Consider the following 72,089-nt stretch of genomic DNA (forward strand, 5'->3'; position numbering starts at 1 on the left):
TAAAGACCTGAAAGTAGAGGCATGGCTCAATGTAGAGAGGCATAAAATGAGAAATAAAAAAACAAACAATAAGAGCACAAAGGTTAGAGTTCAAGCCTTATCACTAGAATTCATAGGCAAACTTACAGAGAGAGAGAAAGAGAGAGAGAGATAGAGAGAGAGAGATACATAGCAGGAACTAAAAACACAAATACTACATTCATTTTCTTAGTCCACAGTGAGACACAAGAGATGTTATCCTGGAGGCTGGAAAGGTGACTTAGTGGTAGAGTGCTTGCCTTGCATGCCTGAGGCCCTGGGTTCGATTCCTCAGCACCACATAAGCAAAAAGAAAAAAGCCCAAAGTGGCGCTGTGGCTCAAGTGGTAGAGTGCTAGCCTTGAGCTGAAGAGCTGAGGGACAGAGCCCAAGCCCAGAGTTCAGGCCCCACGACCGCCCCCCCCCACAAAAAAAAAGATGTTATCCTCACTTGTCAGTGGAAATAGAGTAAGCTCTGTGAAAATGCTAGACTCTAAGAAACTTTTTTCCCTCTCTACTTTTCTAGGGGATATTTAGGTTTGAATACAGAGCCCAGAGAATAATAAAGGGCGCTCATCCATTGAGTTATATTCTAACTCTAAGGTATTTTTTATTTTCCAAGTCACTTTCACTTTTATTTTATTAAAACAATTGTATGAAATACAAAGAAAAAAATGACAACAGATTATCACTAGTAACAAGTGTACTCATTTTCAAACTGACAATGCTAGATTTCTCCAAGAAAACTCATTTTCTCTTAAACCCATTTGAAACTATGGGGTTCGGTCCATGATCCTAAGAATTACAGAAACAACTTGCCCAGTGTTTGCAGATGGCTGTTTAATTTGAACATGAGGAGGTGGAGCATCTCAATTATCCTGGACTGATTTTTTCCTTTATTTCTTTCTCGTGATGGCAACTTTACTCAAGATGGACACTTCCCTAGGATCACAATCTCCAAACCAAACATGTTGTATCCCCAAAATTCCAGAGAACTCCAAGCCCTGAAAGCATAAACGCTGACTCAACTGAGAGCAACAATCCACCGTAGTTATTTCTCAAAGGTCACAATCTGGCCAACCAGAGGCTCACCATTGCCTGCCCTGCCCGACATCATTCTAATGCAGCTCAACCTACTATAGTCAGCCTATCTCAACTAGCTACTGCCAACACATATTTTGTGAGTTCTACAAAAGCAACTCAGCCAATTGTAGGCAATATAACCAAGACCAGCCCTTCCCAGCCCATTGTGTCTAGCCTCCCGTTGCTAGGTCTGAACCTTACATTATCTTCTACTTCTCTCCAGCACAAGCCTGTTTCAACTGCTGGGACTAAGCTGTAGTCACTGCCTAAGCCTCAAAACCAGCATCAATTCCAAGATTTCAGCTGCCAAACAATTCTATGAAGGAAACCTGGTATTTCTGGGCCAGTAGTATCAAATCCCATCACCAAGGAACAAAGGTCAGAGCTTGAAGACATGAAAAGGCGGGCTCAGCAAGAGCATGAGAATGTGGCAAATACACTGCTTTGGGGGAAATTGCAGTGTTTTGTTTAGAGAAAAAAAGATGGAAGTTTCTTGATATTACTGTTATGCAATGTAAGAGCTGTATGACTGTGGGTACCATTTGAGTACCAGATTTTTTCCAACTTACATATGAAGATAGATAAAGTCATTAATAGGACCAATTGAATGTAATGGAATTGTGCAAATGCTCATTAAGAAAGATGCCATTTGTGTTTTGATATATGGCTACAGTTCAGCTGTATAGATTTAGCTTGGCAGGAATAAAGTCATCTTAAGCTTTAAACATCATGATTGTTCAAAGGCACCCTTTTCCTGCATAGTTTCTCAATAAACTAATTAGATAAAACCAACAGACTTGGATTTTGAATTTTACAAAAACCAACAGACTTGGATTTTGAATTTTACAACAGAACACTTGCTCTAGAATATGACTGATACTTGGGTATTAATACAAAACAGTTACTTTCAACTAGAAAGACACACTTTTGGTCCTACACATGCTTCTCATTCTGACCCACATTGTGAAGACTTAATGTGTTCTTGCCACATGAACAATTTTCTCACTGTTCTTTCCCCAAAAAGGTTTTCTGTAGGTCAATTCTGAAAAGTAAAATGCAAGGAAAAAGTTACACAAACTGAGGACTAGGACAAGATAAATTGCATTTGCCAAATAGAATTGAATTTAGAATCTCAATGTTTGAAGATGTAAATTACATGGCTAAAATAGAAAATCCTACCACATATGATATTAGAATCTTGAATGTCCTCAAAAGCCCCTATGTCAAAGGCTTATTTCCCACCATGGTGTGATTGGGACACCCTCAGGAGGTGGAGCCTAGTGGGGCTTTTTCTGGTCATTCTTTGCTTGCCTTTGTTAGGAATAATGAAATGCTCTTCTTTCTCTCACATTCTCTCCTTTGTGCAGGCCAGTAGGTATGCAATTGCTCATCACACATTCTTTACCGGGATATACTCCCTTGTCATAGGCTCCAAAAGCAAAGGGGCCAACTGAACATGGGCTGAAATCCCCAGCATTGTCAGCCAAACTAAACCTTTCCTTTGAGAAGATGACTGTCTCAGTTGTTTATTACAATAACAAATAGCTGTCTAATAGCACTCTCCTCCCAATCTTCTACCCCACAGTGAGGTAGCTGTGCATGCCCTTGAATCTATATAGGAACACAGAGAAAAGAGAGACTGGTCTGGCTTGCATGTATTTAGTATGTGTCATTAGCCTTGAATTTTATACCAGTATTGTGGAAGCAGCCTTTCTTAAGTATGAAACTGTGCTAAAAGGAAAATAAATCCTTGAGAGCTTTGTAAGTTTTAAGCCATATCACTGTATCTCTTGATTAATGAGCTAGACCACATTATATGCCAAGGTTCAAGGCCTCCATGGGAAGCTCATGCTCCCAGCTGCTTTCAGAGCAAAACATCCAGAGGATATTGGTTTGCAAGGTCAAATATCTAAAGGGGACTAAATAGTAAATGAAGTTCTGCATCTTCCTCCACAAATCGTGCTGTATGTTGCCTTTTCTAACCATTGACATTAACTGAAGAGCATGAGAAAAATGAACTTCAAGGATTCATTCCCAGGCTGGGCATTTACACATATGCAACTAGTCTCTTTCCTAACTGCAAGAACCAATGCCTAACTTCCTGTTGACCCAGACATAAGATGAGGGGATGGTGGTACTAGGGGATAGGAACAGAATAGGATAGGGAAAAGGGAGAGGGTGGGGAATGGCCACCAATGAAAAATTAGTAAATAGCGTTTAAGATACTCCTTGAGATAAATCATTAAGTTCACCACTCCAGATTTTACAATTCAGTGGCATAATACTAGAATCTCCAAAAGGAAACACTACTAATCTTATTGCTTGCTTTTTAAAGCTGGTACTGGGACATGAACTCTGGGCCTGTGTAATATCCTTGAACTTTTTGCTCAAGACCCCTTAGCGATGGCCTTGGTAGATATAATAAGATCAGAAGGGCTGGGTAACGTGACAAGAGTTAACACATACCTCTCAGTCCTCTCAATATCAATGGACTTAATGCACAAATTAAAGACATAGAGTAGATAGTTGGCTCAAAAAGCAAATCCGATTCATCTGCTGCTTACAAAATACTCATTTCATTGACATACACAAGTGTCTACTCAAGGTGAAAGGTTGGAATAAGGTCTTTCAAGCAAATGGTTCTCATAAACAATCCAGAGGAGCGATAATAATATCACATAAAATAGATTTCAAATTAAAATAAGAAGAGCCAGAGAAGGACCTTTCATAATAATAAAGGGAAGTCTCCACCAGAGGCTCATCATGGTCTTAAACATGTATGCACCAAATATAGATGCTCCCAATTTCATCACAAACATTAAATGACCTCAAATCACAACAGACCCAAACACATTGATTGTTGGTGACTTCAACACACACTTATCACCTCTCTATAGATCATCCAGTCAAAAACTCAGTAGAGAAACCTCAGCTAAATAGCAACACTGACCACCTAGACCTAACAGACATCAACAGAATGTCCTACTCAGCATCACAATATACATTAATGTCAGCAGCACACCAAACATTCTCGAAAATAGACCATATCCTAGGTCACAAAGAAAACCTCTGCAAAGTTGAAAAACACTGAAATCATTCCCTGTATCCTGTCAGACCACAATGCAATAAAATTTGAGCTCAACAGCACAAATCAGCCCAGAAAATACTCAAATTCATGACAACTGAAATATTCATTGATAAATAATCAGTGGGTCATCAGAAGGATAAGAAAGGAAATTCACTTGTTTCTGGGATTCAGTGTAAATGAAGACACAAAATACCAACTTCTTTGGGACACAGCAAAGACAGTACTCAGAGGAAAGTTTGCAGCCATAAGTAGTTACATCAATAAAACCTCAAGCAAATACACTAATGATGCACCTCAAGCTTCTAGAAAATCTGGAACAACACAAACCAAAAACCAGTAGATGGAGAGAAAATTTTTTTTAAAAAATATGGCAGAAATAAATGAATTCAGAGATTAAAAATCTATACTGGGAATCAACAACACTAGTTCTTTGAAAAACAATTATCAAAATTGATAGGCCTCTAGCAAACTTAACTAAGAAAATAAAAGATCGTTGATCCATTGGAATTGATTCTGGTGCAGAGTGATATAAAGGAAGCTGATTTTAGTTTTTCTTTTTTTTTTGAGGGGGGGGGTCCGGTCATGGGGCCTGAACTCTGGGCCTGGGCGCTGTCCCCTCAGCTCTTCAGCTCAAGGCTAGTGCTCTACCAATTGAGCCACAGTGCCACTTCCAGCTTTTTTCTTTTTGCTTATGTGGTGCTGAGGAATCGAACCCAAGGCCTCATGCATGCAAGGCAAGCGCTCTACCACTGAGCCACCTTCCCAGCCCCTGATTTTAGTTTTCTAAATTGGTGTTTAACCAATTTTTCCAGCACCGTTTGTTGAAGAGGCTGCCTTTCTTCCATCCTATTTTTGGTCCCTAATTGAAGATACGGTGGCCATAGTTTTGCAGGTTCTGCAGTTTCAATTCTGGGTCTTCAGTTCTTGTGCCAGTAACAAACTGTGTTTATTATTATAGCTTTGTAATACAGTTTGAAGTTTGATATTGACATTCCTCCAGTGCTGTTCTTTCTGCTAAGGATTGTTTTTGCTAATAAGGGTCTTTTATTATTTCATATGAATTTTTGGATTGCTCCTTTATTTCATTAAAGAATGATATATGGATATTAAAGGGTATGACATTGACTTTGTAGATGCATTAAACTGCAGATCTCTGTAAGCCAAAGTCATAGCTAAATAGAAAGGCTATAGATTGGAAGATCTTCACTAGCCATAAAAAGACAAAAGCCTAATATCTACAATATACTTAGAATTCAAAAAATTAAATCCCCCAAAAACAAATCCTCAAAGAAACAACCACCCCATTTTTTGGGGGGGTCCAGTCATGGGGCCTGAACTCTGGGTCTGGGCACTGTCCCTCAGCTCTTCAGCTCAAGGCTAGCGCTCTACCACTTGAGCCACAGCACCACTTCCAGCTTTTTTCTTTTTGCTTCTGTGGTGCTGAGGAATTGAACCCAGGGCCTCATGCATGCAAGGCAAGCACTCTACCACTGAGCCACCTTCCTGCCCAAACCACACCATTAATAAGTAGGCTAAAGACTTACAGAGAGACTTCTCTGAAAAGGAAATAAGAATGGCCAATAGACACATGCACCTGAAGAAATGCTCAACATCTCTGGCCACAAAAGAAATGCATTCTAACTGAGGTGAGGTGGAATTTCAATGTTGTCTTGATTTGCATTTCTTTTATGGCTAGAGAAGTTGAGTATTTCTTCATGTATCTATTGGCCATTCTTATTTCCTCTTCAGAGAAGTCTCTCTTTAATTCTTTAACCCACTTATTAATCAGGTGGTGGCTTGTTTGAGGATTTGTTGTTGGGGAATTAATTTTTTGAGTTCTAAGTATATTTTAGATATAAGGCCCTTGTCGGTTGTATGGCTAGTGAAGATCTTCTCCCAATCCCTGGGCTTTCTATTGATCCTTCTTGCTATGTCCTTTGCCATGAGGGAGCTCTGCAGTTTATACAATCCCATTTGTCCAACCTTTCTCTGATTTGTTGTTTTTCTGGGTCTTTATGAAGAAAATTTTGGCCTGTGCCAAGGAGCCCTAGAGTTTTTCCTATTTCTTCCTGTAATGTGTTGAGGGTGTCTGCTTTGATTTCATGGTCTTTCGTTTATTTGGAGTTGAGTCTGGTGCAGGGTAATAAATCCCACTTTTGAGTATTTAGTGAAATGATCACAAACAAGGCCATACTAAAGCTTCCAGCAGAACTATGTTTTTCACAGCATTATTCACCGTATCTATGATATGGACCAACCCAGATGCCCCTCAGTAGATGAATGGATTGAGAAAATGTGGTGTGTATGTGTGTGTGTGTGTGTGTGTGTGTGTGTGTGTGTGTGTGTGTGTGTGTACAATGGAATTCTATGCTTCCATCAGAAAGAATGACACTGCTCCATTTGTTAGGAAATGGAAAGACTTGGGAAAAATTATATTAAGTGTAGTAAGCTAGACCCAAAGAAACATAGGTCCCATGATTTCCCTTATTTGCAATAACTAGTATACATGTAGGAGAAGCAGAAAAGGTCAAAAGCTCTGTACATATGACCATATAAGATGATACTAAGTGAAATGAACACCAAGAGAGGGACACAAAGGATTTTATCTTTGTTGCAGTTGCTTTTAATGTACTTATAATATACTATGTAATTTTTTGTTTCTTTTTTATGTTCTTCCCCCATGGTATAACCCATGTAGATTTACTGCATTTGATTGTGGTGCCCTGCATCTTGTATATACATTTTTCTAATTTGGGAAGAGGAAGAGAAATAACAAAATTCTGAAACAAGGATACAGGTTTACCCGATGTAACAATGAGATGTACAAGACACTATGTTGAAAATAAACTTTACAACTTTGGGAGAGGAGGGAGGAGATTTGGAGTTGGGGCTGGAAAGGTTGTAGGGGAAAAACAAAGGAGGGGATAACAATGCTTGTTAGGAAATATATATATGATATATATATAAATCTAACAGTAAGAGCTGCTAGAGGGGATGTAGTCAGAAAGGAATGCTACTACACTGTTGGTGGAAGTATAAACTTGTTCAAACACTTTGGAAAGCAGTGTTGAGGTTCCTCAAAAAGCTAACCATAGAGCCCCTATGACCCAGCAATCCCACTTTTGGGCATTTACACAAATGACCACAAACAAGGCCCTAATAAAGCTACCAGCAAAACCATGTTCATTGCAGCATTATTTATAATAGCTAAGATATGGAACCAACACAGATGCCCCTCAGTAGATGAATGGATCAAGAACATGGAATTCTATGCATCTATCAGAAAGAATGCACCCCCCCCCATTTGTTAGGAAATGGAAAGACTTGGAAAAATCATGTTAAGTGAAGTACGCCAGACCCAAAGAAATATAGATCCCATGGTATTTATGGTATAATCCCATAGTATCTCATGGTATTTATCAAGGATGTAAATCTGGTTAAACATACATAAGTTAATAAATATAAGACATCAACAAAAGCCAGGACAAGTACCAAATGATCATCTGAAAGATACAGAAAAGGCTTTTGACAAGATTTAACACACCTTGAGGATAAAAGCTCTGGAGAAGCTAGGAATATATGGAACATTCCTCAATATAATAAAAGGCTGTATGATTAATCTATAGCCACTTAAGAACTAAAGCCATTGCCTTAAAATTAGGAATGAGACAAGGATGTCCACTCCCTCTACTATATTCTTGAATATAGTGTCGGAATTCCTATCAAGAGCAATAAGACAAGAGAAAAACATTAAAGGAAGCCAGCTGCTTACAGCTGTTGCCTATGATTCTAGCTACTCAGGAGGTTGAGACCTGAGGATCAGAGTTTGAAGTAGGCCTAATCAGAAAAGTCTGTGAGACTCTTATCTTCAATAAACTACTCAGAAAGATGCCATGACCCAAGTAATAGAGGCTAGCTTTGAGCCCAAAGAGACTCAGGGATAGTGAAGCCCCTGAATTCAAGCACCATGACCAGCAAAAAAAAACAAGACATAAACATTAAAAGCAACCAAATAGGGAATAAAGAAGTAAAACTACTTCTCTTTTCAGATGACATGATCCTGTACTTATAGGAGTCTAAAATCTTCCCAAAGCAGATCCAAAACATTAACTAAGTAGCAGAGTACAACATAACCCACAAAAATCAGTAGTTTTTCTGGTTTTCTGTATGCCAACAACAAGAAGATCAAGAGTGAAATCATGAAAGCAATCCCATTTGAATTTCCTCAAGAAAAACCCTAAGAAATAACCAAAAGCATGAAGAACATCCCTAGTGAAATCTTTAAAAATTTGAAAAAGGAAACTGAAAATTTAGGGAAATAGAAAGAACTTCCATTAGATTGGAAGAATTAACATAGTGAAATGGAAATAATTCCCCAAGCAATTTGCAAATTCATTGCAATACTCATCAAAACCCAAAAAATATTCTTGAATGAGATAGAGAAAGCAATCCAGAAATTTGTATGGAATGACAAAAGACTCTTCAAGGTCTTAGCAAGAGCAATCCTTAGCAGGAAGAACAGTGTTGGAGAATAACAAAACCAAACTTTAAACTCTAGTACAAAGCCATAGTATTAAAAAAAAAAAAAATCTTGGTACTGGCACAAAAACTAAGCCTGAGTACCAGTGGAACAGAAGATTCAGAAATGAACCCATAGACCTATAGCCATCTAATATTCAAAAAGGAAGCCAAATGTAGGCTGGAAGAAAGTCTCTTCAACAAAAACTGCCAGCAACACTGGAAATCCATTTGAGGAAACTGAACTAGACCTCATATATCACCTTATACCAGCCTCAATTCAAAATAGATCCAAGACTTCAAAATAAGACTGGAAACCATGAAACTTTTACAGAAACGGTAGGGGAAACTCTAGAGGCCCTAGGCATAGGTCAAACTTTCTAAGTAAATATCTAGATACACAGCAAATCAAAGAAATAACGGATGTATATCAGATTACATCAAACTTTAAAAAGTTTCTGCACAGCAAAGGAAATAACTAACAATATAAACAGAAGAAAAATCACAGAATAGAAGAAGGTTTTTCCAGCTATATATCAGACAAGGCTCTAAAATCTATAATATTCTTAGAAGTTAAAGACTAAAACCCTCAAAACATAAACCCTTGGAGAAACAACAGCACAATCAATAAATGTGCTAAAGACCTAAAAAGTAACTTCTCAGAAGAACAAATGGAAAATAAACAAATGAAGAAATGTTCCACATGTCTAGCCTTAAAGGAAATGCAAATCAAAACAACATTGAGATTCCACCTTACCCCAGGTAGAATAGCCATTATCAAGAAATCTAACAATAACACATGCTGGAGAAGATGTGGCCAAAAGCAAACTCTCTTATACAATTGGTGGAAATGTAAGTTTGTTCAATCAGTTGGAAAGCAGTATGGAGGAAAGCTAAGCATAGAACTACCCTATGACCAAGCAATTCCACTCCTGGGCATTTATCTACAAACAAGGATACATTGAAGCTTCCAGCACAACCATATTCACTGCAGCGTTATTAACCATAGCCAAGGTATGGACTCATCCCATATGCCCCTGAATGGATGCATAGATCAAGAAAATGTGGTACATATACACAATGGAATTCTACTCATCCATTAGAAAGAATGATATTGTAAAATTTGTTGTTTTTTTTTTGTTTTTTTTGGTCCGGTCGTGGGGTCTGAGCTCTGGGCCTGGGTGCTGTCCCTCAGCTCTTCAGCTCAAGGCTAGCGCTCTACCACTTGAGCCACAGTGCCACTTCCGGCTTTTTTTCCTGCTTATTGTAAAATTTGTAAGAAAGTAGAAAGACTTGGAAAAAATTACATTAAGTCAACTAAGCTAGGTCCAGAGAAATAAAGGTTGTATGGTCTCCCTCATTAGTGGGATCTAGAATGTGCCTATCTATAAGTAAACACACTGGGTGGCATGCAGTTATAGGTGAATTAAATGAAGTATAATAGATGATATAAAGAATGCAAATAGTATAATTCTTCAGAAAGACTAAGTCGAAGCCCCACAAAGTAAGTAGCAGGAAATGGGTATTTGCTAGAAGGGAGAAGAGTAGAGGAATGAGCAGGGGAATGCCTTCTACTGCCTAGAACGAAGGCAAGAATGCACTGTAAATACAGTACATTGAGAAAATAAGGGAGGGGGGGTGAAGATGTTGAAGGGATGATACAGATGATATGCACTGTATACATAAATTCTTTATTACATCATAAAAATTCAATACAACTAAAAATTTAAGAAAAATGAGGGAAGAGTTGGGAAGAATTGGGGAACAATGTCAAAAGGCGTGACATTGATTAAAAGGCACTATATCCATCAATTGCTATGCCCAATATCAATTCCTTTCTACAACTATTTAAAGATAATAAAAAAGTTTGCTCACATGTACAAGTCATTATGTCGAAAAATGAACTTTACAACTTTGGTGCGGGGGGGGGGAGGCAGGGGGAGGGGTAGTGGGGAGGTTTGGGTGGGGGGGGCGGGGGGAGGATGGGAAGGGCTGGGAAGGGGAAACAAAGGAGGAGGCAACAATGCTTGATAAGAAATGTACTCATTATCTTGCCCATGTAATTGTAACCCCTCTGTACAGTATTTTCAAAATAAAAAAATAAAAAAAAGTTTGCTCACTCTGCTTCAAAATAAATAATTGCCATGAAAAGACATGCAGTTGGAGGTAGAGGCGTGGCTCAAGTTGTAGAAACCAGCCTTAAGCAGGAAAACCAAACAACGGTGAGAAGATCTTAGTTTAAGCCTCAAATAAAGCATATGCCAGGTGCCTATGGTACGGGACAATAACTCTAGCTAAACAGGAGGCTAAAATCTGAGAATCACAGTTTAAAGGCAGTCCAACAGGAAAGACCACACATGCTTATCAAATTTAACCACCATAAAAAAAGCTGGAAAGGTAGCTGTGGCTCCAGTGGTAGAGCACCAATCTTAATGAAAATGCTAAGGGATGAAGCCAACCACCGAGTTCAAGCTTCAGCATAGAAACAAACAAAAGCAACACATCATAACAGTGTTGGATTCCTTATAAAAAAGAAAAAAACCAAGAGAATGAGTAGATAATGCAGAAACTTTGAAAGTCTCTAAACATACTAAATCACTGGCATAATGAGATGTTTTAAAATAAACAAAAGGAAAACTATTAATATTTTACTTTAAAGTCTTTCAGTGTTTAAATTTCCAATAAGTTTCTGAACAAAAATACTCAGTTGTATGATCCTTTAGTTCAAAATTCAGTTAAATTGTGCTTATCTCATGAAACCAAACCAAACCAAAACCTACCACATGAATCTCATTTCTCCCATCTACACATTTTCCTGTGTTCTATCATTGTGTACTTTCTCTATTTGGTTCTCCATTTTGCCTGACTGCATCCAAGAATGACAGACAGAGAATACAAGAGCCCTAAAATTCTATAGTGGTGGTTTGTAAGAAGACGAAGCTTCAGTAACTGCCATCCTCATTTCACTTATAGAAGAGAGAAAAAAATCCTCCATGCTTCTGGCATAAGAATGAATGAGATAGTGCATGACTACATGGCCCAAAGAGCCGGGGGAGCAAATTATAAGCAAAATAATTGTTTAAAGTCAGAAAAACTTCATTCAACTGTATCTTTCACCTTTAATGTTTGCTTCTAATGTGCACATACAACATTTCAAAGTATCTGAGCAAAGCAAAAATCTCTGCTTCTCCGAGTAAACATCCATGTTATAAGAATGCAAACTCTAGGGTGCACCAAGGGTCCATGCGTGTTATTATGGCTACTTAGGAGGCTAAGAGAAGAGGATAACAGTTCTAAGCCAGTCCAGGAAGGAAAGTCCAATTAACGACCAAGAAGTCATATGCAGCTATGGCTCAAGTGATAGAATACTATCCTTTATTTAAAAAGTAAAAATTCTGGGACTAAGCCCTTGTCCTGAGTTCAAATCACAGGACCTATAATAAAATAAAACATAAAAGAATGTAAAATCAAGATTTCTCCAAGAAATAATTCCTAAAATAAAGAAGAGAAAATGAAGAACAGGGGAGAGATGCAAGTCCAATCTGGCCTACAAGAACCCAGAACAAAGATGTCAAGGAGAAGACACTAGAAGGCAAGTGCCTTGGATTACAAAACTCCTTACAAGGTGCCAACAATGTACTTCACCCTGCTCTTCAATCAGGTAACAAAAGAGCTCTTTCATTCTTCTTTGGGTATTTGAAAGTTGTAGTAAGTTCACTAATTGGGTCAACAAAATTATCTTAGAACAAGTGTAAGGCTTCAACCTCAAGGACCTTTCTTCATCAAGCACATTATATGCACTAAGTCATTATAATACTTCTATAAGGTGAAATATAATGGACAAATTATAATAGCTTTAATAATGAACATTGGTGAGAAACACTGAGATGATGTCTTCAATGTAAGAGCCTTCAGGTCATGAAGACTTCAGGTCATCAAAGATCAAGCTTGCAGGAATTATTAGCACTCTCCTGCCATTCTCTACCCAATCCCATCTTCTAGTTCAGATTCTGATCTTGTGATTGGCTACTTCAGATCTTTCAACTGCCTAACTAATGACATCATTCTCCCACCAAACCTATCACCACCTAGTAGAATCCTGGGGTTACCATGGCATCCTTCGTATATTTGCATCATCGCAAGTGACCAGTGCCCAGTGAGCAATATCCAGTGAGCTCCTTACTGGACACACTCGTGCTCTTTAGCTTCAGCTATCCACACATCCTCAAGTGTCATTCCTCATCCCTTGTATCTCCAGTTGATATTACCCCTTCTCTCAGCATGTCTGGTAAGGAGAAAAAGGGTCTTCTAGATATGTGACTTAGCCACACAATTTACTCTGTGACAAAAGCTGTTTGTCTGCTACATGAAGACCAAGCTGGGATCACTCTGATTTCTAACACTGTGTTTACTTAAAGGGTATTTGTGGATGGAGATTGAAGCCATAGACTTCTTCAGTGTGTCAATTTTAAACCAATTAATGGAGAAGGAAACCTGGGTGCAGTGAAAACTCTATCCAAGATACTTTATCTGTAACAGAGTCCTTCAACAGCTAGTTCCAATTGAGTATTTCAAATTTAGTGTATTCAAAGAACAATATTTAAGTCTTTCAATATTTCTGCTCAATTGATGTACAGAGAAAAACAGAAAGAGAGGAGGGATGATCAGGCTAGTACCAGAGAGATGTTCTGGAAGGAAAAGTTCACCAGGAACCGGAAGGGTTAAGAAAAGATAAAGAGGAGGATGAGAAATAGGATAGAACCACAGCTATGAAGAGCATGAGGACATTCTCAAGAAAAGAGAGGTGGTTTAGAACAGAATGCTGAAGATGATCAAACCTGTTAAAATCAACACACAGAAACAGAATACAATCTAACCACCGCAAGGCAAAATGCAGTTAGTTTTGGTCAAAGCACACATTAGTGGACCACAAAGCAAACTAAGGGTAAAACAGAGAATCATTAAAAGCAGTCTGAGAAGTCACTTTTAGATGATTCTTACTTTATGTTTCTTGTGATGTTTTTTCCATCTGAATACAGATGATGCTTGATAGTGTCTTTTTTCAACCTGTGAACTCAGGGTATAGCACTGGTGCCAGCCATGCCCCAGCCCTCTTTGTTTCAGTTATTTTCTCAGATAGGATTTGGAGTTCTACTTCAGGCCACCCTCAAACCGTGATCCTTCCAGCTATGACTCCCTTGTACCAGTGACCACAGCCATGATCCACTACAGGAGGTTATGTGATTGAGATGAAATTTCACTAACCTGCCTAGAAGGCTGTCAAGCCACCATTCTAGACTGTTTCCTGAGTAGTTAGGATCCGAAAAGTGAGCTGCTGAGACTTGCCTTGACAGTTTCCAATGTGAACATGTTAGACATGTCTTGTAGAAATGGTTCTTTATAACATATTTCTAGGAAGGGTTCTTACAGAGGGTTGTGTAACATAAACTTCAGCATTACTTTTCATTCTGATTTTTTTTTTGGCTGGTCGTGGGGCCTGAACTCTGGGCCTGGGCACTGTCCCTCAGCTCTTCAGCTCAAGGCTAGCATTCTACCACTTTGAGCCACAGCACCACTTTCAGCCTTTTCTGCTTATGTGGTGCTGAGGAATTGAACCCAGGACCTCATGTATGCAAGGCAAGCACTCTACCACTCAGCCACTTTCTCAGCCCCTCATTCTGATTTTTAAACTTCATGGAGGTGTGTGTGTGTGTGTGTGTGTGTGTGTGTGTGTGTGTGCGCGCGCGCGCGTGTGCATGTGTATCAATACAAAGGTTTATACTCCAAGCCTGGGTGCTGTCTCTAAGCTTTTTATCTCATAGCTAATGCTCTATAACTTGAGCCACAGCTCTACTTCCTGGTTTTGGTGAGGAGCAGGTTGGAACCATGACCCTCAAAAACCTCAGGCAAGCCAGGCGCCGGTGGCTCATGCCTGTAATCCTAGCTACTCAGGAGGCTGAGATCTGAGGATCACGGTTCAAAGCCAGCCTGGGCAGGAATGTCTGTGAAACTCTTATCGCCAATAAACCACCAGAAAACTGGAAGTGGCGCTGTAGATCAAGTGGTAGAGTGCTAACCTTGAGCTGAAGAGCTGAGGGACAGCGCTCAGGCCCAGATTTCAAGCCCCTGACCCACAAAAAACAAACAAAAACATCAGGCTCCTGAGTAGTTAGGATAACAGTCATAAATGCCAGGCATATATATATATATATTTATATTTATATAAATGTGTGTATGTATATATTATGTATATATGAAGCATTTTAACTTTCATCAGTAGTAGTTCAAATAAAAGTTGTATTTTATCCTTATAATCATTTTCTGGTTAAAACAAAACAAACATAATAAAAATCAGTCCTTTGAGATCCACAAATCAAAGATAAAGACTTTTCTAAAAATAAAAATCAAAAGTTAATCTCCATATCTTACTTCCACATTCATTTAAAACAATATTGACTTCCATTTTGGTTTTCTATAGTTAAAGAGTTGTTTGGGGATGGGACCATAGCTCAGTAGCACATTATGACACTGATGTGCTACCTACTGCACTAGCAAGGCACCTTCAATATCACATTATATACATAAAATATAAAAGGCCTTACTTCTGCCTGGCATTGTAGCTCCTGTCTGTGAACCTAGCTACTTAGAGGGCTGAGATCTGTGGATCACAGTTCTTAGCCAGACTGCAAGAGTAAGAGTCTTTGAAACTATTATTTTCAATTAACCACCCCAAATGGTCTGAGGCTCCACTAGCAGAGCTGTTGCTTTGAACACACACACACACACACACACACACACACACACACACACAATTGAAGGATAGCACTCGGCCCAGAATTTAAGCCCCAGTAACAATACCACACAAAGAGGTATATGTCTATTGCCAGAAAAGAAAATGATGATGATGATGATGATAACAGAATTCTAATAGTGACTATTTTCTTACGTTGAAGATGATTTTTCTCATGACTGAACATGGAGCGAGGTTTTCAGAATAAATATGAAAATGCACAAAACTTTTTAAAAGACTTTTTGGTGCTTCTGTTTTTACTATATTAATTAAAATATCTAGCTAGAACAATTAATATCTTTAAATTATAGCAATAGGAATAGATATAATAATAGGATTTTTTTACTTTTGGTGATTTGCTGTCCTTCATACCATTTTGAATTTTGCTTCTTGGCTCTAATTTTTTCTTTTTTGCATTTGTGATAGGTTACCCAAACTGGTCATAATGTCATGAAAAGAGTGATTCTTTAACCTCAGTATCCCACATGCTAGAAATACAGAAGTGTTATGCTTCCTACCCATTTTAAAAAATACTAGTCTACATCAATTATGACTACTTATATGGCATGACTCTTGATGCCAAAAAAATCCCAAAGAAGATAAGTTATCTAACTCCTAGGATCAAAGGTCAGACAATAACTAATCATTCCCAATAAACATTAGAAATTTCAATTAAAAGTACTACTTATACTATTAAAATTATGAGATACTTAGAATAATTACCAAAGATGTAACTATGTTGAAACAGACTTTACAACTTCAGGGAGAGGGGGGAGGAGCTGGGGAGGAAAGGGAGAATCGGATGAAAACAAAGGAGGAGGTAACAATGCTCAATAGGAAATGTACTCATTACCTTACTCATGTAACTGTAACCCCTCTGTGCAGTATTTTTTATAATAAAACATATTAAAAAGAAATATGCAAGATGTATTTGCTGAAAACTATAAAGATTTGTTGAAAGAAATCAAAGCAACAGTCAAGTAAATGAAGAGTTATGTATGTTCAAGGAGAGGACTCACCATTGTCAACTGAAGCAGGATGAGAGAAGAGAGACATGTCAAGGAGAGATAGGAGATAGGGATGGTATACCTTTAAGTGGAGAAACCAAATTGACTTGAATTGCATGCAAAAATGTCCTAGGTGTGGTACCTTATATTCCAAGCTACTTGGAATTCTAGCCACATGAGAAGTTGAGGTTGAAGATAACAAGTGTGCTGCCAGCTTTCTCAACTGACACACTGTATCAAAAATAGTTCTTAGCTAGTGCCAGTGGTTAATGCCTGTAATCCTGGCTACTCATGGGGATGAGTGGTGAACGTAACAGCTCAAAGACATCCTGGTCAAGAAAGTCCTTAGGATCCTTATCTACAGTTAATCACGAAAGGCAGAAGTAGAACTGTGCTTGAAGTGGTACAATACTAGCCTTGAGCAAAAATAAACCTAGGTAAAATGCTCAGGCCCTTAGTGCAAGTCCTCAAATAGGGACACACATCACACACACACACACACACAATTCAAAACCAACTTCACTTCTGTGCTAGATTTTGGCTAAAATGAAGGAGAAATGTCCATTTGCTTAATATTGCACACATGATAACATCGCTTTATTTACTGGTAAATATACTAAACGAGATTATTTGATATTATCCAAATTATCTTTTAATATCTTTGTATATTTAATTATATATCATGTGCTTACATTTTTGTCTACCTTTTCAGAACTGACTTTGTATCAGTCACGTATATCCCTTTTGCTATTCATGACTATTTGCATGTATGTTATGTCACTGATGAATATGTAGAAGCTCAGTAAGTTTCACAGTTTTTTTGCAAAAAGCATTTTTTGAGAACATAACTCTGTGGCAGGCATTGTGACTTCAGGTCAGAAGGACCTGAAGACGTCTGACTTAACTTACTTTCTTGTCTCTGTTTTAAAAGAGCTGTAAAACATGGCCTGCAACTTACACAACGTGGCAAAACAAAAAGAACGATGAAAACAGGATCACTGTTTTCTCATGAACAACATCCACTGCCTCATAAAAAATTCTGTCTCCTGATATTGGTACATGGTTCACCTGCTCACCCTTTGTAACATGGTGCTCATAACAATAGGAAGTACTCAAACCAATCAGGCTGACCTCTGACCCTAAGTTTCCTAATTCCTGAAATAATCTAAAAACTGCTCTAAGGATATCTGAAATCTAAAATGGTTCCATGCTAGGACATGGTTAGGAGTAAATACAAGTGCAGACTAAGGGAAAGACAGAGAAGCAAAGGAGAAGCCTGTTTCTACCCAGAAAACAACACAGGAACCACTTGCTGTCCTCTGTTGCACAGAAGTTCATCAGAATACCAAATGGATTTGACTTATAAACTGATCATAGATATGTCAATGATTGTTGGTACATAGCCAGCTTCAAATATACTGCTCCTCAAGTAAAGTGGAGTTGGTCAATCTCATTCATTTTTTTTACCACCCTCTTGTTTCTGGCAGACAATTTCCAACATCCATCTCTACTTGGAACTGCAAACTCACCACAGCTCTCTGTTCCTGTGGTGAGTGATGCCACTTCTCTAGCAGGACATGTCTACAACTTCTCCAGAGCCTCAACTCCAGCCTTCACTTCAACATGGCCACTACCATCAACCTCTGGCATCTCTTTCCAGCCACTCACGGGTACTGCCTATCTTTACCAACATTCTAGCACACCCATGCTGACAGGAGTTACTGGCCAGAACCACATCTGCACTTCAGCTTCCTCCTGTCCCAGTACTTTTGAAAGGAAGTACACAGGACACACTAAAAAGAAGTCATCTGAACTTAGAGACTTCACCGTGACTCTCAACCAGGGCACAGCAGTCCCTTCAATGGCTGTGACACCACGATATGTGGATGCCAATGCCATAGTCCCTCTGTATCCATCACTGTCTGCCAGCCTGGTCCATGGGACATTATCTCAGATTCCACATCAAGAGAGTAGCATATTACTTCCCTACCAACAAGGAAACCAGGTTTACTACTATAATCAAAACACTATGGGCCCTCTGTTGTTTGGAGAGCCTGGTCCCTGCCTGCAATCATATGGCTCTGTGTCCTACACAGGGAGTGGGTTCTTTGCTCCTCAGCCTGAAATAGTGATGACACTCCAAGAGGTCCAGCCCACAGATGTCCCACCACCAGTCTCCACTTCTGGAATCCACTACTCTGTGTCTGCTCAACCTAACACAGAAACCAATTTCCAAGGTAAGCACAGACAGCAAAAAGGAATAGGATTAGCACCATACAAAGAAGGGGCCAATCTGCATCTGAGTAGTGGAGAGCTCACAAATATAGTTTTAAATATGGCGCCTCTACCACCTCACTCACAAAGTGATCTCTATTTTTAGGCATAAGCTAGAGAGGGCTGAGAGTATGGCTCAAATGGTGGAGCACTAATTTCACTTCAAACCTCAGTACTGGCATTAATTTCATTGGATAATTAAATAAATACATAAGAATTTATGTAAAAGTGTGAAGGACAGCTGTTCTGCCCTTAGATGTCACCAAAAGCACACTCAGTGAGGCCATGCTGTTCAATGTCCTTCAAATCCACTCCCTCTAATTAATCCCCTTCTTTATCTAGTTCTTTGCATTTGTTCCTTGCATTTCTTCCTTCTCAAAGGAAACAGGTCAGAAGATGTATATTTTGTGTATTTTGTAGGCAGGAAGTCTGCTCATGCTTGTGGCCTAGCTACTGACTGAGGAGACTGAGATCTGAGGATTGAATTCCAAAGACATTTTGAAAAGTCTTTCAACATCTTATTTTCAGTTCACAAACAAATGCACCTAGACACCTAAATAAAGTAATAATGCAGTAGCCCTAAGTCAAGCAGCCAAAGAAGAAAGGCTGAGTTAAAGCTCCACAAGCAATTTGTATATATGTGTGCATGCACACACACACACACACACACACACACACACACACACACACACACACACACACACGTGCGCACACATACACAGAGAAATGCACACAAACACACTAAAGGTTTCCTCCCCCAAGTCCCATTCTCTCAATTCAGGGTTAGAATCAACACATATTTGAGTAACAAGTATAAACATATGAGGCTTTCTAAAGTAGTTTTTGCTGTTGTTCATGGGTTTCACGACAGAGTCAAGAACATAGTAAGCAATCACTCTATCTCTGATCTAACATGAAGTCCAAATCATTTCTTTTTTTTTTTTTTTGTCGGTCATTTGGCTTGAACTCTAGGCCTGGGCGCTGTCCCTCAGCTCTTTAGCTCAAGGCAAGTGCTCTACCACTTGAGCCACAGTGCCACTTCCAGTTTTCTGGTGGTTTATTGCAGATAAGAGTCTCATGGACTTTTCTGCCCGGGCTGGCATTGAACTGCAATCCTCTGATATCAGCCTCCTGAGTAGCTAGGATTACAGGTGTGAACAACTGGTGCTGGGTTTCATTTCCTATTTTTAAAGCTTCTTTCATTTTTTTATTTCACTTACAACAAACCTATAAAGGAAAAAGAAAAGAAATGATGTCATCTAATTAGCACATTTTATATGGTTATTATATATCTTCTGACGTAGAGTCCTGTCCATGATCCTTAACACTGGATCCTAGAAACACCTTGTCCAGTGATGAAAAATGCCATTAAATTATTGGTGTGTGAATGGAACACCTACCAGGAACAGATTAGAAACATCCCTGAAAATGCACACTTCCCTAAAATTGCAGCGCCCAAGTAAAAAATTTTGTCAACCAGAAATTCCAGAGAGCTCCAAGGCCTACAAGCATAAATGCTGAAGTAATTGAGAAAACCATGTGTCACCTGACCTTGGAGACATTTCAATAAGAGATATATTATTAAACTCTTCTAATATCATGGCTGTGCTTCCAGCAAAGCCATACATAAACACAGATTAAACATTCAAATGAAATTCAGAACAAACTTTCAAAGCCTCTTGTTGCCATCCAAAAATAATAGAAAGCCAGGATGCCCCATTACTCTCTTTAGAAATTCCTAACATTTAGCAGCTGCAGGTCAACAGTAACTAAGTAGAGACAAGGGAGAAGTCTACACATGATAGGACCAATTTGGAAATTTTTTGTCTTGAGGAAAAATGGAATTGACTGTAACAATGGGTGGGCTTAACACAGTGCTGAGATGGTGAAAGACATTCATTTTAACCAGACTTTCAATTCATTCACAGATCTCAAACAATCCAATGTTTCTACTACAACCGATATCAAAGATACAGAAACTATCGATGAGATTCTCCTGCAGGAAAACTCTATGGTCACTAAGCATTCCACTGGTCAAGTCCAAAGGAACAAGCATGAAGCCTTGGAAAGTGTGGATAGAACTCCTGAGGTCAAAGTCGAATGCCAGCCCCCAGAGCTCCTGCTGAAGGAAGAGGTGACTGTGTGCACCATCCCATCCAGTGAGCAGGCTTCCGGGAACACAGACAAGCATTCTGACAGCAAATCTCCAAAAGCTGCATCCAGCAAGGTCAGCAAAACTAAGAGCCATGCACAGAAAGAGACCAAAAGGATCAGGGAGAACCACCCCAAGAAATGTGATGAAACCAAGCAGCCAGGGAACAAAATCAAAAAAGAAGAAAAGACAAGCATTCCCAAGACCAAGCACAAGAGAAGTCACCCTGAGCTTAGCCAAGAGACCTTCAAAAGGCCTCGAACCAACCTAGGCGTGCAGATGTGGGAGTCGGTGCAGGTTTTCCATGCACTAGGGAAGAAAAATGAGAAGAAAAAGGAGCTGCCTTCTCCCAAGGCCTTGAGAAATGCCAGCAGCACACAAGAAACCAAGTCCACTCCAGCTGTGAAATGCTGGCTGGATATTCCCCATGAGGGCAAAGGCCCTAAAATTACTCAAGTCAAGAAAAGGGATAGGAGTGAAAGCCAGTGTCCATCACCAACCCAGGATGAGCTGCCTCCACCTGGGAAGGTCAAGCTGGTTCCTTTGCCTTTTCTAGCCCCGGAGAAGCCTCAAGCTCGACCTGTTTCTCGCAGGCCACAGTCTCTGGCCTCCCGGAGACCCACTGTACCTTACCGTGCTCTCCCTTGTTCTAACACAGCTCAGCCTACTCCAGTCAGCCGATCTCAACCAGCTACTGCCAACACATGCTTCATAGGTTCCACCAAAATATCGCAGCCAACTACAGACAAAACAATCAAACAGGGATTGACCACCACTCCCCAGCCTAGTGTGTATCAATCTACCATTGCTAGGCCTAAACCCTACGAAACATCATCTTCCACTTCTGTGCAGCAGAAACCTGTGTCAACTTCTGGGACCAAGTTCCAGTCACCACCTAAACCTCAAAGCCAGTATCTACTCCAAGACTTCAGCCGCCAACCAATTCCATGGAGGAAACCTGATATTCCTGGGCCAGTAGTATCAAATCCCATCACCAAGGAGCAGAGGCCAGAGCGTGAAGCCATGAAAAGGCGGGCCCAGAAAGAGCGTGAAATTGCTGCCCAATACACTGCTTTGGGGAAACTGCAGTTTTTTGCTCAGAGGCAAAGAGATATGGAAGTTTCTCAATATTACGGCTATGTAATGTAAGAGCTGCTGCGATTGTGGGATCCATATTGAATACCAGCTATTTTCCCGTATATATTTATATTCAAAGATATAAACACTGATATAGACTTATGATATATAGATATATTGATATACATAGTTTTTGATAGAATAAAATTATTTTAATGTACTTAAACTCAATAAAATTGAACAATTAAATGTAATGGAATTGAGTATAAGATTAATGAAGACGCCATTTGAGTTCTTTGATATTTCCAAAGTTTTGCTTGATTTTGGGTAGAGGTTGGAATCAAAGGTTGCATTGGAAAGAAGAAACTGAATTGTGTGGGTCACAGGGGAGGGTAAGGAAAAGGTTTAAGCACAGCAGAACTAACACAGTCCACGAGTAGGAAGGAAAAAGAGATTATATAGGCTCTTAGAAGAAACATGGATCAACAATGTGATAGAAGACATAAATTATGAGGTTGGTTTCAAAAATACAACTTAAAATATGTTAACAAGTGGCAGAAGAAGGGTCTAGAAAAACCACAGAAATGTAGACCTTTATGTCATATAACCAGTTAGAAGGGAAAAATCCACTTTGAAGCTAGGCTGTCAGGGTTCTTGCTTGTAATTCTAGCTACTCAAGAGAATGAGATATGAAGATGGAGATTCTAAGGAAGCAATGCAGACAAGTCACACTCTCTTGCAAATTGAGCAGCAAAGGGCAGAGAGGGGAGCTCAGGCTTATGTGGTAATGCAGTAGTACTGAATGAAAAAGCTAACTGAAAATACATCGGCCCTAAGTTGTATTGCCAGTAGTGGCACACAACACATACACATACACTCACACAAAAATATCAGTACAACTCCAACAGTCATGAGTTATCGAAGATTAGAAGAGGGAAAGGCAAATACATCATATGGGAGAATATACCACAGAAGAGCCAAGGGCTCCTTGTTATCCTGGGTACATTGGCTAGCCTGGGGCCTAGCCAAGTGAATTGCAGAAGCATAAAGCCCACCCAGAATATGGCCTCACCATTTATGACCATGTATTTATTCAATCCCCATGGACAAGGCAGGAAGATGTGCTCCTTCAATTAACCACCAAACACACAAGGCCAGTATCACTGTTCCACTTGATCAGTGAGGTTCAGCAATGGGCTGGGATCACGTTAAATGCAAAAGTCAAGGCCTCCAATGGAGGCCTGAGACTCTGAATTCCTGAGATTTCAAGCACTCTGGGGCTTCCAACCTGGCTTCCCTACTGAAATTCTGGTTGTTATGGGCGGACAAGATCAAATATATGAATAGATTAAATACTAAATGAGGGGCCATGTCCTACACTTCTCATTCTTGCAGGTGCTGCTTTCCTACACCATTTCCAACAAAGGAAGTAGACCAGCAATCTCTTCTTCTGGAGTCCACTCCAGGAGAATCCCAGGGAGACAGGCATTTGCACATGCACAGTCACTGCACTCAAGCTGCAGGGGCCTATGTTCGACTCTGTGCCCACAAGCGGCAGAGCTGGAGAGAGACTGGGTGATGGGGACTGAGATAGGACAGGAAAAGAGAATAGAGTAGGACAAGGACATAGTATGGAGGATCTTTGTGGGAAAATTACTAAGCTGTGTTTAAAAACATTTCTTGAGCTAGATGCTCTTGGCTCATGTATATAATTCTAGCTATCCCCAGTGTCTGAGGCCTGAGAATTGCTTTTCAAAGGCAGCCTGTGTAGGAATTGTTGGAGTTGGTGCTATGGCTCCTGTGGTAGAGCGCTAGCTTTGAGCTGAAGAGCCTAGGCCTAGAGTTCAAGATCCACGATCAACAACAACAACAAAAAGAACAAAAAAACAAAGCTTCTAAAATCTTACTGGCCAAAAACCAAAATAAAACAAAACAAACAAACGTTGGTTGTAAACATTGAGGGTGATTTCAGCTAGGGCTAACTTGTGAGGAAGCTAGCACCTCTCTACAGGAGCTAATTCCTTCTTACTTGCTCCTATTTTATTTTTCATTATCTCTTCCTATTTCTTTTAATTTCACTTTAACTGGTTTTTCTTTCTTTCTAGTCCTCTCCTTCTTCCTTTTCTTTAGTCTGTTGATCCTTAATTGTCTGGGACTTAAGACAGTATTTGTTTCCATTTTGACTCTATGTGGCTCATCCTGTTATCTTTTTTGGTTTGAAATGATTTATCTCTAACAATAGATTTGCTCTAGAGCTACAACTATATATAATCTCCTTTCCTGAACCACAATACTCCTCCTCAAACAAAAGCAAAGGAGTATTTAGGTAGAAAAGCTATGTATGATTTTAAACCTCTAATTTAAATTCTATGCAATTATAGAGCTCTGGGTTTTCTTTTTTTTACCCTAAAATGTGTTCTGTTGTGGTTTTAGATTTGCTTTTGTTTCCAAATGGGCAGAACCATAGAAACACAAGGAAAATGGCAAGTCAAAGAACCTCAACTCCCACACAAAATAACCAGGCAAGGGAACTGTAAATGAAAGATCTAGAAGCTAATTCTAAAAAATGCTTTGAAAAAAAATGCTGATAAATATTTTGTCTGGAAAGATAAAGTCTGCACAAGACTATGTGTGAGTGTGATAAGACCAACCAAAAGTTACTACAGGAATTCATGGAATCCACAAACAGAAAGCTAAATCAATTCCAAAAGAAGCAAAGCGAGTTCAATGAAAAAAATAGTCACTCAGCTAAAGGATATGAGTGAAGACACAGAAAATAAAATCAAGGAAGTAAAGAAGTCCATAAAAACCTAAAACAAATTATTAATAAGAGATTAAAGCCATCAGAAATGATCAATTACAAGGCAGGGAAATAAAATCCAAACTAGAAAGTTTTGACCGCAGATTGTGACAACAGATAGAGAAGACAGTCTCTGGAGTCAAAGATTAGACATTAGAGAAAAAGAACATATAATTACTCAAAACAAATACAATAAACAAGAAATGTCCTGTGTCAGGAGTTTCAGCGCTCAATCAGATGACCTAATTTGAAAATAATTGATATTGAGAAAGGTCAAGTAAAGGACGCTAAAGAAATAGGAACTAGCTGAGAAGTTAGCAAACATCCAAAAGGATAGGCCCATTCAGATACAAGAAAACTTTAGAACCCCAAATAAGCCAAACTAGAAAAGAACTGCCACATCCTAATCCACAGGATCACTAGAGACCAAGGAAAGGATCCTTAAAGCTGTCAGGGAAAAAAAGATAATTGGAAAACCAATCAGAATAACTACAGATTTCTCAGCTGAGAACATGAAAGCAAGGAGAACCTACCATGATGTATGCCATACCTTAAAGGAAAACAACTACCAACAAAGAATAATGTACCCAATAAAGGTCACTTTCATAACCAAAGGACAAATAAAAACCTTCATATCAAGGAAAATGAAAAAAAAAAAATCTCCACTAAATCAGTATTATAGAAAGTAGTTAAAGAATTACTACATATACAAAACCAACAAGAACACAAAACTGGTGTGGAAGTGGCCCCTTAACAGAGATCCATATACATTTATTAAGAAATGAAGAGGCACAGCCCAAAACAGTTCCATGAACTACCAAACACTTCTCAGTCTTAACTATATTAATTGGCTTTAACTCTCCAATTAAATTCCCTGCATTCTGTCACAATGTCACAAATGAGTAAAATCAAAGCTCAACACCAAAATCCACCACAGAAAATTATCTAACTCATCAAACATGAACAATACGTTGTTGAATGACCAGTGGCTCATTCAAGAGATCAGAACAGGGGCTGGGAAGGTGGCTCAGTGGTAGAGCGCTTGCCTTACACGCATGAGGCCCTGGGTTCGATTCCTCAGCACCACATAAGCAGAAAAAGCCGAAAGTGGTGCTGTGGCTCAAGCAGAAGAGCTCTAGCCTTGAGCTGAAGAGCTGAGGGACAGCACCCAGGCCCAGAGTTCAGGCCCACGACCTGAACAAAAATAAATAAATGAATAAATAAATAACAATTAAAAAAAAAAAAGAGATCAGAACAGAACCTCAAACATTTATGGAATTTAACAAAAATGAACACACAAAATATCAGCTCCTCTGGGACACAGAAAAGGCAGTACTCAGAGGAAAACTTATAGCTCTGAATGCCTACATCAACAAATTGGAGAAATTTCAAATTAACAAGATAATGAGGTGCCTTAAGCCCTTTGAAAAAGTTGAACAAGCCAACCCCCAAATCAGGACACAGAACAAATAAAATTAGATCAGAATTAGAGACCATAGGAAAAAAATGAACAACACAAAGAGTTGGTTCTTTATAAAAATGAACAAAATTGGCAATCCCTTAGCAAATCTGGCCAAAAAAATGAAAACACATCCAAAAACATAAAATTAAAGATGAGAACAGGAACATCATGACAGAAACAAGCAAGATCCTGAACTCCTTTTGTAACAGCCCCACAAAAAATAAAATACCTGGGAATTAACTTAAGAAGTGAAAGAATTTTATGATGAAAAATTTTAAAACCTGAAAATGGAAATTAAAGCAGAACTAAGGAAGTGGAAAAACCTCCCATGCTCCTGGATTGGGAGGATTAACATCATGAAAATGGCAATACAGCCAAAGCTATCTACAAATTTAATGTGATACCCATCAATATCCCAATTTCAATCTTCAATGAAATAGAAGAAGCAAACCAAAAATTCATATGGAACAATAAAAGACCCGAATAGCAAAAACAATCCTTAGCAGAAAGAACAGTGCTGGAGGAATATCAATACCAAATTTCACACTCTACTACAAAGCCATAGTAATCAAAACAGCTTGGTACGGGCACAAGAACAGACCTGAGGACCAGTGGAATAGAATTGAAGGCCCAGAAATGAACCCATAGACCTACAGAGACCTAATCTTTGATAAGGGTGCAAAAAAAAAAAAAAAAAATGGAAGAAAGACAGCCTCTTTGGTAAATGGTGCTGGCAAAATTGGTTTAACAGCTGTAGAAAAGTCAAGATAGATCCTTATATATCTCCCTGCACCTTAATCAACAGAATATGGATCAAAGACCTCGATGTCAAAGCAGACATCCTAAAATATTACAGGAAGGAATAGGAGAAACTCTAGGGCTCATTGCCACAGGCCGAAATTTTCTTATTATAGACCCAGAAACACAACAAATCCAAGAAAGGTAGGACAAATGGAATTGCATGAAATGCAGAGCTTCTGCATGGCAAAGGATATAGCTGGCATGATCAATGGAAAACCCATGAACTGGGAGAAGATCTTCATCATCTATACTTAGAACTAAAAAAGTTAATGCATAATAACAAATCTTCAAAGAAATGACCACCCTATTAATAAATGAGCTAAAGACAAAGAGAGACTTCCTGAAGAGGAAATAAGAATGGCCAATACACACATAAAGAAATGCTTGTCTAGCCATAAAAGAAATGCAAATCAAAACAACATTGAGATTCCACCTCACTCCACTTTAGAATGGCTACAATCAAGAAATCTAATAACAACAGATGCTGGAGGGGATGTGGCCAAAAGGGAACACTACTGCATTGTTGGTGGGAGTGTAAATTTTTCCAACCACTCTGGAAAGCAGTATGGATGTTCCTCAAAAGACTACACATGGAGTTCCCCTAGGACCTAGCAATCCCACTTTTGGGCATTTACTTCAACAATCACAAACAAGGCCATACTAAAGCTACCAGCACAACTATGTTTATTGCAGCATTATTTACCAAAGCTATGAAACCAACCCAGATGCCCCTCATTATATGTGCGTGTGTGTGTGTGTGTGTGTGTGTGTATATATATATATATATATATATATATATATACATATATATATATATATATACATATATATATATGTAACATATAATGGAATTTTATGCCTTCATCAGAAAGAATGATACCGCCCCATTTGTTAGAAAATGGAAAGACTTGGAAGCAATTATATTAAGTGAAGTAAGCCAGACCCAAAGAAACATAGGTCCCATGGTTTCCCTTATTTGCAATAACCAGTATACATCTAGGATAATCTTACCAGACAAGAAGAAATGGTCAAAAGCTATGTATATATGACCATATAAGATGATGCTAAGTGAAACGAACCCCAAGATAGGGACAGAAGAAGTTGTTTTTTTCTTTATCACTGTTGTTTTTAATGTACTATGTGATTTCTTTTGTTTCTTTTGTAAGTTCTTCCACCATGGTATAACCCCTGTCCTCACTGTATTTGATTTTGATGCCCTACATCTTGTATATACGTTTTTCTAATTTGGGGAGGGAAGGGAAATAACAAAATGCTGAAAATGGGTTATAGTTTGACCCATCGTAACAATGAGACATGCAAGACACTATTTTGAAAATGAACTTTACGAGTTCAGCAGGGGGATGGGTGGGGGGAAATGGAGGAGTTGGATAGGTAGGGAGGGAAGGGTAGTAGGGGAAAAACAAAGGAGGGAGTAACAATGCTCCATAGGAAATATACTCATTACCCATGTAACTGTAACCCCACTGTATTGTATCTTTCCAATAAAAAAAAAATTTAAAAAATCAGATACTCTCATCAAATAGGATTCATTCCAGGGATGTAAAGCTTGCCAATTAATGGTAACTTGACACAACAACAGGAGCAAAGATAAAAACCACAGATTCAGAAAAATCATTTGACAGGATTCAACACCTGTAGGAGAACCTAGGAATCAATGGACATTCCTCAATATAATAAAGGCTGCACGTGACAAACTGACAGCCAGAATTATATTCAATGGTGAAAAGTTAAAACCATTTCCATTAAAATCAGGAATAAGAAAAGGATGCCCACTCTCTCTACTCCTGTTCAATATAGTACTGGAATTCCTAGTTAAAGCAATAAGGGAGAGACAAACATATAGGGGATGCAAGTAGGGGAAAAAGAAGTAAAACTCACCCTCTATGCAGATAACATCATCCTGTATATGAAGAACCCCATAATACCTCTCCCTAGTTACTTGAGTTGATCCAAAATTTTGGCAAAATAGCAGGGTCTAAAATTAACCCACAAAAATCAGTAGCTTTTCTTTATGTGAACAATGAGAAGAGCAAGGCTGAAATGAGGAAAAGAACTTAACTATATTGCCCTAAAAATAATCCAAACAACCTAGGAATTTACCAAAGATGAAAAGGATCTCTATGATGGAAACTTTAAAACCTGAAAAAAAATTAAAGTGAACTTAAGAAAGTGGAAAAACCTCCCATGCTCATGGATTGGAAGGATTAACAAAGTGAAAACAGCAATATGGCCCAAATCTATCTTCAAATTCAATGCAATATCTATCAAAATTCCAACATTCTTCAATGATAAAGAAGAAGCATTCCAAAATTTATATGGAATAATAGAATACCCCTAATAGCAAAAACAATCCTCAGCAGGAAGAACATCCTGGAGAAATATCAACAGCAAACTTCAAACTCCATTAAAAAGCTATAGTAATAAAAACAGCTTGGTACAGGCACAGGAATAGGCCTGAGAATCAATGGAATAGAATAGAACACCCAGAAATGAACCCACAGACATATAGCCACCTAATATTTGATCAGAGAGTCAAAAATACAGCATGAAAGAACAACAAATGGTGCTGGCAGAATTGGCTATACACATGCAGAAAAGTAAGTTAGATCCTTATATATCACCCTGCACCAGAGTCAATTTCAAATGGATCAATGTAAGACCAGGGACTCTGAAAATATTATAAGAAGGGATAAGGAAAACTCTAAGGCTCCTTGGCATAGGTCAAAACTTCCTAAGATTCAGAATCACAACAAATCAAAGGAACACTATATAAATGGGATTGCATTAAACTGAAGTTTCTGCGTGACAAAGGACATAGCTAGCAAGATAAATAGAAAACCCACAGAACGGGAGAAGAATACCTCTACTAGGTATGCATCAAACAAGGTCTTCATTTCAGAAATATATTCAGAGCTCCAAAATTAAACCTCTCCAAAACAAATCCTCAACAAAACAACAACCCAATTCACAAATGGGCCAAAGACTAAAAAAGAGACTTCTCAGAAGAAGAAATAAGAGTGGCCAAGACACACAGGAAGAGAGGTCTCTGGTCCACTCTGAAAATATTACAGGATGGAATAGGAGAAACCCTAGGTCTCCTTGGCGCAGGCCGAAATTTTCTGAATAGAGACCAGGAAACACAACAAATCAAAGAAAGGTTGGACAAATGGGATTGCATGAAGTTGCAGAGCTTCTGCATGGCAAAGGACATAGCTAGCAAGATCAATAGAAAGCCCACGGATTGGGAGAAGATCTTCACTAGCCATACAACAGACAAGGGTCTCATATCTAAAATATACTTGGAACTCAAAAAATTAAATCCCCCAACAACAAATCCTCAAAGAAACAAAAGCCCAATAAATAAGTGGGCTAAAGACTTAAAGAGAAGCTTCTCTGAAGAAGAAAGAAGGATGGCCAATAGACACATGAAGAAATGCTCAACCTCCCTAGCCATAAAAGAAATGCAAATCAAAACAACATTGAGATACCACCTCACCCCAGTTAGAATGGCAAAAATCAAGAACTCTAACAACAACAGATGCTGGAGGGGTTGTGGACAGAAGGGAACCTTACTTCATTGTTGGTGGTAATGTAAACTTGTTCAACCACTTTGGAAAGCAGTATGGAGGTTCCTCAAAAGACTTCACATAGAGCTCCCCTATGACCCAGCAATCCCACTTTTGGGCATTTACCCAAACGTTTACAAACAAGACCACACTAAAGCTACCAGCACAACTATGTTTATTGCAGCATTATTTACCATAGCTAAGATATGGAACCAACCCAGATGCCCCTCAGGAGATGAATGGATCAAGAAAATGTGGTATATATACACAATGGAATTCTATGCCTCCATCAGAAAGAATGACATTGCCCCATTTGTTAGGAAATGGAAAGACTTGGAAAAAATTATATTAAGTGAAGTAAGCCAGGCCCAAAGAAACATAGGTCCTATGGTTTCCTTTATTTGCAATATCTAGTATATGTATGAGTCAAGCAGAAAAGGTCAGATAATGTGATGTTAGGAAAATGAACTCTTAGATATGTATTCTAATGTTTTTTTCTTCCATGCATTTGTTTCTAACGCATTTATAAGATTATCTCTTTGTTGCTTTGTATGTCCCTCCCCCACAGTATAACCCCTGCTTTCACTATATTTGATGTCAGTATAACTTGTGGAGGAGATGGGGAAAAACAAGTCATTTAAGGATACAGGTGGACTTGTTGCAACAATGAGAAGTACAAGTTGTCATGTCCAAAACGAGCTTTACAACGTTGGTGGGGGGGAGGGGGAGAATTGGGGGGGGAGGCTGGGAAGGGATGTGAAGGGTAAACAAAGGAGGAGGCTGCAATGCTTGATAAGAAATGTACGCATTATCCTGCCCATGTAATTGTAACCCCTCTGTACAGTATGTTCACAAAAAAAAATAATTTTTTTTTAAAAAAGAGATGTCTCTGGTCATATAAGAAATGCAAATCAAAACAACATTGAAATTCCATTTCACCCCAATTAGAATGGCCCTTCTCAAAAGAACTAACAATAACAGATGCTGGTGGGGTTGTGGCTAAAAGGGAATGCTACTAACTGTTGCTGGGAATGTGAACTGGTACAACCACTCTGGAAAGCAGTTCGGAAGTTCCTCAAAAGCTAAACATAGAGCTTCCCTATGACCAAACAATCCCATTCCTAGGAATCTATTCAATTGACCACAAACCAGACTACATTCAAGCTACCAAAGACCCATTGTAATAATGGTACAATAATGGTACAAGACACTATATTGAAAATGAACTTTACAAATGAACTTTCTCTTCTAAGTATACTGAATTATTAGAATCTTATTACAAAATAATGCTAGATTATATTGACTTCGCTCAGAAAAAAAACACTAATGAAAACATCCACCATTCTCTGATCCCCTCACTTGTCTGTGCTCCACCAGTGTGCATTCTTTATTTTGCTCCCTAATTTTGCCTGACCTTGCACCCAGGCATAGCAGACAGAGCATGCAATTCCACAAAGGCCATTTCTAAGGGGAAAGAAGTTACAAATTTGGACTGGTTTCACTTGTAGTAGAAGGGAGCAAATACCATCAGTACATATGACATATGAATGAACCAGAGAATGGGTGTCTGCGTGGCTCAAGGGACCAGGGGTAGCAGAGTATAGGCAAAAGAATTGAGTCCAAAGTCAAGAAGAAGGAAAGTCTGCAGTTACTTGGGTCTTCTAACTCTCTGGTGTTTGCTTCTAAGGAGTTGAAGGCATTTTCAAGGCATGAGGGCACTGAAAAGACCTCTGATTCTGAAAGCTAATAGGAAGAAACATTCATGAATGTGAGAACACAAAACCTAGGTTTCTCCAAGAAAAAGCTTCCTTCAGTGAAGAGGGAAAATTGAAGACCAGAAGAGATATGCAAGTCTAAGCTAGCCCAGTCCAAGCCAGCCTAAGAAAGAGGGTTCAAAGAGAAGAAACTAAGAGAGAAGGGCCTTGTACTGCAAGCTGCCCTCCATGAACTTCACCCTGCCCTTCAGCCAAGTAATGACGACCTCTTTAATTCTCTGTTTGGTGTTTCAAAGTTCTAATAAGTTGAATAATGGGTCAAGAAAATTGTTTGAGAACATCTATAAGTTTGCAGCATCAATGTCTCTTTCCTTCTTTTCTACCCAATCCCATTTTCTGTTGGAGAAATAGATCCTGTGATTGGCAAATTCATACCTTGAAATTGTCCTGCTGACTTTAGGACAGCATTCTCCCACCAAATCCTGGTTGTCTGCACATAAACTACAATCATCCCAAGAGACCAGTGGTCACTGAGCAGTGTCCAGTGAGCTTCTTACTACACACACATTTTTTTTTTTGGGTCCGGTCGTGGGGCCTGAACTCTGGGCCTGGGCGCTGTCCCTCAGCTCTTCAGCTCAAGGCTAGCGTTCTACCACTTGAGCCACAGCGCCACTTCCGGCTTTTTTCTTTTTGCTTATGTGGTGCTGAGGAATCGAACCCAGGGCCTCAGGCATGCAAGGCAAGTGCTCTACCACTGAGCCACCTTCCCAGCTCCTACACACACATTTTTTTAGCTTTATCTACTCACACATCTTCTAGTGAAATCTCTTCTTCCCTCTGTCTCCAATTGATATTGCTTTTTTGCACCATGTCAGATAAGGAAGAAAGTTTTGAAGATTTCTCTTCCAATCTCCTCACCCCAAATTTAATAGTAGAATGGAAACAACTTTGCACAATTGGGGATTCTGAAAATAGAAATTTGGAGCCTGACTTTCAGTATTGGCTGAGATATTTACATATATGAACTAGGTATGCAAATATCTGATATTTATATCAACAGATTTATCAGGTTAACTCCCTGACATAAATCTGTTGACTCATCTGCTACATGAGGATAATGGACTTCCCATTCTCTGATCGCTTTCTTTTGAAATTCTGAGTCTTAAAGGGTATGGATGTATAGAGAATGAAGCCATTGTCTTCTTCACAGTTTCACTTTAAACTACATTAACTGTGAACAAAATCTAGATAGTGTAGAAAATTATATACTAAGATGTTTCATTATTAAGAGTCTCTTTCCACTGAAATTTCCAGATTAGTATTTCAAATTTAGGGCTCTTCAAGAAGTAGTATTCACATGTTTTGGGGTTTGCTGTCTAAATTAGGTGAAAAGAAAAACGGAGAAAAGAAAGATGACAGTAGTCAGGTCTTCTAGAAGAGGAATTTGGGGGACTGTTAGGCAAAAGCACAGTTCAGAAGGAACCAAAGGAGTAAAGAAAAGGTAAAGATGAAGGCGGAGAAAATAGTGAGGAAACAAAGAATTGAAGAGCAGAGAGATATTCTCAAGAAGAGAGAGGTGGTTTAGAATGGAAGTTCTAAATATTTAAGTTTGGAACCAAAAATTTTTAAATGAACACAAAAGCATAGAGTGCAATCTACTCAAAGCAGGGAAGAATGAAGTTAGTTTTAGCAAAAGCTTAGATTAATGGTCTAGAAATAAATATAAAATGAAAACAGGGTATCATTAAAAGTAGTTTCAGAGAAGTCACGCTTGACTGGTTGTTTGCTTTCAGTTGACTAAATACAAATAAGGCTTGATAGTTTCTTTTTTTAGGTATTACTAGAATTTGAACCTAGGGCATGCCCAAGTTCAAATTAGTCTGTCATCCCTTTGTATTTTAGATTTATTTATTTATTTATTTATTTGCAGTTGGGGGGGGGGGGGTGGTTTGAAGTCAAGGCCTAAGATCTGTCCCTGAGCAGTTTTGCTCAAGGCTAGTGCTCTACCACTTTAAGCCACAGCTCTGCTTCCTGTTTCTGGTGGTGAATTGGAGATAAAAGTCTTACAGACTCTCCTGACTGGGCTGGCTTTGAACTGTGATCCTCAGATCTCAGCCTCCTGAATAGCTAGGATTATAGGAGTGAGCCATGAGCACCCAGTTCAGTTAATTTTTTAAGTAAGATTTTGAATTTTTGCTCAGGCCAACCCTGAACCATGATCCTGTTATCTATGCCTTCCTTCAATCAGGTCCACAAGCATGACCACTACACAAGCTTTAGTTTGTAGAGATGAGTTGTCACTAATATTTTGCCTGGAATGCCCCTAACTCATAATTCAGCTCTCTGCTTCCCCAATAGCTAGGATTACAATGGTGAGGCATTGAGCTCCATCTTCACAGTTTTGAATATGACCATTTTAGAAGTATATTTTAGAAATGACTCTTCATGAAAGACAGCCTCTTCAACAAATGTTGCTCTCAAAAGTAGATATCCACATACAAATAATCTGAATGTAGATTGTTATCTATCACTGTGCACAAGCATCAACTAAAAATGGATTAAAGATTCAATGTAAGACCTGGAACCGTGAAACTAGTACAGGAAATAGCAGGGGAAACATTAGGGTTCCTGGGAACAGGTAGAACCTTTCTGAGTAAAGATAGACTTAATAAATGGGCTGCATCAAACTGAAATGTTTCTGCATGGTAAAAGACATAACCAAGAATCTAAAAAGTCATTCTACAGAATGAGAGAAGATTTTGCCAGCTACACATCAGACAATGAGTTAATATTCAGAACATAAAAAGAACTTAAAATTTTAAACCCTCCCAACTCTCAAAACCAATTTAATAAAGAGGCTAATGAGCTAAAGACATTCTTCTCAGAAGAAGAAATAAAAATGGTCAATAGACACATGAAGAAATGTTCAACATCTCTGGCCATAAAGAAAATGCAAACCAAAATAACATTGACATTCCACCTCAACACAGTAAGAATAATGTCCATTATCAAGAAAAAAATACAATAACAAGTAGTAGTGAGGGTATGGCCAAAAAGAATCCAAAAATACACTACACTACTGATGGAAATGTAAACCTGTTCAACCACGCTGGAATGCAGTATCTAGGTTCCTCAACAAAGTAAATATAGAACCACCTTGTGATCCAGCAATTTTATTTCTGGGCATTTACCTAAAAGATTACAAACCAGGATAGAGAAAAGCCACCAGGATAACCATGTTTATTACAACACTATTTATGATAGCTGAGCAATGGAATCAACACAAATGTCCCTCAATGAATGAGAAAATGTGAGATACGCATACACCGCACATGGGCGCACACACGCACGCGCACACACACACACACACACACACACACACACACACACACACACACACCACACACCACACACACACACACACACACACACACACACACACACAATTGTACTCATCCATTAGAAAAAAAGATATTGTACTAAATGTAAAGAAATGGAAAGACTTGGAAAACATATTAAGTGATGTCAGGCCCAAAGAGATAAAGATCTATGTTTTCCCTTATGTGTGGAAGCAAGATTTAGCTTACAAGGCCATAAGTAAATGTATTGGGTGGTAAACAAGTATATACATCTGTATTAATTGAAATATGGCAAAGGGATATCTCTAATAGTGCAGTTCCTTAGCCAGAATCAAAGTTCAGCAAAATAAAACACCAGGAAGTGGGTACTCAAAAAGGGTGGGGTAGGAGCAGGGGAAAGGAGTAGATGAGTGAAGAGAAGAGAGGGGAAATGCAGACAAAACTCCAATGTGTATCCTATAAAATTAAGAAGAGTGAAGGAAGGGATGTGGAGGGAAGGGATGGGTGGGAGAGTTGAAATGGATGACATTGATCAAGATATATTGTAGTCATAAATTGCTTTGTTACATGGCAACTCCTTTGTAGAATTAAAGATTATTACTTAAAAAACTAAACCAAAAAAAGAAGAAATGAATTTTCCCATGAAGATACTAAGGAAAGGGGTTTTGCACAGAGCTAAGTAACAACATTTTTAACATTCTATTTCATTCTATTTTTAATATACAGGGATATTTTTTCAGGAAGTATCTACATTTTATCAGAAGTAGGTGTCAAGAAAAAGCTGCTTTTTGTCTTTCCAATGATTTTCTGGCTAAATTTCTACATTTATTGAAGTCACTAACCTTATTTTCAAACAAGAATTAACAAGATTTGTATTTCTATGAATAAAATGAAAAAGCTAACGTCCACGTCTGTACTTCCATATTCATCCCTCACCAATTCTTGAAGTCTATTGGGGGGTTATATTTTTAATTTGGGGGGGGGCTGGTCATACAGCATAGTGTCAGAGTTCATACTTAGTATATACAAGGCCAAAATTGAATCTCTAGCATAGGTAATAGTAATACTCCTACTAATTATTATTGTTACTATAATTGTTATTACTATTTTTATTGCATTATGATAATCATTATTTTGAAACATTTAGGGCAATATTTTCCTATGTTAAAGATTATAAGCTTGTTTTTGAGGATAAATATGACAAATTTCATAATCTTACTAAAATCTGTTGCTTCTTTTGTTTATATCTTAATCAAAATAACTAGCTAATAGAATTAATCTCTATCACTTGATATGCAATATTCAGAGAAACATGAATAAGCACAATCAAGGTATTCCTTTATTACTATGCTGTGCACTGGACCCTTTTAAATTTTTTAATTTAATAAAATTTTGTGTACTTTGGGAGTTTTGTTTTTATACATGTTGTCCAAGCTGGCCACAAATATCTAAACTCCAGTGATTCTCATACTTCAGCATCCCAAGTGCTGGGAGAAGAGATGCACCATTATTTTTTTCGTGTGTGTGTGTGTGTGTGTGTGTGTGTGTGTGTGTGTGTTCACCATGAGGGGGCTTGAATTGAACTCAGGCCTGGGCAATATCCCTGATCTCTTGTTCAGGGTAGCTCTCTACCCTGAAGTGGAACCACAACTCCACTTCCAGCTTGGGTGATTAATTGGAGGTAAGATTCCCATGGACTTTCCTGCCCTTGCTGGCTACTGAGATCCTGGGAGCTCAGCCTTCTGGGTAGCTCGGATTATAGATATAACCACCAATACCTGGCTTAGATGTCCACATTTTAATTGCAATATTGGTGCACATAAATTGTGGCTGCTTAAAAATTAATGTGCACTGCATTTTGCTGAGATTTTTTAAAAAGCATAATTTTTATAGTTTTCTTGTCCCTAGGAAATAGATAGAAATTCATTCAAAACCTGCCCTAATCATGTGGCACATGTATGTAATCTCAGCTATTAAGATGGCTGAGATAGGAGAATTATACATTTGGTGACAGATTGGGCAACTTCCTGAGAATCTGTCTCAAAAGTCATTTATCAAGCTGGGAAGGTGGCTCAGCGGTAAGTGCTTGCCTTGCATGCACGAGGCCCTGGGTTCAATCCCTCAGCACCACGTAAGCAGAAAAAGCCGAAGTGGCACTTTGGCTCAAGTGGTAGAGTGTTAGCCTTGAGCTGAAGAGCTGAGACAGTGCCCAGGCCCAGAGTTCAGGCCCTACAACCAACAACAACAAAAAAAAAAAGTCGTTTATCTTTTTTTAAAAAAAAAGTGTTGTAAAAGTGATGTAGAGAGGCATTCCAGTTACATAATTAGATAATGAGTATGTTTATTTTTGAACAGTGTTACCCCTTCTCTTGCTTTCTCCCACTTTTTGCCTTCTGACTATGCACGCAAGTTGTACGATTCATTTTCACCATAGTGTCTAGTGAGTATCACTGATGCATTTGTTTACACTTTGTCCCACCATTTATGTGCTCCCTCCTTACCCTCCCCAAACAGAGAAACTTACATATAAGACAAAAGATACAGAAAACCAAACAATGATAAAGTGAAAAAACCCTCTTGTTTCCAATTTTTAGAGGTCATCTTGACAAATACCATTTTATATGATCATATGCACTTAATTACTGAGCCTTTGTGATCCTCTTCTAAGAATATCATCCTTTGGTCTCACTGTGTGAATGTCTGGAGTCCTGTAAACTTTATCATTTCCAGGTGTATTTTTTTGTCTTGTACCATCCTTTGTGTTTTACTTTCTATGCATCAGACAAGGGCCTCATATCTACAATATACTTAGACCTCAAAAATTAATCCCTTCAAACCTTACTGCATTGTTGGTGGGAGTGTAAACTTGCTCAACCATTTTGGAAAACAGTATGGCAGTTCCTCAAAAGACTCCACATAGAGCTCCCCTATGACCCAACAATCCCACTTTTGGGCATTTACCCAAATGATCACAAACTAGACCACACTAAAGCTACCAGCACAACTATGTTTATTGCAGCATTATTTACCATAGCTAAGATATGGAACCAACCCAGATGCCCCTCAGTAGATGAATGGATCAAGAAAATGTGGTATATACATACAATGGAATTCCATGCCTCCATCAGAAAGAATGGCATTGCCCCATTTATTAGGAAATGGAAAGACTTGGAAAAAATTATATTAAGTGAAGTAAGCTAGGCCCAAAGAAACATAGGTCCCATGGTTTCCTTTATTTGCAATAACTAGTATATGTCTGAGTCAAGCAGAAAAGGTCAGATAAGTTGATGAACCCCAAGATAAGTATTCAGATGTTCTTTTGGGTTTTTTTCCTTTTATGCAATTGTTTCTATCACATTTATAAGATGATTTCTATGTTGCGGCTTTGTATGTCCCTCCCCCACAGTATAACCCATGCTTTCACTGTTTTTGATGCTGGTATAATTTGTGGAGGGGAAGGGGAAAAAAACAAATCGTTTAACTAGGGATACAGGTGGACCCATTGCAACAATGAGATGTACAAGTCCTTATGTCAAAAAACGAACTTGGGGGGTGGGGGGTGGGGGGAGGATTAGGTGAGGGGAGGAGAGGAGTATAGAAAGGGATGGGAAGGGGAAACAACGAGGAAGCAACAATGCTTGATAAGAAATGTATCATTATCTTGCCCATGTAATTGTAACTCCTCTGTACGGTATTCTCACAATAAAAAAATTATCCCTTCAACAATAAACCCTCTAAAATTAAAAAAAAAACCTGAAAGATACAACAATCTAATTAATAAATGGGCTAAAGACTTAAAGAGAGACTTCTCAGAAGAAGTAAGACGGGCCAATAGACGCATGAAGAAATATTTAACATCTCTGCAATAAAAGAAATGCAATCAAAGCAATATTAAGATTCTATCTCACCCCTGTTAGAATGCTATTATCAAAAAAACTAACAATAACAGATGCTGGTGGGGATGTGCCAAAAAGGGAATACTAGTACATTGTTGTTGTGAATGTAAACTGGGTCAACCACTATGGAAAGCAGTATAGAGGTTCCTCAAAAGACAAAACATAGAGCTTCCCTATGACCTAGCAATTTCATTTCTAAGCATTTATCCAATGGAATCAAACAAGGTCACACAAAAGCAACCAGCACAAGCATGTTGATGGCATCCTTGTTAATCACAGCCAAGATATGAAATCAACCCAGATGTTTCTCAATGGATGAATGGATCAAGAAAATGTCATGTATATACATAATGGAATTCTGCACTTCCATCAGAAAGAATGATACTGTCCCATTCACAGGTAATGGAAAACTTGGAAAAAAGTATATTAAGCAAAGTAAGCCAGACCCAAAGAAAGTTGCATGGATTCCTTTATTTGTTGTAACTAGACTGTGCCTGTCTCACTGTTTTTTTAAATTCCAATGACTTATTTGTATTCTGTATTTTGTATTAGTATTTCCCAAACCTAACTATATACTGTTCAATTTGCATAATATTGCATGAATACAGAACTTCATTTATTAGTAAATTTACTACACTTTCATGACTCATACATAAGCAAATTGTAATTAATACCTTTAACATTTTTTAGTTCTGTATGATAGTTTTGGGGGTTCTTTTTCAGTAATGGAGGACTGAACTCGGGAACTGTGTGCTGTCCCTGAGCTCTTTTGCTCAAGGCTAGTGCTCTACTACTTTGAGCCACAGTGCCTACATCTGGTTTTTTAGTGTTTTGTTGTTTTGGTTTGGTTTTTTGTTTTTGGTTTGGTTTTGTCAGTCCTGGGGCTTGAACTCAGGGCCTAGGCACTGAGCTTCTTGTTCAAGGCCAGCACTCTACCACTTGATCCACAGTACCACTTCTGGCTTTTTCTGGGTATATGGTACTAAGGAATTAAAGCCACAGCTTCATGCAAGCTAGACAAGCACTCTCCCACTAATCCACACTCCCAGCATTTTGAGTGGTTTTGAGATAAGAGTCTCAAAGAGACTTTTCTACCCAGATTGAGTTTGAACTCTGATCCTCAGATCTCAACCTTCTAAGTAGCTAGGATTACAAGCATGAACCACCAATGCCTGGCTATATGATAGTTTTTATTTTTGTTTAATATGGTAGAATTTGCTATATCTTCTCATGCATAAATCACTTACAACATGACATTTGGATGACTTATAATTTATTATTACTATTATTGTTATTATTATTATACTTTAATAACCAGAAGTTCAGGGAGTTTACAATTTTCCTTCCAAAAAGACTTCTTGAAAAACTAATACTCAGGTAGTCATTGTGACTTCATGTCAGAAGTCACACAAGAAGGTTAACAATATCCCTTTCTATAGCAACTGATCTTTGTTATAAGTGCATTCTGAACATTGTTTTATTAAGTGCACGTTAAGTGCTAATTTTGGGCTCAATGAAGTAGATAATGCTGATTTTTATAATATTACATGTCTGATTACAAAATTTATTAGCAAATGTACTATATTTAAAAACAGGACACACCCAAATTTTCATTTATATCTTTTATTACCTTTATAATACTTAGTATATTAGTGATGAGTAACTAGAAGGTCAGAAAGCTCACATTTTTCTTCCAAAAAGCATTTAAGAAACTCTCAGTGGGTGTTGGTGGCTCATGCCTGTAAACTTAGCTACTCAGGAGGCTGAGATATAAGGATCAAGGTTCAAAGCCAGCCCAAGTAGAAAAGTCCTTGAGAGTCTTATCTCCAATTAGCCACCAGAATACCAAAAGTGGTGCTGTGGCTCAAGTGGTAGAGAGCTCGCCTCGATCTGAAGAGCTCAGGAACAGCTCCCAGGCCCAGAGTTCAAGAATCACGACTGACAAAAAAAGAAAAAAAGAAAGGGGGTGGAGAGGGGAGGAGAGGGAAAGGGAGAGAGAGGGAAAGAGAGGAAAAGAAAAGAAAGAGAAGAGAAGAGAAGAAAAGAAACTAACTCTCAGGAAGGTATTGTGACTTTTGATCCAAATCCTGAAAAGGATATCTTTAGCATCTTGTCTGTGTTTTAAGTGAAGTCTATGAAATGGCATGTGACTTACACAAAGTGACATAATAATAGTAACAATGAAAACAGCAACATTGTTTTCCTTTGAACAACATCAAGTGGCTTCTATGAAAAGTCCAGTTTCTTCCAGTTCTGGTGTTTTCTCAGACCATAGAGTTCTGTAAAGGGAATCAGGCCTAGTAACTTGGTACTGATGCTAAGGTGATACAAGTAATTGAACCAATCAGGAAGACATGTGACCCTCAGTTTCCTCACTCACAAAATGGTGATGTGACAAGTTCTCTAAAAATATCTGAGTCCTAAATATTTCCATGCTAGAACATAGTTATGAGTTTGTACAAGTACAGAGTCAGGGGAAGATAGAGCAGGAAAGGAGCAGCCTGCTTCCAGCCAAGGCAACAACATAGGAACCAGACGACTCAGTGTCCTCAGTTGCCCAGCTTGAAAAAGTTCATCAGAAGAATACCAAGTGGCTCCAACACTTATAACCCTTCTAAACTGATGGTTGGTATGTTTGTGGTTATTGGTAATAGAAGATTCCTGATCACAGGCAACATCTCAGCCAATTGTAGCCAATATAACCAAGATTAGCCCTTCCCAGCGGAGTGTGTCTCAGCCTCCTGTTGGTAAGCTTGAACATTACAAAACATACCTTCCACTTCTCTCCAGCTCAAGCCTGTTTCTACTGCTGGGACTAAGCTCTAGTCACTCCCTAAGCTTCAAGACCAGCATTGATTCCAAGGTTTCAGCTGTCAACCAATTCTATGAAGGAAACCTGGTATTCCTGGCCCAGTAGTATCAAATCCCATCACCAAAGAACCAAGATCAGAGCATGAAGCCATGAAAAGGCGGGCCCAGCAAGAGCGTGAGAATGCAGCCAATACACTGCTTTGGGGAAATTGCAGTGTTATGTTCAGAAACAAAAAAGATATGGAAGTTTCTTGATACCACGGCTATGCAATGTAAGAGCTGCTAGGATTGAGGGTACCAATTCAGTACCAGATTTTTTCCAACTTACATATAAAGATAGATAATGACATTAATAGGACCATATAAAGATAAATTGATGATTCATTTAGATATAGATAATAACAGAAAAATTCTCTATTCTCAAGGTTTTCAAAACAAACTGAACAATTGAATGTAATGGAATTGAGTAAGTGGTTCATTAATAAAGATTCCATTTGTGTTTTCATAGATGATTATAGTTCAGCTATATAAATTTAGCTTGACAGGAATAAAGTCATCTTAAGCTATAAACATCATGATTGTTCAAAGGCACCCTTTTCCTGCATAGTTTCTCAATAAACTAATTAGACAAAACCAACAGACTAGGATGTTGAATTTTACAACAGAACACTTGGCTCCAGAATATGATTGATACTTGGGTATTAACATAAATCAGTTACTTTCAACTAGAATGACATACTTTTTGTCATATATATGCCTCTCATTCTGACCCACATTGTGGAGACTTAACATGCTCCTGCAACTTGAACAATCATCTGTCTGTGCGTTCCCCAAAAAGGTTTCTGTAGGTCAATTCTGAAAAATAAAAAGAAAGAAAAGAGATATGCAAACTGGGGACTAGGACAAGTTAATTTGCGTTTGCCAAATAGAACTGAACTTTGCATCTCAATGTTTGAAGATGTAAAATTGCATGGCTAAAATATAAGTTGATGTTAGGTGAAATGAATCCCAAGATAAGGACTCAAATGTTTTTTCTTTCTTGAGATTGTTTCTAACATATTTATAAGATGATTTCTTTGTTGCTTTGTATGTCCCTCCCCCACAATATAACCCCTGTTTTGACTGTATTTGATGTTGGTATAATTTGTGGAGGGAAAGGAAAAAAACAAATTGTTTAAATAGGGATACAGGTGGACCCACTGCAACAATGAGATGTACGAATCTTTATGTCGAAAAACAAACTTCACAACTTTGGGCAGAGGAAGCGGGGAGGAGGAAATAAGGGGTACAGGTGGGGGGGAAGGGAGATGGGAAAGGATAGGAAGGGGAAACAAAGGAGGAAGCAACAATGCTTGATAAGAAATGTACTCATTATCTTGCCCATGTAATTGTAACCCCTCTGTACAGTATTTTCACAATTAAAAACATAGAAAAACAAACAAAAGCAACAAATCTTGACAGTGTTGGATTCCCTATAAAAAAAGAAACAAACCAAGAAAATGAGTAGATAATGCAGAAACTTTGAAAGTCTCTAAACATACTAAAATCACTGGCATAATTGAGATGTTTTAAAATAAAATGAAAACTATTAATGTTTTACTTTTAAAGTTTTTCTCCTTAAGTATATAAAGTTCTGAGCAGTTTCTGAACAAAAATACTCAACTGTATGATCCTTTAGTACAAAAATACATTGTGCTTATTTCATAAAAACAAAACAAACCAAAACTTACCACATGAATCTCATTTCTCGCATCTACACTTTTTCCTGTGCTCTATCATTGTGTACTTTCTCTATCTGGCTCTCCATTTTGCCTGACTGTGCATCCAAGAATGACATGAGACCCAGAATTCCGTAGTGGTGGTTTGTAAGGAGAACGAAGCTACAGTAACTGCCACCCTCATTTTACTTATAGAAGAGACAGAAAAAAATCCTCCATGCTTCTGGCATAAGAATGAACGAGATAGTGCGTGACTACATGGCCCAAAGAGCCAGGGGAAGCAAATTATAAGCAAAATAATTGTTTAAAGTCAGAAAAAGTAAACTCTGCATTCAACTGTATCTTTCATCTTTAATGTTTGCTTCTAACGTGCACACACCACATTTCAGAGTATCAGGGCAAAGAAAAGATCTCTGCTTCTAGGAGTAAACATCCATGGTATAAGAATGCAAACTCTAGTGTGACCAGGGCTCAGGCCTGTTATAACAGCTACTCAAGAGGCTGAGATGAGAGGATCACGGTTCTAAGCCAGTCCAGGCAGGAAAGTCTATGAGACTCTTATATCCAATTAATGACCAAGCAGTCAGATATGCAGCTATGGCTCAAGTGCTAGAGTGTTAGCCTTGATTTAAAGAGTAAAAGTTCTGGGACTAAGCCCTTGCCCTGAGTTCAAATCACAGGACCTATAATAAAATAAAACACAAAAGAATGTAAAATCAAGATTTCTCCAAGAAGTAATTCCTTAAATAAAGAAGAAAAAAATGAAGAACAGAGGAAAGATGCAAGTCCAATCTGGCCTGGAAGAACCCAGAACAAAGATGTCAAGGAGAAGACACTAGAAGGCAAGTGCCTTGAATTACAAAATTCCTTACAAGGTGCCAACAATGTACTTCACGCTGCTCTTCAATCAGGTAACAAAAGAGCTCTTTCATTCTTCTTTGGCTGTTGGAAAGTTCTAGTAAGTTCAATAATTGGGTCAACAAAATAATCTTAGAACAAGTGTAAGGCTTCAACCTCAAGGATCTTCCTTTGTCAAGCACATTATATGCACAAAGTAATTATAATATTTTATGAGGTGAAATATAATGTGCAAATTATAAATAGCTTTAATAATGAACATTGGTGAGAAACACTGAGATGATGTCTTCCATTTAAGAGCCTAGAGGAAAGGGGATAGTATGTCTGATTTTAGACTTCAGGTCTTCCAAGACCAAGCAGTCAGGAGTTATTAAAGCTCTCCTGCCATTCTCTACCCAATCCCTTCTTCTGGTTCAGATTCTGATCTTGTGATTGGCTACTTCAGACCTTTCAACTGCCTAACTAATGACATCATTCTCCCACCAAACCTATCACCACCTAGTAGAATCCTGGGGTTACCATGGCATCCTTCGTATATTTGCATCATCGCAAGTGCCCAGTGCCCAGTGAGCAGTATCCAGTGAGCTCCTTACTGGACACACTCGTGCTCTTTAGCTTCAGCTATCCACACATCCTCAAGTGTCATTCCTCATCCCTTGTATCTCCAGTTGATATTACCCCTTCTCTCAGCATGTCAGGTAAGGAAACTGGTATGTGACTTAGCCACACAATTTACTCTGTGACAAAATCTGTTGCTTTGTCTGCTACATGAAAATAATAAATTGGCCAATCTGGAATCACTTTGATTTCTAAAACTGTGCTTACTTAAAGGGTATTCATGGATGGATATGGAAGCCATAGACTTCTTCAGAGTGTCAATTTTTAACCAATTAATGGAGAAGGAAACCTTGGTGCGGAAAACTCTATATCAGGATACTTTATCTGTAACAGAGTCCTTCAACAGCTAGTTCCACTTTAGTATTTCAAATTTAGTGTATTCAAAGAACAATATTTAAGTCTTTCAATATTTCTGCTCAACTGAGGTACAGAGAAAAACAGAAAGAGAGGAGGGATGATCAGGCTAGCACAAGACAGATGGTCTGGAAGGAAAAATTCACCAGGAACCGGAAGGGTTAAGAAAAGATAAAGACGAGGATGCGAAATAGGATAAAACCCCAGCTATGAAGACCATCTCTTTTCTCAAGAAAAGAGATGTGGTTTAGAACAGAATGCTGGAGATGAACAAACCTGTTAAAATCAACACACAGAAACAGAGTACAACCTAACCACAGCAAGGCAAAATGCAGTTAGTTTTGGTCAAAGCACACATTAATGGACCACAAAGCAAAGTAAGGATAAAACAGAGACTCATTAAAAGCAGTTTTGAGAAGTCACTTTTAGATGATTCTTACTTTATGTTTCTTGTGATGTTTTTTCCAGTTGACTCTGAATACAGATGATGCTTGATAGTGTCTTTTTTCAACCTGTGAACTCAGGGCATAGCACTGGTGCCAGCCATGCCCCAGCCCTCTTTGTTTCAGTTATTTTTTCAGATAGGATTTGGAGTTCTACTTCAGGCCACCCTCAAACCGTGATCCTTCCAGCTATGACTCCCTTGTACCAGTGACCACAGCCATGATCCACTACAGGAGGTTATGTGATTGAGATGAAATTTCACTAACCTGCCTAGAAGGCTGTCAAGCCACCATCCTGAACTGTTTCCCAAGTAGTTATGATCAGAGAAGTGAGCTGCTGAGCCTTGCCTTCACAGTTTCCAATGTGAACATTTTAGACATGTCTTGTAGAAATGGTTCTTTATAACATATTTCTAGCAAGGGTTCTTACAGAAGGTTGTGTAACATAAATTTCAGCATTATTTTCATAATGATTTTTTTTTTGCCTGGTCGTGGGGCCTGAACTCTGGGCCTGGGCTCTGTCCCTCAGCTCTTCAGCTCAAGGCTAGCATTCTACCACTTTGATCCACAGTGCCACTCCAGCCTTTTCTGCTTATGTGGTGCTGAGGAATCGAACCCAGGACCTCATGTATGCAAGGCAAGCACTCTACCACTGAGCCACTTTCCCAGCCCCTCATTCTGATTTTTAAACTTCATGGAGGTGTGTGTGTGTGTGTGTGTGTGTGTGTGTGTGTGTGTGCGTGCGCGTGTGCATGTATATCAATACAAAGGTTTATACTCCAAGCCTGGGTGCTGTCTCTAAGCTTTTTATCTCATAGCTAATGCTCTATAACTTGAGCCACAGCTCTACTTCCTGGTTTTGGTGAGGAGCAGGTTGGAACCATGACCCTCAAAAACCTCAGGCTAGCCAGGGGCCAGTGGCTCACGCCTATAATCCTAGCTACTCAGGAGGCTGAGATCTGAGGATCGTGGTTCAAAGCCAGCCTGAGTAGGAAAGTCTGTGAAACTCTTATGGCCAATAAACCACCAGAAAACTGGAAGTGGTGCTGTAAATCAAGTGGTAGAGTGCTAACCTTGAGCTGAAGAGCTGAGGGACAGCGCTCAGGCCCAGATTTCAAGCCCCTGACCCACAAAAAACAAACAAAAACATCAGGTTCCTGAGTAGTTAGGATAACAGTCATAAATGCCAGGCATATATATATATATATATATATATATATATATTTATATTTATATAAATGTGTGTATGTATATATTATGTATATATGAAGCATTTTAACTTTCATCAGTAGTAGTTCAAATAAAAGTTATATTTTATCCTTATAATCAATTTCTGGCTAAAATAAAAATCCAAAAATCAAAGATAAAGACTTTTCTAAAAATAAAAATCAAAAGTTAATCTCCATATCTTACTTCCACATTCATTTAAAACAATATTGACTTCCATTCTGGTTTTCTATAGTTAAAGTGCTGTTTGGGGATGGGACCATAGCTCAGTAGCACATTATGACACTGATGTGCTACCTACTGCACTAACAAGGCACCTTCAATATCACATTATATACATAAAATATAAAAGGCCTTACTTCTGCCTGGCATTGTAGCTCCTGTCTGTGAACCTAGCTACTTAGAGGGCTGAGATCTGTGGATCACAGTTCTTAGCTAGACTGCAAGAGTAAGAGTCTTTGAAACTATTATTTTCAATTAACCACCCCAAATGGTCTGAGGCTCCACTAACAGAGCTGTTGCTTTGAACACACACACACACACACACACACACACACACACACACACACACACACAACTGAAGGACAGCGCTCAGGCCTAGAATTTAAGCACCAGGAATAATATTGTAGAAAGAAGGTCTGTGTTCTATTACCAGTAAAGAAAATGATGATGATGATGATGATGATGATGATGCTGATAATGATAACAGAACTCTGATAGTGATTAATTTTCATGGGTGATGATATTTTTCTTATGTTGAAGGTGATTTTTCTCATGATTGAACATGAAGCTAGGTTTTCAAAATAAATATGAAAACTTCTAAAACCTTTTAAAAGACCTTTTAGTGCTTCTCTTTTTACTATATTAATTAAAATATATAGCTAAAACAATATCTTTAAATTGGAGTATGATATTTAGAGAAATAGGAATGGCTACAACAGTAGGATCCTTTTATTTTTGGTGATTTGTTGTCCTCTCTACCATTTGGGGTTTTGTTTCTTTGCTCTGATTTTTTTTCTTTTTTGCATTTGTGCTATGTTGCCCAAACTGGTCTTAATCTCCTGAACAAGAGTGATTCTTCAGCCTCAGTAGCCTACATGTGAGAGATACAGAGGTGCCAGGCTTCCTACTCATTTTTTAAAATGCTGGTCTATATCAATTATGACTGCTTATATGGCATGACTGTTGATACAAAAAAAAAATCCCAAAGATGAGTTATCTAACTCCTAGGATGAAAGGTCAGATAATAATCATTCTCAATAAACATTAGAAATTTGAATTAAAAGTACTATTTATACTATCAAAATTATGAGATACTTAGAATAATTATAAAAGATATGTGTAGGATTTATATGCTGAAAACTACAAAGTTTTGGTGAAAGGAATCAAAGCAACAGTCAAGTAAATGAAGAGTTATCCATGTTCATGAAGCAGAAGGTTCACTATTGTCAATTGAGGCAGGATGAGAAAAGAGAGATGTGTCAGTGAGAGATAGAAGATAGGGGTGGTGTACCAAGACGAAAAACCATACATACTGACTTGAGGTTGAAGATTACACGTTTGCTGCCAGCCTTTAAAATTAACTGACAAACTGTCTCAAAACAAAGTTCTTAGCCAGGTGCCAGTGGTTAATACCTGTAATCCTAGCTACTCAAAGAGATGAGATATGAACATGGAAGTTCAAAGACATCCTAGTCAATAAAGTCCTTAGGATCCTAGTCTACAGTTAACCACAAAAAGGCAGAAGTAGAGCTATGGCTTAAGTGGTACAATGCTACCCTTGAGCAAAAAAACCTGGGCAAAATGCTCAGGTACTGAGTGCAACTCCCCAGATAGGGACACACAGACACACAGACACATAGACACACACACAGACACACACAGACACACACACACACACACACACACACACACATTCTTAATTCAAAGCCCACTTTCACTTCTGTGTTAGATTTTGGCTAAAATGAAGGAGAAATATCCATTTGTATAATATTGCACATATAATAACATCACAACATTTATTGGTAAATATACTACACTTGATTATTTGATACATATCAAAATTATCTTTCATATCTTTGTATATTTTTAATTTTTGTCAACCTTTTCAGAACTGACTATATCAAGCTCCATATCAATCATGTATGAGACTTTTATTCATTACTCATTATTATGACTATTTACATATATAATATGTCATTGATGAATAAGTAAAAGCTCAGAAAATTTCATAGTTTTCTTGCAAAAAGCATGTCTTGAGAAAGTAACTTTGAGGTAATCTTTGTGACTTCAGCTCAGAAGGCAGACCTGAAGAGGTCTGACTTGACTTACCTTCTTGTCTGTGTTTTAAATGAACTCTACAAGTGTCCTGCAACTTATACAAGGTGGCACAACAGCAAGACAATGAAAACAGGATCACTGTTTTCTCGTGAACAACATCAACTGCCTCATGAAAATTCTATTTCTCCTGATTTTGGTGCACTGTTCACCTGCTCACTCTTTATAACACGGTGTTCATAGTAATAAGAAAGAAGTACTCAAAGCAATCAGGTTGACCTCTGACCCTCATCTTCCTTACTCCAGAAATAATCTAACAAGTTCTCTAAGGATATCTGAGATCTAAAATGCTTCCATGCTAGGACATAGTTAGGAGCAAATGCAAGTACAGACTGAGGGAAAGCCAGGAAAGGAAAGAAGCCTATTTCTACCCAGAAAACAACATAGGAACCACTTGGTGTCTTCTGTTACACAGCTTGGGAAAGTTCATAGGAAGAATACAAAATGGTTCTGGCTTATAAACTGATCATAGATATGTTAATGATTGTTGGTATTAGAGGGCTTCTGATCATAGCCAGCTTCAAATATACTGCTCCTCAAATAAAGTGGGAGTTGGTCAATCTCATTCATTTTTTACCACCCTTTTGCTTTTTGCAGACAATTTCCAACATCAATCTCTACTTGGAACTGCAAACTCACCACAGCTCTCTGTTCCTGTGGTGAGTGATGCCACTTCTCTACCAGGAAATGTCTGCAACCTCTCCAGAATCTCCACTCCAGCCTTCACTTCAACATGGCCACTACCATCAACCTCTGGCATCTCTTTCCAGCCACTCACGGGTACTGCCTATCTTTACCAACATTCTAGCACACCCATGCTGACAGGAGTTACTGGCCAGAACCACATCTGCACTTCAGCCTCCTCCTGTCCCAGTACTTTTGAAAGGAAGTACACAGGACACACTAAAAAGAAGTCATCTGAACTTAGAGACTTCACCGTGACTCTCAACCAGGGCACAGCAGTCCCTTCAATGGCTGTGACACCACGATATGTGGATGCCAATGCCATAGTCCCTCTGTATCCATCACTGTCTGCCAGCCTGGTCCATGGGACATTATCTCAGATTCCACATCAAGAGAGTAGCATATTACTTCCCTACCAACAAAGAAACCAGGTTTACTACTATAATCAAAACACTGTGGGCCCTCTGTTGTTTGGAGAGCCTGGTCCCTGCCTGCAATCATATGGCTCTGTGTCCTACACAGGGAGTGGGTTCTTTGCTCCTCAGCCAGAAATAGTGATGACACTCCAAGAGGTCCAGCCTACAGATGTCTTACCACCAGTCTCCACTTCTGGAATCTACTACTCTGTGTCTGCTCAACCTAACACAGAAACCAATTTCCAAGGTAAGCCCAGACAGCAAAAAGGAATAGGACTAGCTTCATACAAAAGGAGGGGACAATCTACATCTGAATAGTAGAGCATTCACAAATATAGTTTAAGTCCTGAGCCTCAACCACCACACTCACAAGATGACCTCCATTTTCAGGCATAAATCATATGGCTAAGAGTATGGTTCAAGTGGAGGAGCACTTGAGCTGTGCCTCAACTGGTAGAATGCTAGCCTTGAGCCAAAAAACAAAAACTATGCAGAGTGCACAGACCCTGAGTGCAGCACCCAAACAGAGACACACACATATAGCACACAATCACATATTCAGAGATGCTGCCCGCAGGAAATAGGCCATAAGACATACATTTTGTGTATTTTGTAGGCAGGAAGTCCACTCTTAAGCTGAGCACCCGTGGCTCATGCTTGTGGCCTATTTACTCAGGAAACAGATCTGATGATTGAATTTCAAAGTCATACTGAAAACTTTTTCAGCATCTTCAGTTCACAAACAAATGCCAACACTAGTAGTCTACCTGAAATGGTAATGCACCAGCCCTAAGAAAAACATTGAAAAAAAAAAGGCTCTGAATTCAAGCCCCAGAATCAGTGAGCATGTACATCCATACTCACTCTCTCTCTTACTCATACGCACACACTCTCTCTCTCACACACAAATCAAAACTCATATAAAACTTTCCCATTCTCTGCCTTTGTCTCTCTTTCTCTGTCTCTCTGTCTCTCTTTCTCTCTCGCTTGCTCATTCACTCTCCTTCTCTCTCTCCCCCCCCCTCTCTCTCCATGATGTCATGAGACATGTTATATTTACAGGAGAGTGACAAAAATTGTTACCTATATAAAAATTATGAGGAATCATAATCATGGGACTGAACCCAGAGCTAAGAGTTTTCACTTTTATTTCACTTGCAATAAACTGATGTCGGTGCCCTGAATCTTGTATATATACTTCTCTAATTTGGTGAGGGGAAGGGAAATGCTTAAATAGGGATACAGGTTGATCCATTGTAACAATGAAATGCATAAGACACTATGTTGAAAAAATGAACTTTACAATTTAGGCAGGGGGTTGGGGCAGGGGAATGTAGTTGTGGAGTGGGAGGGAAGGGATGGTAGAGGAAAAACAAAGGAGGAGGTAACAATGCTTGATAGGAAATGCACTCATTACCTTGCTCATGTAACTGTAACCCCTCTGTACAGTATTTTTACAATAAAAAGTATTTTAAAAAAAGAAACAAGGGCATCTAATTAGCACCAGTTTTAAATAGAGTAGCTGTCACCCATCTTCTAACTCAGAATTTTGTCCATAGACCATAAGACCATCTCCTAGGAACCTTGTTCAGTGATCAAAAATGCCTATTTAATTTGTTGGTGTGTGTGTGGAGCATCTCACTTACCAGGGACTGATTTCTGCATTGATTACTTTGCACTGATGGAAACTAACCTGGGAATGGAAACTTTCCTAGAATTGCAATTTCCAGTCAGACATTTTGTCAGCCAGAAATTCCAGACAGCCCCAAGTACTACAAGTGTAAATTCTGAAGTAATTGAGAAAAATATGTGTCATCTGACCTTGGAGACATTTCTTAGAGATACAGTATTAAACTCTCCTAATACCTTGGCCTTGCCTCCAGCTAATACAAGACCCAAACAAAGAATAAGCATCAGGATGAAATTCAAACCAAGCTTTCAAAGCCTCTGGTTGCCTTCCAGAAAACTATAGAAAGCCAGAATAACCCACTACTCTCTTCAGGAATCCCTGAAATTTAGCAGCTGCCGGTCAATAGTAACCTTAGGGACAAGGGAGAAGTCTACATGGGATAAAGCCAATTTGGAAATTTTGAGTCTTGAGGACAAATGGAATTGACTGTAACAATGAGTGGGCTTCCAGATATTGATATGCTGGTTAAAGACATTCATTTTAACCAGATTTTCAATTCATTCACAGATCTCAAACAATCCAATGTTTCTACTACAACCGACATCAAAGGTACAGAAACTAATTGCAGCCAAAACAAGATTCTCCTCCAGGAAAACTCAGTGGTCACTAAGCATTCCACTGATCAAGTCCAAAGGAACAAGCATGAAGCCTTGGAAAGTGTGGATGGAACTCCTGAGGTCAAAGTCGAATGCCAGCCCCCAGAGCTCCTGCTGGAGGAAGAGGTGACTGTGTGCACCATCCCATCCAGTGAGCAGGCTTCCGGGAACACAGACAAGCATTCTGACAGCAAATCTCCAAAAGCTGCATCCAGCAGGGTCAGCAAAACTAAGAGCCATGCACAGAAAGAGACCAAAAGGATCAGGGAGAACCACCCCAAGAAATGTGATGAAACCAAGCAGCCAGGGAACAAAATCAAAAAAGAAGAAAAGACAAGCATTCCCAAGACCAAGCACAAGAGAAGTCACCCTGAGCTTAGCCAAGAGACCTTCAAAAGGCCTCGAACCAACCTAGGCGTGCAGATGTGGGAGTCAGTGCAGGTTTTCCATGCACTAGGGAAGAAAAGTGAGAAGAAAAAGGAGCTGCCTTCTCCCAAGGCCTTGAGAAATGCCAGCAGCACACAAGAAACCAAGTCCACTCCAGCTGTGAAATCCTGGCTGGATATTCCCCATGAGGGCAAAGGCCCTAAAATTACTCAAGTCAAGAAAAGGGATAGGAGTGAAAGCCAGTGTCCATCACCAACCCAGGATGAGCTGCCTCCACCTGGGAAGGTCAAGCTGGTTCCTTTGCCTTTTCTAGCCCCAGAGAAGCCTCAAGCTCGACCTGTTTCTCGCAGGCCACAGTCTCTGGCCTCCCGGAGACCCACTGTACCTTACCGTGCTCTCCCTTGTTCTAACACAGCTCAGCCTACTCCAGTCAGCCGATCTCAACCAGCTACTGCCAACACATGCTTCATAGGTTCCACCAAAACATCACAGCCAATTGCAGCCAAAACAATCAAACAGGGATTGACCACCACTCCTCAGCCTAGTGTGTGTCAACCTACCGTTGCCAAGCCTAAACCCTATGAAACATCATCTTCCACTTCTGTGCAGCAGAAACCTGTGTCAACTTCTGGGACCAAGTTCCAGTCACCACCTAACCCTCAAAGCCAGTATCTACTCCAAGACTTCAGCCGCCAACCAATTCCATGGAGGAAACCTGATATTCCTGGGCCAGTAGTATCAAATCCCATCACCAAGGAGCAGAGGCCAGAGCGTGAAGCCATGAAAAGGCGGGCCCAGAAAGAGCGTGAAATTGCTGCCCAATACACTGCTTTGGGGAAACTGCAGTTTTTTGCTCAGAGGCAAAGAGATATGGAAGTTTCTCAATATTATGGCTATGTAATGTAAGAGCTGCTACGATTGTGGGTACCACATTGAGAACCAGATGTTTTCCCATATATATTTATATATATGAATATATATACAGACTTATAAAGATATATAGACTTATTGACCTAAGTCCATAGCTTTTAGTAGAGTAAAATTAATATATAAACCTTAAACTGAACAATTGAATGTAATGAAATTTAATGTATGACTAATAAAGAAGCCATTTGAGTTTTAAGATATTGCTAAAGTTTGGCTTGTTTTTGGATAGAAGTGGGGATCAAAAGTTGCACTTGAAAGAAGGTGAACTTTGCGTGTGAGAACTAGGTAGGGTAAGGAGAAGAATTAGGACAGCAGAACTAACATGGTCCAGTGGTAGGAAAGTCAAAAAGGAGCCATGTTTTCTCTCATATATAGAAGCTAGTTTTCGCTTACAAACTCTACGCAAATACATTGGGTGGTATGCAAGTGTATACAAATGTATACACTTAACTGAAATATGGTAGATTCAAGAGAGTTCTCTATATTTTAGTTCCTATCAAAGTTTAGCAAAATAGAACACCAGGAAGTGGGTACTCAAAACGGGTGGGGTAAGATCAGGCAAAAGGAGTAGATGAAGAGGAGAAGAGAGGGGAAATGTAAGCAAGAATCCAATGTCTATCCTAGAAAATTAAGAAGAGTGAGGAAAACAGTAGGTAAGATGATTGGATGAGAATTTTGAAAGGAGTGACATTGATCAAATTAAAGGTATTATATTCATAAATTGCTTTGTTAAATGGCAACCCCTTTGTATAATTATTTTTAAAAAAACAAAGCAAAAAAAGAGAAATGATTCTTCCTACAGGCCACGTCATTTTTAACATTCTATTTTATTCCAGTTCTTAATATAAAAGGATTTTTTAATGAAGTATCCTACCTTTTATCATAAATGGGTGTCAAGAGCTGCTTTTTTTTCCTTTACAATAATTTTCTGGCTAAAACAATGCATAATTACTAAAAGTCACTAACCTCGGTTTTTACCTATGAATTAACAAGACCTTTCAATGAAAAATAATCTCCCCGTTTGTAGTTCCGTATTCATCTCTAACAATTCTTTGAAGTTTGTTGGGCTTTTATGTATTTCTTAAAAGAATTGTTTGGGGCTGGCGATATAGCTCAGTGTCAGAGTTCGTGCTTAGTATATACAAGGCTCAAGTGTAGCACTGGGTAATATTTTGCTATACTAAAGGCTATAAGCTAGGTTTTTAGAATAAATATGAAAATTTTCAGAATCTTATTAAAATCTTTTTTGATATTTTTCTTCATGGCTATTATATACCTAGCTAAAAGTATTACTTTCTATTATTTGATGTGCAATATTTAGAGAAATATGAATGCATGCAGTAAGAAGATTTCTTTATACTTACTGTTCTTCTGACCACTGGACCCTTTGAAACATTTTTGGATTAGGATTTTTGTTTTTATGCTATATAGACCAAGCTAGCCACAAATATCTGAACTCAAGTATCCTATACTTCAGCATCCCAATTGCTGAGTAGCTAAGATTACAGATGTAACTCCTGGTACCAATCTTAGATGTACACATTTTAATTGAAATAGTGGTTTACATAATTACATAATTGTGGCTGTTTAAATGTTCATATTTACTGAATTTTGCTCTTTTTTTACAAATTTTTTATTGAAAGTTTTCTTGTCTGTATGAACTGGCTAGAAATTCATTCAAAAATTAATGTAGTGGGGCTGGGAAGGTGGTTCAGTGGTAGAGCGCTTGCCTTGTATGCATGAGGCCCTGGGTTCGATTCCTCAGCACCACATAAGCAGAAAAAAAGCCAGAAGTGGCGCTGTGGCTCAAGTGGTAGAGGGCTAGCCTTGAGCTGAAGAGCTAAGGGACAGCGCCCAGGCCCAGAGTTCAGGCCCCATGACCGGACCCAAAAAAAAAAAAATTAATGTAGTAATGTGGTGCCTGTCTAAAATCTCAGCTACTAAGAAGGTTGAGACAGGAGAATTACAGACAATTTCTATAATCTATCTTTACGTGGATCTGCAAATTCACTGCAGCTGTCTCTTCTTGTGGTGAACAATGTCACTGCTTTAACAGAAATGTCCTCAATTTCTCTAGAGTCCTGGCTCTAACTGTCACTTCAACATGGCTACTGACATTAATATCTAGCACCTCTTTCTAGACACTCATGGCTAGTACCTATCTTTACCAACATTCTAGCACAACCATGTTGTCATAGTGGCAAGAGTCACATGTTCACATCACCTGTCTCCTACACCTGTATCTTTTAATGGAACACCATAAGAAACAATGAAAATTAGTCATCTTCACTGTGACTGTTTGACCAGGACACAGCAATGTCTCTAATGACTATGGTATCCCAGTATGCTAAACTCCAGATACCCATGCCACAGACCTTCTGTATCCATTGTTTCCAGTTGGCCTGGTTCAGGGAACACTATCTCTGATTCCAATTCAAGTACATAGAGTCTGTCACTTCTCTATTGGAGGAAAAAAGCAGGTCTATTTCTATAATCAAAACATATGGGGGAGTGTAGGGCACTTGTGGCTCCTGCCTGTATTACTAGCTACTCAGGAGGCTAAGATCTGAAGATCCCCATTTGAAACCAGCCTCGGCAGGAAAATCCCTGAGATTTTTATCTCCAACTAACCACCAGAAAGCTGGAAGTAGTACTGTGGCTCAAAGTGGTAGAGCACTAGCTTTGAGCAAAAAAGATCCAGGACAGTACCCAAACCCCGAATTAAAACCCCACACCTGACCAAAAAAAATAAAAAACACATGGGAGAGCCTCTGCTATCTGGAGAGCTTAGACTGTGACTCCAATATTACGGCTCTGTATCATATCCAGGGCATAGGGCCTCTGCCTCTCAGCCAGAAATAGTGATGGTGCTCACAAAGGTTCAGCCCACAAATGTTCTACTCTCAGTTTCCACTGCTAGAATCTACTATGTGCCTGCTCAACCCATCACAGAAACCAATTTTCAAGATAAGTACAGAAGAAAGAACAGAATCCAGAAGAACAGAAGAATCTGCAGCTGAGTTGTGAGAGTCTACATAAAAGTACAGTTAAAGTCCTGAGCCTCAGCCACTACCTTTACTTGGTGCTCTTCATCTGCAGGCTTTATATAAGATAGAAAGGGCTGAGGACATGGCTCAAGTGGTAAAGTTCTGATGTGGCAAACATAAGGTCCCAGGTTTAAACTGCAGTACTGCCATTAATTAACTAAGGGACACTGAACATTGTAATGGCCATTTGAAATTCCCTGCCTTTATAAGTCTACCAGATTCATCTTAAGTGAAGATATGATTTATTAATATTGTTATTATAGTTACATAGTTGTACAAAGGAATTGCCATTCAACAAAGCATTGTAGAAATACAATGCATCTTGGTCTATGTAACCCCTTGAACAGTCTCACTCCTTCCCTCAAACCTTTGCTTCTTCCCTCACATTTCTTAATTTTGTAGGCTATGCACTGAAATTTTTACTGCATCTTCCTCTTCCCACTTTCTTCTCTTAATTTCTCTACCCATCTCCTCTTAACTGCACCGCACCAGTCTCCTAGTGTTTGTTGTCACTGTAGGTGACTTTTGATTTAGCCTTTCTAAGGAAGACGTGCTTTTAACTGTCCTCAAAACACACACACACACACACACACACACACACACACCACCACCACCACCACCAACAACAACAACAACAACAACAATTATTACTCTTATTCCTTTATCTAGTACTTTAGATTCTTTGAGAAATAGTAAGAAGTTTTGAGGGGTAGAGACAGTTAAACTTTCCCTCATTTTCTGTGTTCAGAGATCCTGTCAAAAGCAAAGAGGCTCAGGACATGTCAGTTTTGTGTTTTTCTTAAGGAAGAAACCTCTAGAGCTGGAAGTCAGTGGCCAAAGTCTGTAATCCTAGCTTCTCAGGAGGCTGAGATCTGGGGATTGGTGTTTGAATACAACCTTGAACAAACATATCCTTGTTACTCTTGTTGCCAGGCAACCAGCAAGACCTGAAAGTAGAAGCATGACTCAAGTGGTAGAGTGCCACAATTGAGAAAAAAAGACAAGAGCACAAGGCTCTGAATTCAAGTCCTGCTACAAGAGTTCATAGACACACACACACACACACACACACACACACACACACAAGCCAAACACACAAAACAGGAACATAAAATCTTCCTTTTTTCCCTCTTAGTCATATGAGACATAAGACATCCTCACAGACAGTGACAAGAAATGATTATGCTCTATGAGAATGTTAGGCTCTAGGAAACATTTTTTCCTTTTTAATTCTCTGGGGGTTACTTGGGTTTGAACCCAGAGCCAAGAGAATAATAAGCAAGTGATCAACCATCGAGTCATACTCAAAGTCCAAAATATTTCTGACTTTTCAAATCACTTTCACTTTTATTTTACTATAACAATTGTATGAGATACAAAGAAATAAACAGTGACATCAAATTATCATTAATACTAATTGGAACACTCAGCATCTATCTGACAATACTAGGTTTTCTAAACCCATCTGAAAATATGGGATTCTGTCCATGTCCCTAAAATGACTAGAAACACCTGGGCCGGTGTTAGCAGATGCCTGTTTAATTTGTTGTTGAAGAGGTGGAGCATCTCAGTTACCCTACTCCTTGATTTCTTTCTAGTGATGGGAACTTTCCTGGAAATGAACACTTTCCTAGGATTGTAACCTTCAAGCTAAAAATTTTGTGTTCTGAAAATTCTAAAGAGCCCTAAGATCTATAGTAGCATAAATGTTGAATCCACTTAGAACAACAATCCACCTGAGTTAGGAGACATTTCAATAATAGCTCTAGTCCAAAGCTCTCCTACTATCTTGACGTTGCCTCCAGCTCTAAGCAAGGAATAAAAAGAGAATAAGCATTTGAATGAAATTCAAACCAAGTTTTCAAAGACTCTGGATGTCATTCAGATCTCCAGGGAAAACCATGACCCCCTATTACTCCTTTAGAAATCTCTACATTCACCAGCTTTAGGCCTAAAGTTCACTAGTTGGGCCAAGGGGAGAAGACTACTTGCTAAAATTATAACTTGGAAAAGAACAGCTTGATTCTTCAGTACCATGGGAACTTGAAAAGGGAATGGAATGTATCAATGGTCTTACCAATATTGCTATGCTGGTAGAAGACATTTACCTTCTCCAGATTTTTAAGTCATTCATCAAAACACACATACACAGATCTTGACCAATACAAAGTTTCCACAACAACCAAAGTCAAATGGGAACCATCAATGTGACTCAGGTGCAGGGAAACTCAGGTGTCACCAATAGTGCCACTTAAAAAGTCTGAAATAACAAGCATAAAGCCTTTGAGATTTTCAATGGATCTCCAAAGGCCAAAATCCAGTGCCAGAACCCAGAGTGCCTGTTGGAAGAAAAAATGATTATGTGCACTGTCCCAGTCTGTAATAAAGCTCCTATGAACACGGCCAAGCATTCTACTAGCAAACCTCAAAAAGCTGCATACAACAGGGAGAGAAAAAGGCCAAAAGGAGGGCTGGGAAGGTGGCTCAGTGGTAGAGCGCTTGCCTTGCATGCTCAAGGCCCTGGGTTCGATTCCTCAGCACCACATAAGCAAAAAGAAAAAAGCCAGAAGTGGTGCTGTGGCTCAAGTGGTAGAGCACTAGCCTTGAGCTGAAGAGCTGAGGGACAGTGCCCAGGCCCAGAGTTCAGGCCCCACGACTGGACCAAAAAAAAAAAAAAAAAGGCCAAAAGGATCAGAGAACAAACCCTAAAAAAAAGTGAAGAAAAGAATCCCTCGGGACACAAAGTGAAAATAGAAAACAAACACTGAGAATATAAAGTGTAGGAGAAATCAACCTGGGCTTAGCCAAGAGATATTCAAAAGCCTTTGAAGCCACCTAAGCATGAAATATGGGAGTTAGTGTAGGGTTTTCACACACTAGGAAAGAAGAATGATAGGACTGAGCTGTCTTCTTCCATGGCTTTGAAAACTGCACCAAAAAGACACCAAGTTTTCACCAACTATCAAATCATGGCTGGATACTGCAAGAGAAGGCAAAGATCCTAAAGATATTTAAGTCAAGAAAAGGGATAATAGTGCGAAAGTCAGTGTCCATCACCAACCTAGGATGAACTGCCTCCACCTGGGGTGGTCAAGCCGGTTCCTTTGCCTTTTCTAACCACAGAGAAGCCTCAAGCTCTACTTGTTTCTTGCAGGCCACAGTCTCTGGCCTCCTGGAGGCCCAGTGTAACTTACCCTGCCTGACCTCATTCTAATGCAGCTTAACCTACCACAATCAGCTTAGCTCAACCAGCTACTGCCAACATATTTCATGAGTTACTAAAACATGTCAGTCAATCACAACCAGTACAACCACACAGGAATTGACCAACACTCCTCAGCCTAGTGTGTCCCAATCTGCTGTTGCCAGACCTGAACCTAAAACATCATCTTCCACTTCTCTCCAGCACAAGCCTGTTTTGAATGCTGAAATCAGTATCTACTCCAAGATTCCAACTGCCAACCAATTCCATGGAGGAAAACCAATATTTCTGTGCCCACTACCAAGGAACAAAGGCCTGACCATGAAGCCATGGAAAAGCAGGCTCAACAAGAGTGTGAGAATGCTGCTGTTTTGGGGAAGTTGCAGTTTTTTGTTCAGAGGCAAAAAGATATGGAAGTTTCTTGATACGATGGCTATGCAATGAAAGAGCTGCTAAGATTGTGGGTGCCACCTTGAGTACCAGATGCTTCCAAACTTAGATATGAAGATAGATATATACAATAATGGGACATATAGCTAGATAGATAGATTGATCTAGATACATAGATAATTATAGAAAAATTCTATATTCTCATTTTTTCAAACATAAAACTGAACACTGAATGTAATATAATTGAACAAATTGTGTTTTGATATATGGCTCCAGTTTGGCTTCTTTTGAGTAGAGTTTAGGATCAAAGGCTGTATTGGAAAAAAAGAATAAGGATAACATGGTAGGGGAAAGAGAAAAGTTAAGGACAGAAGAAGGAATATGGTCTGAGTGTAGGAAGGCCAAAAGAGCAGAGATTATACAGACTTCAAAAATGAATCCTGGAGGGAAAAACTGGGAGACAGTGAAGTAAGGGGTGACATTGCCCAAAAAGAAATTCACTCATTACCTGACTTATGTAACTGTAACCCCTCTGTACATAACCTTTACAATAACAATGATAAAATTATTTTTAAAGGTAAGCGGAAAAAAGATGAACCATTGGTAGGAAACTAATAAGAGGCAAAAACTCAGAATCAAAGAACAAAACTTGGAAAATGTCTAAGTGCAGAAGATGGATTTAGTTTGATCTGAGAAATGAAAGCCAATCTCTTATAGAGAATAGCCTTATGTCTCATGAACCATTGGATAAAACATTAGAATCCACATACAATATGATGCTGATGGCTCACCCCTGTAATCACAGTAGGAAACAGAGTTTTAGCTCAAGTAATAGAGCACCATCTTTTAGCCCAAACACTAAGGTACCCTTGTCTTTAGTTCAAACACCAGTACTGGCATGCTTATACACACATGTGTGCGCACGTGTGTGTGTGCATACACACACACACATGCACACATTTTACAAAGTAAAATGCAGCACAAATTCCAAGAGGTTTTAGCTATTTAGGATTAGATGTGGGAAAGGTGAACACCAAATACAGGAAAATCTACCCCAGAAGAAATAAGGGATCAGTTATTCTGGTTACAGCATTTAACCTGGAGCCTAGCCAAGTAACTTCATTAGCATGAGGTTGACTCAGATCATGGCCTGAACATAAATTGCCATTCATTCAACATTCATGTCCAAGGTTGCAAAATATATTACTTCAATTAACCTTCAAATACACAAGACTAGACTAGTACAACTGTTCTCTTGATTAGTGAGGGTCAGCTGTTGGCTGAATCACATTACATACAAAGGTTCAAAGCCTCCATTGGAGGTTTATTCCCCTACCTGCCCAATCTGACCTTCAGAGTACAACATCTAGAGGTTATGTGTGAACAAGATCAAATAACAAATACTAAACAAGGGTCTGTGTCCTCCTCCACAAATCCTGTTGCATGTTACCAACGCCAACCATTGACATTAACTGATTAGCCAAAAAAAAAAAAAAATCAAGCATCCATTTCCAGTCAAGGCACCATGCATGTGTAGTGAGTCTCCTTCCTGGCTGCAAGATTCAATGCCCAACTGCTGGGTTGACTCAACTGGATTGAGAGGAGATGGTGAGTAATGGGGGAGGACAAGAAAAGAATAGAAGAGAAAAGGAGATAGGGTGGAGAGCTGTCACCATTGCAAAATTAAAGATACTTCTTGAGATAATTAAGTTCACCATTTCAAATTTAACAATTTAGTGGCATAATATTAGATTCCTGAAAACACCACTACATTTTTTTTTTTTTTGCTTTTTTATGCTAGTATTAGGGTGTGAACTTAGGGCTTGTGTTCTTGCTCACCTGGGGATGAGTCAGCTCCTTCTTTCTGGGTAAGGAGATTCTGGCCTTCATAACCTGTACTATAGTCTTGCAGTCATAATTTGTGCCCCAAATAAGCTAAGTAAAGTACCTGGCAGGAGTTTGCCTCCTGTCTTGAATGTCATGCTGCTATCAGTCTTAGACACCATCTTGTAACCACCATCTGTGGGATGCTTCATGCTGCCATGATATCCAACAGAAAAGATGTCTTGCTGGATAGTGCAAAATGACTGAATCATCCCTATTAATCTTTTATTTTCACATCCATTGCCATAGCATTTCATTGTTTTTTCCATGGAACATTTGCACCGTCCAGACAAAATGTTGTATGTATATCTGGAACATTACATATTTCATGTCACATATAAACATTCAACATAAAGCCTTATCTGATCCTGTCTCCCCCTAAGAGACACTAAGTGATTGGTTTGATTCCTTTGGCTCCCAGTAGGGAAAATATGGCTGTTACTATATTTGAATAATAGATTTCTGTTTCTTTTGTGCTGCTCTTTACAAGTTAAACAAATAGCCTCTTAGGATGATGTTTCCCCATAACTAAAACCCACTTGAGACTCAGAAAATATCATGGAGGCCAGTGCAGACAGGAATAAGCTTATGAGATTAATAATTGGCTTAAGAGCCAGTTATTATCCACAGTTTATATAGATTTATATTGACAAGAATAAAGTCGTTGTGAAAAAAAAGATAAAAGGAATAAAGTCATCTTGAAGTATAAAAACATCAGGAGTACTCAATGCTAACCCTAGCTGTTCCTGCATAGTTTCTCCACAAACTATAATTAGACAAAACCAAAAAACTGGCATGTTGAGTTTTACAATAGCATCCTTGTTCCAGAATATGCTTGATAATTGGGAGTTAAGGAAAACCAATTATCTTCAACAAGAATGTTGTCCTTTTGTTGTAGTCCTCCTATACATGCCTCTCTTTCTGAACTCAATTGTGGGGTCTTAACTGGTCTTGCTGCCACATGAGCAATCTTCTGTCTGTACATCCTGAAATAAATACTCCACTGATCAATTCTGAGAAAAAAGGAGCTACCAAAACTGGCAACTTGGACAAGTTAAATTGTATTTTCCTAAATAGAACTGAATGTTGAAACTCAATATTTGAATATGTTAAAATTGCACGGCTATAAAAGTAAGCTTAATATATGCTATATAAGGATCTGGAAGACTGGAATGCAGCTTAGTGGCAAAGTGCTTGCCTAGCAAGTACAGTGTCCTCAGTACCAAAAAAGAAAAAGGCATACATGCATGCATACATACAAACATACATACGGATCTGGAATTCCCTCAGAGGCCCATGGGTCAAAGGCTTATTTCCCACCATGGTGTGATTGGGAGTTGGTGGAAACCTCAGTAGGAGAGTGGGAGGAGGGGGGTGGCTAGTGGAATGGACTCAGGTCATTGGTTGCTTGCCTTTGTTAGCAATAATGAAATCCAGCTCCTGCTCTTCCCTCTCTCTCACCCTCTCCTTTGTGCAGGCCAGGAGGTAAGCAGCTTGTTTCACCACACATTTTTTTAACCAGAATATACTCCCTTGTCATAGGCTCAAAAAGCACAGGGGCCAACTGAACACGGGCTGAAATCCCCAGCATTGTCAGCCAAACTAAACCTTTCCTTTGAGAAGATGACTGTCTCAGTTGTTTACTACAATAACAAATAGCTGTCTAATAGCACTCTCCTCCCAATCTTCTACCCTACATTGTAGTAGCTGTGCATGACCTTGAATCTCTATAGGAACACAGAGAAAAGAGAGATTGGTCTGGTTTGCATATATTTGGTATGTGTTATTAGCTTTGAATTACATACCAGTATTATGGAAGCAGCCCTCCTCAAGTACGAAACTGTGAGAAAAGGACAATAAAACCTTAAAAACTTCATATTGTAAGCCATATCTTTAAATTTTCAAATCTTCTAACTTGGTTCTAAATAAGCTTCAAACCAGACAGGATTGCTGAAAGAATTCACATCTCAAAAAAACTTGACAAAATATTAAATGAAATGGGGAAATTTATCTTTTAATATAGACTTCTGTTCTTATATTCCTGCACTAAAAACGTACTCAGCTAGAATAGTCTAAGCATCCTTAAAAGCTTTCAACAAAGAAACAGGTTTCTATCCACAGATTTCCTCAAACTAGGCAGCTCAGTGCTCAGACAAATTAATAGTAACTCAGCCTCACTCAATGCATCACAGCCCAAGAGAAGTGAGAACTAAGAAGAAAAGGCACAAAAGCACAAACCAGGTAATGAAAAGCAAGGGCAATACTTACAGCTGGGCCAGATGTAAACATTTCTTCCTCTTGCTTGGTTACACAGTGTAAGTCACTACAATATCTTTTATTGTGCTTTTTTAAAAACATTTTTCAGGGCTGGGAAGGTGGCTCAGTGGTAGAGTGCTTGCCTTGCATGTATGATGCCCTGGGTTTGATTCCTCAGCACCACAAAAGCAAAAAGAAAAAAGCCAGAAGTGGTGCTGTGGCTCAAGTGGTAGAGTGCTAGCCTTGAACTGAAGAGCTGAGGGACAGTGCCCAGGCCCAGAGTTCAGGCCCCAGGACCGGACCCAAAAAAAAAAAAAACATTTTTCAACAAAATTTATCGGTGCAAGTTCACAATGCTTCAAAGTAAATAATCACCGAGAGAAAAACTTGAGATTAAAAGTGGAGCTGTAGCTCAAGTGGTGGAACATCAACATTCAGATGGAAAAAAAAGCCAATAATAGTGTGAGGGCCTGAGTGCCAACCCCCAAACTCCCTGAACAAAGTTTCTTGTGTACTGATGGTTCAAACCTAGTTTTACTTTCTCAGGAGGTGGAAAGCTGATGATTACAGTATGAAAACAGCCTAGACCTCTGTTCTAGCCTCAGTACTGGCACACATCACACATGCAAGAAAAGTAAACCCTCCCCCACGGGATAACTCCTGTTTTCACTGTATTTGATGTTGGTATAATTTGGGGAGGGGGAGGGAAAAAACAAATTGTTTCAATATGGATACAGGTAGACCCATTGCAACAATGAGATGTACAAGATGTTATGTCGAAAAATGAACTTTACAACTTTGAGGGGTGGGGTGGGATGGGAAGGCAGGGATAGTAAGGGGAAACAAAGGAGGAGGTAACAAAGCTTGCTAAGAAATGTACTCATTACCTTGCTCATGTAATTGTAACCCCTCTTTACAGTGTTTTCACAATTTAAAAAACTTATTAATAATAAGAAAAGAAAAGCAAAATAACAAGATTCAGTACACACAGTCCAATAGATATTTTTTATCTACAACTAGAAGCAAGAAGGAGAATAACTAATACAGTACCATAGAAGAGGCAAGGGTCCACAGTTACCCTGCAGGCAGCAGCTAATCTGGGGCCTAACCAAGAGAAATGAAGCAGCATGAAATCCATCCAGAAATGACTGACCATCAATGACCACCTATTTACTTAACACACATGCACACAACAGCAAAATGTGCTACTTCTATTAGCTTTCAAACACACAAGGTCAGAATCACCATTCTACTTAGCTAGTGAGGTTGTGCAGTAGGCTGGGATCACATGAAAAAGTTCAAGGCCTCCCTTGGAAGCCTGAGTCTCTGAAATCTTCAGAGATTTCAACTGCTCCCAAGTGTCCCAACTGGCTTTCTGATCAGAGATTCTGGAGCGTTTGGGTGGACAAGATTAAACATGTGAAGGGGAGCAAATAAAACATGAGAAGCTACATCCTGTGCCACTCATAGTACCAGGTGCTGCCTTCTCCAACCATTTCCAGCAAAGGAGAGCAAGAAAAATCTGTTCCCAGTGTCTATTCCCAGCCAGAGAGAAAGACAGAGAGACAGAGAGAGAGAGAGAGGGAGAGAGAGCCCAACATTCACAGATGTACAGAGGGCCTGTGCCCAACTGCAGAGTCAACTTGAAGGACATCTGGAGGGAGAGAGGGTAGTGGGTACTGAGGAAGGACAGGAAAGGAGTATAGAGGAGAGGAAAGTGCTAGGTTAAGGGTCATCAAGGGAAAATTACTAAATTACTTTTTTTTAATTATTTCTTGAGATTTAATCCATCAAATTCACCATTTCAAGTGTACAATTGAGTGCTATATAATGCATTGTCCAAAATAAAACACTCTATGATTGTTAAGTTGTGACTTGCATGGGGTTTGAATTCAGGACCTGGGCACTATCCTTTAGCTTTTTCACTCAAGGACAGCACCCTTCCACTACTGGCATTTTTGGTTAATTGGAGATAAGAGTTTCACAAATTTGTCAGTGCAACCTGTCATGGAATGGTGATCCTCAGATCTCAGCCTCCTGAGTGGCTAGGATCAAAAAACTATGAGCCAGGGGCTGGGAAGGTGGCTCAGTGGTAGAGAGTTTGCCTTGCATGCATAAGGCCCTGGGTTCGATTCCTCAGAAACCACATAAGCAAAAAGAAAAAAGCCGGAAGTGGTGCTAGGGCTCAAGTGGTAGAGCGCTAGCCTTGAGCTGAAGAGCTGAGGGACAGCGTCCAGGCCCAGAGTTCAGGCCCACGACCGGACACCCCCCCCCCCAAAAAAAAACAAAAAAAAAAAACCAGAAAACAAACTATGAGCCACCAGTACTTGCCAAGTTTCTATTTTTGAATATACCTCATTGCAAAGATTTTTACAATTGAATACACTGATAGAAAAATTCTAAAATATTAAAGAAAAATAGGACTTCATATCTCAAAATAATTGAAAGCAATATTGGAAGAGAGGAGGAAAGTTATCTTTGAATGCCTACCTATGAGTTTGTCTTCTAATAGGCTTTTGGTATTGTATATGATGAGTGAGTACATCAGTACTAAAACAGCACTAAGCTGGAATGATCTAAGCATCTCTTATAGCTTATCACAAAGGAAAATGATTCTGCCAACAGATTTCCTACCCTGAGCCAGCTCTTGCTCATGTAAATCATCAGACACTCAGCCTCGCTCAGTTTATCACAGCCCAAGGGAAGTTAATAAGGAATAAGAAGTCATAAGTGCTAACTGGGGGATAGAAGCAAAAACAAACCAGATACAACTGGCTAGTTGGGTACAAAATTTGTTCTTTACACCCTTGAGTATATAGTATATCTCACAACAGTGCCTTTTCCTGAGATTTTAATTGTTTTCAACAAAATTCAAGTTTGTTCACTATATTTCAAAATAAATAATTGCCATGAGAAAAACATGCAACTGGAAGTGGAGCTGCGACTCAAGTTGTAGAAGCCAGTCTTGAGTAGGAAAACCAATCAACAGTGGGAGGATCTGAGTTCAAGCCTTGGTACTGACCCTACCCCAAATAAAGAGTTTACCAGGTCACTATGGCTTGGGACAATAATTCTAGCTATATAGGAGGCTCAAATCTGAGGATCACAGTTCAAAGCCAGCCTATCATAAAGTCTATGACACTCATCAAAAATTAACCACCATAAAAAAATCTGGAAATATAGCTGTGACTCCAGGGATAGAGCACCAGCCTTAAATAAAAAAACTAAAGGTTGTAGCCAATCTCTGAGTTCAAGCTTCAATAAAGAAAAAAAAGTAATATAACTTAAGAATGAATTCTTTTTTATTATTTTTCTCCTTTTTAAAAAATTGTTATTATAAAGATGATACACAGAGGGGTTAGAGTTACATAAGTCAGGTAACAAGTACATTTCCTTTTAGACAATGTCATCCTTTTCCTTGATCTCACCCAGTTTTTCCCTCCAATCTCCACAAATTGTATAATTCATTTTCAACATAGTGTCTAGTGTGTACTAATATTGCATTTGTTCACCCTAATGTTGAATTAAGTTTGACACCACCCTTGGCAACATACTGACAACCTGTCTCCAAAAAGTTCTTAGCCAGGTGCTAGTGGCTAACACCTGGAACTCCAAACTACTCAGGACTAAGATGTAAAAATGGTAGTTCTAAACCAGTCTAGACAGTAGTCTTTAAGACCTTTATCTAAAATTAACCACAAAAAGCCAGAAGTAAAACTGTGGCTCAAGTGATAACATCATTAATCTCAAGTAAAACCTAGCAAGAACACTCAGGCTCTAAGTTCAAGTCCCAGGACAGGGACACACAATTCTTTTTTTTTTTTTTTTTGTCTGTCATGGGGTTTGAACTCTGGGCCTGGTCACTGTCCCTCAGCTCTTCAGCTCAAGGCTAGCACTCTACCACTTGAGCTACAGTGCCACTTCTGGTTTTCTGGTGGTTTATTGGAGATAAGAGTCTCACAGACTTTCCTGCCTGGGCTGGCTGTGAGCCACGATCCTCAGATCTCAGCTTCCTAAGTAGCTAGGATTACAGGCGTGAGCCATCGGCACCCAACCACAATTCTTAATTCAAAATTACCTTCTACTTCTGTGCTGGATTTTACTAAACTGAAGTGGATCATTTCATTTTCAGAATATTATATATATGATAATATAACTTCATTTACCATAAATGCACAATGCTTAGATGCATGACACATGTGCAAATCTTCTTTAATATCTTTTTTTTTAATTACACATGTCATTTTTGTCTACCTTTGTAGAAAATACTTTTTAAAATATTTGTGGTAATAACACATAACTTTTTCTTAATTTTCTTTTGTTCAAAGACCATAGCGAAGATATATATTTTGTATATTTTATGAACGGGAAATCCTCTCTTGAGCTGGGCACTGATGGCTTAGGCCTATGGCCTAGCAACCTAGGTGACTGAGATCTAAGGATTGAGTTCAAAATCAGCACAGAAACTTTTTTTGTCAGTCATGGGGCTTGAACTTAGGTCTGGGTGCTGTCCCTGAGCTCTTCAGCTCAAGGCTATCGCTCTACCATGTGAGCCACAGTGCCACTTTCAGTTTTCTGATGGTAAATTGAATATAAGAGTCTCATAGACTTTCCTGCCTGGGCTGGCTCTGAACCATGAGCCTTAGATCTCAGCCTCCTGAGTACCTAGGCTTACAGGCATGAACCACTGGCACTCAGCTGCACAGAAACTTTTTGAGCATCTTTTCTTCAGTTCACAAACAATACTGAAGTTAGAAGCATAGGTGAAGTGGTAATGCACTATCCTTGAAAAAAAAATGCAAAGAAAAAAGTCTCTTGAGTTCAAGCTCCAGAAACAGTGAGCTCCTGCTGGAGGAAGAGGTGACTGTGTGCACCATCCTATCCAGTGAGCAGGCTTCCGTGAACACAGACAAGCATTCTGACAGCAAATCTCCAAAAGCTGCATCCAGCAGGGTCAGCAAAACTAAGAGCCATGCACAGAAAGAGACCAAAAGGATCAGGGAGAACCACCCCAAGAAATGTGATGAAACCAAGCAGCCAGGGAACAAAATCAAAAAAGAAGAAAAGACAAGCATTCCCAAGACCAAGCACAAGAGAAGTCACCCTGAGCTTAGCCAAGAGACCTTCAAAAGGCCTCGAACCAACCTAGGCGTGCAGATGTGGGAGTCAGTGCAGGTTTTCCATGCACTAGGGAAGAAAAATGAGAAGAAAACGCATCTGTCTTTCCCCAAGGACACTTGAGAAAGACTTGAGAAAGACACCAAGTTTTCCCCAGCTATGAAATAATGTGTGGTATTCCACATGAAAGCAAAAGTTCTAAAAATTATTCAAGTCAGGAAAAGGGATAGAGTAAAAACCAGTGTCAATCACCATCCCAGGATGAGCCACCTCCACCTGGAAAGGTCAAGTTGGTCCCTCCCACTGTACCTTACCCTGCATGACCTCGTTCTAACACAACTCAACCTGCTGCAGTCAGCCTATCTCAACCAGCTACTACCAACACATTTCATGAGTTCTACTAACACATTGCAGTCAATATGAATACACAGGGATTAACCAATGTTCCCCAGCCTAGTGAGTCCCAGGCTGCTGCTGCTAGGCCTGAACCCTACAAAACATCATCTTCCACTTCTCTCCCGCCTGTTTCAACTGCTGGGATCAATCTCTTGTCAACGCCTAAGCTTCAAAACTAGTATCTACTCCAAGATTTCATCTACCAACCAATTCCATGGAGGAAATTCCTGGGCCAGTAGTATCAAATCCCATCACCAAGGAACAAGGCCAGAGCATGAAGCCATGAAAAAGAGGGCTCAGAAATAGTATGAGAATGCTGCCAAACACACTGCTTTGGGGAAATTGCAGTTTTTTTGTTCAGATGCAAAAAGATATGGAAGTTTCTTGATACTAAGGCTATACAATGTAAAGGCTGCTACCATTGTGTGTACATTGAGTAACAGATGTTTTCCCATATACATGTGAAGAACATACAGACATTAATATAGATGTACAAAGAGATATATTGATCTACATACATAGATATTGATAGATAAAAATTCCTCTAGTGTGATGTATTTAAACCTTAATAAAAGTAATAAAATAAAAGTAATAAAATTTAAAAGTAATGGAATTTATTTACAGATCATTAATAAATAAGCCATTTGAGGGGCTGGGAAGTTGGCTCAGTGGTAGAGCGCTTGCCTTACATGCATGAGGCCCTGGGTTCGATTCCTCAGCACCACATAAGCAAAAAGAAAAAAAAAGCCAGAAGTGGAGCTGTGGCTCAAGTGGTAGAGCGCTAGCCTTGAGCTGAAGAGCTGAGGGACAGCGCCCAGGCCCAGAGTTCAGGCCCCATGACTGGACCCCCCCCCCAAAAAAAATAAGCCATTTGAGTTCTAAGACACTGCCAAAGTTTGGATTGTTTTGGGATAGAGGTGGAAATCAAACACTGCACTGGAAAAAAAAGAAACTGAACTTTGCATTTCCTAACAAATGGGGCAATGTCATTCTTTCTGATGGAGGCATAGAATTCCATTGTGTATATATACCACATTTTCTTGATCCATTCATCTACTGAGGGGCATCTGGGTTGGTTCCATATCTTAGCTATGGTAAATAATG

General features: G+C 39.0%; 1 protein-coding gene across 1 annotated transcript; it reads left to right on the plus strand.

Moving 5' to 3' along the window:
* Window positions 1–23,375: 23,375 nt before the first annotated feature.
* LOC122125156 (uncharacterized protein C2orf78-like) lies at window positions 23,376–54,671 on the plus strand. The gene is given in 8 exon segments (XM_042699723.1): window positions 23,376–23,581; window positions 42,518–42,612; window positions 45,629–45,655; window positions 45,658–45,711; window positions 50,590–51,339; window positions 52,772–52,819; window positions 52,822–52,872; window positions 53,290–54,671. Coding segments are annotated over 8 exon segments (2,613 nt in total).
* The last annotated feature ends 17,418 nt before the right edge of the window (window positions 54,672–72,089 follow it).

This window comes from Dipodomys spectabilis, unplaced genomic scaffold, assembly GCF_019054845.1.
Source record: "Dipodomys spectabilis isolate Male_0828 unplaced genomic scaffold, ASM1905484v1 ptg000262l, whole genome shotgun sequence".
Classification (NCBI taxonomy): domain Eukaryota; kingdom Metazoa; phylum Chordata; class Mammalia; order Rodentia; family Heteromyidae; genus Dipodomys; species Dipodomys spectabilis.